General features: G+C 33.5%; 3 protein-coding genes and 1 pseudogene across 6 annotated transcripts in view; 2 read left to right on the top strand and 2 right to left on the bottom strand.

The window, feature by feature from the left end:
• Positions 1–26,835: 26,835 nt before the first annotated feature.
• LOC105793800 (mitogen-activated protein kinase homolog NTF3) lies at positions 26,836–29,874 on the bottom strand. The gene is made up of 3 exons (XM_012622649.2): positions 29,461–29,874; positions 28,823–29,280; positions 26,836–27,899 (listed from the first exon to the last, which is right to left on the bottom strand). The coding sequence occupies exons 2-3, from the start codon at positions 29,243–29,245 to the stop codon at positions 27,204–27,206; spliced, it is 1,119 nt and encodes a 372-aa protein (XP_012478103.1). The 5' UTR covers positions 29,246–29,280; positions 29,461–29,874; the 3' UTR covers positions 26,836–27,203.
• Positions 29,875–50,863: 20,989 nt separating this feature from the next.
• Positions 50,864–53,431, bottom strand: LOC105793801 (secretory carrier-associated membrane protein 3-like; annotated as a pseudogene).
• A 9,041-nt stretch (positions 53,432–62,472) lies between these two features.
• LOC105793799 (bifunctional nuclease 1) lies at positions 62,473–68,534 on the top strand. 3 transcript variants are annotated; one of them, XR_008194327.1, is made up of 12 exons: positions 62,474–62,761; positions 63,013–63,333; positions 63,446–63,616; positions 63,705–63,754; positions 63,909–63,965; positions 64,117–64,182; positions 64,307–64,381; positions 65,159–65,277; positions 65,395–65,486; positions 66,363–66,427; positions 66,579–66,694; positions 67,002–68,534. XR_008194327.1 is itself a non-coding variant. In XM_012622648.2 (11 exons), the coding sequence occupies exons 2-10, from the start codon at positions 63,030–63,032 to the stop codon at positions 66,422–66,424; spliced, it is 996 nt and encodes a 331-aa protein (XP_012478102.1). In that variant the 5' UTR covers positions 62,474–62,761; positions 63,013–63,029; the 3' UTR covers positions 66,425–66,427; positions 66,579–66,845. The 3 variants fall into 3 exon arrangements, 1 of the variants encoding a protein (XP_012478102.1); XR_008194328.1 differs by lacking the exon at positions 67,002–68,534 and having other exon boundaries at positions 62,473–62,761; positions 66,345–66,427; positions 66,579–66,845; XM_012622648.2 differs by lacking the exon at positions 67,002–68,534 and having other exon boundaries at positions 66,579–66,845.
• Positions 68,535–69,271: 737 nt separating this feature from the next.
• The window catches only part of LOC105793798 (phosphatidylinositol/phosphatidylcholine transfer protein SFH8), a 4,761-nt gene continuing 1,943 nt past the window's right edge, over positions 69,272–72,089 (top strand). Inside the window, exons 1-10 of one of the 2 annotated variants that reach the window (XM_012622645.2) lie at positions 69,272–69,730; positions 69,999–70,287; positions 70,390–70,489; positions 70,691–70,957; positions 71,075–71,152; positions 71,283–71,384; positions 71,485–71,534; positions 71,623–71,722; positions 71,827–71,892; positions 71,974–72,087. In XM_012622645.2, coding sequence (XP_012478099.1) covers positions 69,697–69,730; positions 69,999–70,287; positions 70,390–70,489; positions 70,691–70,957; positions 71,075–71,152; positions 71,283–71,384; positions 71,485–71,534; positions 71,623–71,722; positions 71,827–71,892; positions 71,974–72,087 — 1,200 coding nt within the window. In that variant the 5' untranslated portion in view covers positions 69,272–69,696. The remainder of the gene's footprint in view (positions 69,731–69,998; positions 70,288–70,389; positions 70,490–70,690; positions 70,958–71,074; positions 71,153–71,282; positions 71,385–71,484; positions 71,535–71,622; positions 71,723–71,826; positions 71,893–71,973; positions 72,088–72,089) is intronic. The other variant, XM_012622647.2, reaches the window with a different exon arrangement.

The following is a 72,089-nucleotide window of genomic DNA, read 5'->3' as shown; positions in this document are numbered from 1 at the left end:
TCTCAATTAGAGATAATCGATATAGGAACCACATGAAGTCTAACTATCTTAGAGATGTTCAACTTAGATAACTTCTGCAAAGAATAGTCAGTCCAAACCGAAAGAAAGTGAGTGGACTTGGTCAATTGATCTACGATGACAAAACATAATCCTTCTTAGTGATTGTCAAGGGCAACCCATTAACAAAATCCATGGTTACCCTTTCATATTTCCACTGCAGAATCTTAACGGGCTATAACAAACCAAAAGGAAGTTGGCGCTCAGCCTTAACCTGCTAGCACGTCAGACATCAAGATATATAATCAGTCACCTCTCATTTCAAATCAGGCCACCAATACATCTCCTAAAGATTGTGATACATCTTGTTCCCACCGGGATGCATAACATAAGGTATACTATGCGCTTCTTACAAAATAGATCGCCTCAACCCAACATCATTCGACACATAAACCCAACCTCGGAAGCACAGAATACCCTCACTGTTAAACTCAAAATATGAAGTCTTACCCTCTACAATCTACTGAACCCGACTAACCAGAAACTCATCTGAAAGTTGCTTATCCTTAATCTTATCAACCCAAGTCAGCTTAACTTGCAACTCTGCCAATAAACCACCATCCTCAAAAAGGCTTAGGCAAGAAAAAATCACCTTCAACTCGAACATTGACCTTCAACTAAGAGCATTGACCACTATATTGGCCTTTCCAGGATGATACTCTATGGTGCAGTCATAATCCTTAAGCAACTCAATCCATCTGTGTTGTCTAAAATTTAACTCCTTCTAGTTGAGGAGATACTTGAGGCTTTTGTGATTAGTGTAGATAATACACTTCTCACCATACAAATAATGCCTCTAGATTTTTAGAGCAGAGACAACCATAACTAACTCAAGATCATGTGTCGAAAAGTTGCCTTCATGCAGCTTGAGCTGTCTAGAATCGTAAGCCACCAGTTTACCCTTTTGCATCAATACACAACCCAAACCGGTGTGAGATGTATCACTGTACACAACAAAATCTTTCCATATTCAGGTTATATCAAAACGGGTGCCTAAGTTAAAATTGACTTAAGCTTCTCAAAGCTCGATTGCTGATCATCACTCCACACGAAAGGTGCATTCTTATGCAATAGTTTACTCAAATAAGTTGCGATAAATGAAAACCCCTCCACAAATCTCTTATAATACCCTGCCAAACCAAGAAAAATTTGAATCTTCAAAACACTCTTAGGTTGTTTCCACTCAAGAATATCCTCAATCTTTTTTGAGTACACATGAATACTCTCGGTAGAAACTGCATGTCCTAGAAGCATAACTTCTCTCAACTAGAATTCACACTTACTCAACTTAGCATAGAGTTTCTTCTCTCGAAGAATCTGCATAACCACTCCAAGATGTTCATCATGCTCAACCACAATCTTAGGGTACACCAGAATATCATCGATAAATACTATGATGAACTGATCCAAATACTACTGAAACACCCTATTCATGAGATCCATGAATGTAGTTGGAGCATTAGTCAAACCAAAAGCTATAACTAAGAACTCGTAATGACCATAACAAGTATTAAATATGGCTTTATGCACATTGAATTCTGTCACCTTCAACTGATGATACCCAAATCTTAGATCAATATTGGAGAACACAAACGCTCATCGAAATTGTTCAAACAAATCGTCAATCCCCGGTAGTGGATATTTATTCCTTACCGTTAACTTATTCAGTTGCCAGTAATCCACACACATCCTCATAGTACCATCTTTCTTCTTGGCAAAGAATATTGGTACTCACCACAGAGACACGATCTGTCATAATTTGGTGTAGCAAATTAAACTAGTTTTCACGTTTAAGAAGCTTAAATACAAGCATTTTTATGATGTTTTAGTTAAGTTTTATAAGTTTCATTTATATTCAATAAAATGTTCATATTAAGTCTTTTATTGACCTTAGAGGTGAGCTAACGCACTTTGTGAGTGTGCAGGAAACCATTAGAAGGTGTACTAAACTGATACTGGTCGATATGTCACAACCTAGATGACTCAATGTCGCAACATAAAGAGCAAAATAGAGAAATCTCAAGACTGTCTTTGATGTCACGACACAGACTAAGGGTGTTGTGACATACCCCTGAAGATAGCTGAAGAGGAGAAAACCAATTGCTATGCCGTGACATAAGTCCTAGTGTGTCATGACATCTACTTTGTGACGAAAATTAAACACAAATTAGGGGCATTTTTGTCTGCATAATCAAACTTAAAGCTTGGGAACATCAGCTAACCTAGGGTTAAGGACGAAGACCACCTGAAGGCTATAAATAGGCTCATATTTCACTTGTTATGGACACCATTTCTTTAGCCTAGATACTCTGTGTAAAATTTAGTTAGAATTTTCTTTCATTCTTATGTTTTAGATTTATTTCAATTGTTCTTGATGATTACAAGATATCTGAATTATTGAAGCATTTAAACTTTGTGGGTTTGCGATTAATCTCAATACAATTAGGGTCTTTCATCTACTCTATCTAAACGATTTCATTAGCATGCTTTCTCTTTACATTGATTCTATATTGTCTATGAAAGTCATGAGCAACTAATCCATCTATAGGGGATTAGCGAGTGGAAGTATGATTTGTTAATTGTTTTGTAGGGTTACTCAACGGATCAGCTATTTGGGAAAGAAAGAACGTGGAACAAACCCTAGGCCTGACAACCCCGGAAAGTCATCAAGGTGGGAGTTAACCCAAAATTGGTATGGCCCATCCATGAACACCTCCACCCCCAGCCAGTCTGGACTGTCTGGTTGGAAGATAAGTAGTTCTTGCTGACTCATTATGTTAATGGAAAATCTGAAGATCCTGCTAGGGTAGCGACTAGTTGATTGAAGAAAGAACCCAAAACGATAGTTGATGGAGATTATCAAAGTGAGCCAATCACCCATAATCAATATTTGATTTATTCTCCCTTTCTATCTCTTGAAGTCTATTTCTTTTATGTTACTTTATCGTTTTATTATTATAAAAATCCTTTATTTTATATTTCATACTATAAATAATTTAAAATTACTAATGAGATCTTTTAGTGTTTAGGTTACAATTGATCTAGCACTTGCCTCCCTTGGGTACGATCCTCAAAGTACTCACCTACTTCATTGTAAAACTATATTACAACCCGACCCGTATAATTGCAAAAATCGTCTTGTCTTTCTATATTTTATTGTAGTATTCACACTCTGGACGTTAGTACATCCAGAGGTGGTCAAGTTATTTGCACCGTTGTCGGGGAGGCAACGTCACTAGTTTAATTTTAATTTTTGCACATAAAAGAATAAATAGGAAATTTGTAGGTTATAGTTACGACTTTCAATTAAAACTTCTAACATTTGTTTAATTTTTTTAGAAATCCTAAACACCATCAACCAAATAATTAGTCAACACAAAGTCATGGATGACTTTTATTATATGTGGTCTGATGAAGAATTTGATTATGATAAAGATATTTAAGAATGAGTAGTCTATGAAGATTGGGAGATCCAGTGAATCAATGATTACTAATTCTTGAATTAAGTCAACTCCGAGTAGAAACCCCAGCTCTTCCCCAAGATGATAATGACCACGATGATATGCCACTAGAAAGGTACCAAGAGGTGTTTAGTCTAAAACTGAGCAAAGAGGAGAGTGTCATCATAGACGTTTATGAAAAGGAACTCCTAGACTATTATCCACTTCAGCAGACAGAAGAATATTCAAACGAATCAAGCAGAACTTCAAAAAGAGAAGATATGTAGCTAATGGAGGAAATAGGCAATGAATTGAAGAATCAAATAGACATGGAACTTAACATCCCAAAAATCTCGGGTAATGCTGATGAAGCTAAACTACAAGAAAAGTATAATATATACCCACTAACAGAGACAATGACAGTTATATTGATTAATAGAAGAATGCCCATCGATTCAAACATTCACAGAACAAAAAGAAGAGAAACTAGCAGTCTCGAAGGATAAGCCTGAATTGACTATCTTTTTCACATCCTTAGTTCTAAATCAAGCACACCAGAAGTTTATAAATCTTGGAATTTTCCAGTTGTTGAAAAAAGTGGGAAAATATATATTGATAAAACTTACGATCATATAGTAGGCTTCAATCAAGTTAAACAATCAATGCGTATAAGCATCGACCTACAACTGTTACCGAGTGTTTGTGTCTTATGAGAACCATCAAAGAGAATTACATACAAGCCAATGGGTGAATTTAAAACCCCATAGAAGCAGAACTTTAGTAGCGCAATACAATATTTTTTCTCTATCCCTCTGCGAATCGATTTAAAAAGTACTCTTAAAAAGTCATACTTGATCAATGAGAAGGAAAAAAATTAAAGCACGAATTCTCAACCTATTTTCAAAGCACGAATGTTGAACACCAATTAAAACAATTGTGTGCATATGTGGCTGAGCAAATCACTGATAGTTATGACCTGGGAAAAGTGTTGCCTGTCGTTAAAGTAGGCCAGAAAGGTAAATCCAGAGAAAGAGACAACCGCGGATGAATAGAATAGCGTGATGGGTGTTGGAGTAATACAGATAGAAACAAATCACAAGGATCACCCTGGTGAATATTGACTGAGCTAACGGACAAGTCCGACAGTAAGACCTAACATATTCCCATCGTTTGATTATTACTAACTATACTAATCATATACTCCACTAACCATGTTGTTAATGTATTACAGGTAGGTCAAAAACAGGTCTAACAAGTGCTTGAAGCATTCTAAAGATCAGAAATTTGGTAACCAAGGTCAACGTCGTGACAAAGACAATTCTGAGTCACAACATCGTGGGCAATAACGAAGAAGTTAAAAAACCAACTCGATGTCACAACATCACTAACCTATGTCATGACATAGAAGATAGTTTCTCAGAATTCCAAAACTACAAGGTGTGCCGCGACATCGAACCCTAGTGTCACGACATTAGTAGTCTGCTAGGGATGTCGCGACACGGAACCCCTATGTTGCGACATCGGTGCAAATATTTATAGGGTTGACCCACCCATTCACGTAACCAGACGGAATAACCCTTCTTATACGTAGTTTTTAACCCTAAAAGCACTCTTTTTAAACATAAAAACATCCCTTTAATATAATCTAACCTCATTCTATCACCCAACCTTTTCTAAAACCTCTGTAAAAACTTTAAATCCCAAAAACCCTTTTATTCAAAATCTAGGTTTTCAATCCTTTCTCCCTAATTCTAGAGACCACATTGAGGGTAGTTGTCATAAATCGAAGAGGAAGCACATAAGAGATTGAAGTTAAGTAATCTCGACTCTATTTTACTATTTCTTATTTACTGTTCATTTATATCATCGGTAAGAATTATTTATTAGAGTGCCTCCTAGAAAGAACAAGAGAACTGTGGTTCATGAAACATTGAATGTTTCAGGCTCATTCAATTTCATAATGTGAATATGGAAAAATATCTTCTTGAGTTACAAGGGAGACCCTTGATCCAGGAACGAGGGTTCAAACCCTCAATGGTCCATTGTAAAGAAATCTTGACTTTGGCTTGTTACCATCACTAAGACCAATTCTACATTACTCCCATGAATAATGTAATCATACTGTGGTTCAAGAATTTTATGCGTCCCCTAAGGACCAACTGATTAAACGAGGCTATAATGTAGTGATAGCTGATGTTGAAGTACAAAGAGAAGACGTTCTAATCTTCCCTAATGATATTTGTTAATTTTATAACATCCCATTTTATGAAAAAGATTTTATTGATAATACTAATTTAGACAAATTTCAAAATATTGACATGGACAAGGAAGGGATAGTTGGAACTACAACCAAACATAGAGCTTCCAACTAATTTCAATCAGGCTATCATGTTTCTTACTGCTAAAGATGTGGATGCAATTCTTTGGCACTAGAATCGTACCCGCATTGAATGTTTCTATTGTTAATGCCTTTCAAGTTGTTTTTTATATGGTATTCTGCAGCGTAAATAGATCTGTATATGGCGATAGATCTTTCAAGAAATGAAACGATGTGTACATATTCAAAAAGTGGGACTCTTTTTCCCCATCTAGTAATAGCATTATGCCGCCAAGTAGAGGTGTCAATGAGTGAGAACGAACAGTTTATGAAGCCAACAAGAAGCATTATTGGAGACACACTATATACCCAGTACGTTGAGCTTCAACAAAAACAAATTACTGAATGGAATTAGAAGAAGAAGAAAAAAATAGATGTGTTGGCCTCACTCGAACAGAGAGACCAATCAAAGGGAGCTCGCAAAAACATAAAAGTAAAAATCAATAGGATGATTAGATAGATGCAAGAGACGGGACCGGTGCTTCAAGAATTTGTGAGAATGAATAGGCTGCGAGCACCAAACTATCCTCTAGATATGTTCGGTTCAACATCAGTCCAACATGAGGGCAATAACGAAGGGACTGAGTCTGAAGAGGAAGGTAAGGCTTAAGATATCCGAGGACAAAAGACGAGTATGAATTGAAATTCCAACAGTAATATTCTACAGAAAAGGGTCTCATTATTTAAATCCCTGCTCGGTAAACACAATCAGGGGTTAGAAGTTCTCACCAACAACATAGCTCGAGCAAGGGAAAGGCACCTGTGTAGCAAAGGCACTCCCGTCCTCTAGATGATTCGGAGGAGGATTGAGTCTTCTTTTTATTTTGACACTTTTAAAAGACTTGAATTACTTTTTGGATAATTTCAAATTTAACTTTAGAGGAGTAGGATTAATAGTAGTTTATTCATTATAATGTTTTGTGTTTAAGTTTTCTATGTAAGAACCCAACATGAAGAAGACACAAACAATTCAAACTTTATACGAGCAAAGGAGGAAGTATCGACCAATAGGAGCTGGAGCAACTACGATCAATCAGGTAACTTCTTTCCTTATCTTTTTAAGGGCTACACATTGAGGATAATGTGTTAACTAAAGTCTGAGGGGTAACATAGAAAATTTTTTTAAAATTTTTTCTTTGATTTCTCTTGTCTTTTGTGTGCTTGAGCGTGTAGAAATACTAGTGATTGGTTAGGAGCCTCTACATTGGTTGCTTATCTTTATGAATAAATTTAGCATGATGATAGGAGATTTTAATTTTTTTATTATTAGACTACTAAAGTTCTAAATGTTAAATTCTAAATAAGCATTAAGCAATGAACTGTACCAAGTGATATAAAAAATACAAGGAAACGAGCATGCTAGTATGAATGATAAAGGGTTGAATTTGAGTTTGTTTAGTTGGAAAATTTTGTGCATATTTAGATATTTAGGGATGACTTAAGGCATTGTTTGGAACACATCCCAAGTCAAAAAGCCAACCTATTAATGTTCACCTTTATTATTGATTTTTTAGCCTATTGACACTTCTTAATGAACTTCATTACAAACCTCAAGCCTAAAAATGTTAATCTGCATTTGTCATTTTTATTTGGTCCTGCACTGCACGATTATAGGGATTTGGCCATACGCATTGAGGGTTAAGTAGATATATTATGGCAGAGTTTGTAAAAAATAGAGTGAAATAGAAAGGATTAGTGTGATATGGGGACTATAGGTTAGCTTGAAAAGTGCAGAATAAAAGAAAATTACAAAAAAACCAAAAGTAACACAAGTAGAAAAAGTTCTCAAAAAATGAAAAGCATTCTTGAGTGAGATGAGTTGAAAAAGGAAGTGAGAAAGTCACAAAACAAAGTGAAACTTGTTCATTAGTGCATAGAAACTTGTAGGCTAGCCGTAGTTACTATTTCATGATATGATTTCCTATACATGGAGAGACAAGGAAGGTGAGAGAAGGAGAAATATGGCGATGAGTAGGTAAAGGTCATTAAGGGGGGAAGAATAAGGATCAATATGATGTGCTAAACTATTTTCGTGTTTGTAACCCTTTTAATGCTTACTATGTTTGAATTTCATACCTCTCCTAAGCCTCAAAACGTTACAAGCCGAAAAGTCCTATGTGACCTAAATATGGTTATACATGAATGGAAATAATACTAGACATACATATAAACGACTATTTATATTCTACTAGGATAATCAAAGTACTTGTATAATTTTTTGATGGATCCCTACAAGTGAGACCCTTAATGCTTGTATATTTTGTAACATATTGAACTTGGATGTTTGTGATCAAAAGTGGTCTGCCTATTATTCATCATGTCAAAGTTGTTAGTAAGCATGAAATTCTCAAGTCATATGCTCCAAAGTCAATACCTGTACCATATTTGCTCAAGGGTTGTCATTTTTATTTTTCATTTTTGTTTATGTTGCTTGAGGACAATGAATGACTTCAGTGTATGGTAGTTTGATCTATAGTAGATCTGTCATATTCATCATGACTTCATTTTTGTTTATTTTTCACGTTTAAGGAGCTTGAATACAAGAATTTTTGTGATGTTTTAGTTAAGTTTTCTTAGTTTCATTTATTTTCAATAAAATATGCAAATTGAGTCTTTTATCGATCTTAGGGGACGAATGAGGCCTAAAGGTGAGCTAATGCACTTTGTGAGTGTGTAAAAGATCATTAGAAGGTGTACTAAATGGATACTAGTTGCTATGTCGCAACTCGGATGATTCGATGTCACAACATAGTGAGAAGAATGGAGAAAGCTCAAGACTGCCTTTGATGTCGCGACATAGACTGAGGGTGTCTCGACATACCCCTGAAGATAGCTGAAGGGGAGTATACCGATTGCTATGTCGCGACACAGGTCCTGGTGTGTCACGACATTGACTTTGTAAGCGTAATTAAACACAAATCAGGGGGTTTTGGTCTACATAATCAAACTTAAAGCTTGAGAACGTCAACTAACCTCGGGTTAACGACGATAACCACCAGAAAGCTATAAATAGGCTCATTTGTCACTTGTTATGGACACCATTTCTTTAGCCTAGATTCTCTATGTAAAATTTAGTTTAGTATTTTCTTTCATTCTTAGGTTTTAGATTTATTTCAATTGTTCATGTTGATTTCAAGAGATCTGAATTGTGGAAGCATTTAAACTTTGTGGAGTCACGATTAATCTTAATACAATGAGGCTCTGTCACTTACTCTATCTTGTCAATTTAATTAACATGTTTTCTCTTTACATCAATTTTATATTGTCTATGAAAGCCATGATGAGCTAATCCTTCTATAGGGGATTAGAGAGTGGAGGTATGATTTGTTATCTATTTTTTAGGGTTACTCAATGAATCAGTTGTTTGAGAAAGGAAGAGCGTGGAACAAACCCTAGGCCTGACAACCCCGGGAAGTCATCAAGGTGGGAATTAACCCAAAATTGGTATGGCCCATCTGTGAACAGCTCCACCCCAAGCCACTCTGGATTGTGAGGTCGAAAGATAAGTAGTTCTTGTTGACTTGTTATGTTTGTGAAAATCAGAAGATCCTCCTAGGGTAGTGACTAGTTGATTGACGAGGAACCCAAAACGATAGTTGATGGAGATTACCGGAGCGAGCCAATCACCCATAATCAAGATTTGATTTATTCTCCCTTTCTATCTTTTGAAGTCTATTTCATTTATTTTATTTTTTCTTTATTAATATAAAACCTTAAAAATCATGTATTTTCTATTTTTGTACTATAACTAATTTAAATGTACTAATTAGATCTTTTAGTGTTTAGGTTAGAATTCATCTGGCACTCGCCTCCCTTGGGTATGATCCTAGGAGTACTAACCTACTTTGTTGTAAAACTATATTACAACTCGAGTTGTATACTTGCAGAAACTGTCTTGTCTTTCTATATTTTATTGTAGTATTCACACTCTGGATGTTAGTACTTCTAAAGGCGGTCAAGAAACACTGGGTCTAATGAACCCTCTATCAAGAAGTTCTTAAAGCTACACTTTCAGTTCCTTCAACTCTTTTAGTGCCAAACAGTAAGTAGCAATGGACATTGGAGGCGTTATTGTTAGAATCTCAATTCCAAATTCCACCTCCCTATTCTGTGGTAACCCTGACAATTCCTCGGGGAAGATATCCGAAAAGTCTATAACTGTGCGGATTCCCTCCATAGTAAAACCCACAACACTTGTGTCATGCATGTAGGCTAAATACGCCTCACACCCTTTTCAGACCAATTTCTCAACTACCATAACGGAGATGACATTTGAAAGGTAATCTCGATGCTCACCTACCAAAATAATTTCCTCACCATTCTTGGTCTTTAGAGTTACCCTCTTCGAAGTACAATCCAAACTAACTTGATGCACCATAAGTCAATCCACACCCAAAATCAAATTGAATTCTTCAAATGGTAACTCCATCAAATCATTCGGAACACAAACTCCTGAATCTCAAGCAAACATCTCTTATATACCTTATTGACTCATACTGATTACCCCAACAGACTAACAACTGACACATCACTAACAGTATCCTCAAAAGAAATTCCCAAATTACAAGACACACTATTAGCAATGTATGAATACATGGAATCGATATCAATTAAAGCAAAGTATGGGTGAAAATGAATAGTGAACGTATCGACTATCGCATCGACTGCGTCTTTGTCCTCGTGACATCTCGGTGCATAAACCAAAGCAGGCTACCTCACCTTAGTCTAATTAGCACCTAGGCCCTATGCCTTCTGTCTACAACCGATACCATTACCACCCTCATCTGACCATGGCCCCTCAGAGGCTACTAAACTACACCCTAAGGTTGAACTCAATCCTGAATCGGTGTTTGCATGTGCTCAAACCGATACTGACATTCCTTAATTTGGTGTTCCATAGACCCACACCACAAGCATGCTCCTATCCTTCTCCAACATTTGTCAAGATGGTGCCTACCGCAACCAGCACACACTTGACCCCTACCAATATTTCTTGTTGCCTCAACCTACTGAGGCCTATCAACCCTGGCCCATTTCTTAGGCCTCGGAGCTGAACTAGAAGAACCTGAATCCCTCTTGTTCTTATTTTGATTCTTTTCCTTCTCCCTCTTCTCACACTCCACGCGTTTAATCTCCTCTATAACCTTAGTCTTTTCCACTAACATTTCAAAGACTCACTCTTGCTGCGGAGCTACCAAAACCTTCAAATCATAACGAAGCCTGTCCTCAAACCGGGCACTCTTATCATACTTAGTGGCTACAAGATTTTGAGAATACATGCTTAACCTAAAAAACTCAGCCACAAACATCTCCTTTTGCTTAAGCCCAATAAACTCCAATCTATGGGCCTCAATGTACCTCGCCCCCACATACTTCTTTTGGAAACAGGTCTGGAAGAATGCCCAAGTCACACGCTCAACCTGTGTGCCTCGCACCACTGACTGCCACAATTGGTAAGCCTCATCGCGAAGCAAAAATACTACACCCTTCAATTTTTGCTCTAGTGTGCAGTCTAGGTCATCCATAATTCTCTCGTTGGGCTCTAACCAATACTTGGCCATAATTGGGTTAATCCCAATAACACCCCAGAATAGCTCGGCACCATTAGACCGGAGTCACTCAATTACCAACCCTCGGCCCCCAGATCCGAATTGGGTCCTAACGACCCTCTACAAAACTCTCAACATAGCATGTGACAATGTGTCGTCCCCTATATTTGATTTTTAATATTTACGATAGACGTCTCTACCGTATCACTAGTCTCCAAATTGGGCATGCTGCCCAAAGAAGAAAGCTCAGCTTAATCCATTTGACAACGTCCACCACGCCGTTGAGTACTGCGACCTCGAACACCATGTATACTAAATTTAATTATCTATAGTTTCAAGACTTTTATATATTAACTTAGGTTATTAAAAATCCTAAGTCTAGAGTTTTAACAGAATTATATCAGTCTTTAGCTAAAGTAGAATATTCTTAAGTCTAATGTTTTACTAGTTTGTCTATTGTAGCAAAAGTAAATTTAACTTACTGGATCAACACCAGAGTCTCAGATTCTTTTTTTACGAATTCAGATATCAAATATAATCAAAATTCAAAAAATATATATTTTTTAGAAAACAATCTCCTGAAATTTTCAACCCTTAAACCACAACCCGAGTTTCGAACCTTAACTTTGATACCACTAAATGTGACACCCCACACCCAGCTTAGACGTTATGGCCGAATATTGAAGAATTACATCAAATCATTTTAAAACTCCAGATTTTAAACTTGAGAAGTGTGTGTTTCGGAAACATTATCTTTTAGCAAATTTCATTCAGGTTTTAAGAAAAATACTCGTTAAAGTTATTTATTTTACAGAAAACACTTAATTGGTTACTTAATTTTGCAGCAGAAACTTCAAAGTTGTTAGTTTTGAAAATTGTTATTCTAGTTTGTGAAAACGCACAATTTTGCAGTTTACTGATACTATAAATATCGAAAATCCAACTGAACAAACCCAAATCGAAAAATATGTCCAAAAGTTACCAATAGTTCCAAAATTCCATAATTAAACAAAAAGTCTCTTAAAAACCGTTTTGTTATTGAGAATTCAACTCGAGCTCCCGCATGCTACCTGGTCCTAAGTTTTCTGATTACCTGAGAAAATAAAACATTTTGTGAGCTACTAAAACTAAGTGTGTAACTCAACCCAAATACCAAACAGAAAACGGATAGTCATACCAGAATCAATAACTGGACAGACATAAAAAGAAAATCATATCACATGATTCAACATAGCAACATATCAGATACATATGGCATGGCTTTTTATATGATGCAACACTTTGCACATATCAGAAACAGATACTACCCCTATCCGCAACACACCGTCTCCGTCCCACCCAATGTAACAGCCCGACTCTAGGCCTAGTCGGAACAGTGGTTTCGGGACCACAAATCTGACGAGGAAAAACATGGTTATTATTATATTTTCATGGTCTACAATTTTACTGAAAAATTTCGTAAAAATTTTGTTCAAAAATTTCGACGTTTGGGCACTCAATTTAGTCAAAAGGGGTGAAATAGATTTTTTTAAATGGGGGCATTTTGGTCATTAGTATATAAATAGAATTAAAATGGGAAAAAGATGGAAAAATGGTGTCCATCTTCATTAAGTTGCTGCCAAAATTTGGAAGACACCATAGCTAGGGTTTCTTTGCTTTCTCAAGCTCATAGTAAGTGCATCCTAGCCCCGTTTTTAATGTTCTTTGCATTTTTGAAATCCTCGTAGCTCGGTTTAGCTTATTTTACTGTTAATTCATGTTAGGGTTTATATTTGGAAAAATACCCATAGGTGAAAAGTGTTTATTTTGTTGTTTTATGGTGAAATATGAAGCTAGAAATTATGTTAAACAACTTTTGCTAAGCGATTTTAAACGAAAACGGGTAAATTGACATAATCGGTAAAAATAGTTAATGTTCAAAAGTATGTGTTAGAGTGAGAATTTGATGTTTCCATAGAAGGGAAAAATGTTCAGCATGTCATAAAACATAAGAATAAGTGATGAAGTTTAATTTCCGAGCTTGGGGACAAAAGTGTAATTATGCAAAAGTTTGGGGGCAATATTGTAATTTTTCAAAAAGTTGGGTGGTGGATTATTTTAATAAATGTGAATATTAAATGAGTTAAATTTGCCATTATAGATCAAGAAAAACGAGAAGACTACCTCAAACGGGGAAAAAAGAAGGTAGTGGAGTAAATTGCAAAATTTCGATATTTTGCACTGAGGTAAGTAAACATGTGATTTAATGCATTATTTTGATATTATTCAATATATGTTAGTATTTAATAGAACATAGAATAAATATTTGGCAAGATCCTAAAAATGTGGTTAAGTTGGGAAAGGTGGTAAAGTGTTGAAAATATGGGGTTCGGTTGAACACTCGGAATAAGCCGGAGTACATTGAATATGAAGGGGTTGCTAAGTGCTGATTCCCCGACTCATTGGTGGTTGCTAAGTGCTGATTCCACCGTATCTTTAAATATAAAGGGGGTTGCTAAGTGCTGATTCCCCGATTCATTGGTGGTTGCTAAGTGTTGATTCCACCGTATCTTTAAATGTGAAGGGGGTTGCTAAGCGCTGATTCCCTAAATCATTGGTGGTTGCTAAGTGCTGATTCCACCATATCTTTGAATGTGAAAGGGGTTGCTAAGTGCTGATTCCCCGAATCACTGGTGGTTGCTAAGTGCTGAATCCACCAATAACGGTTAACATTCCGAGTGTTCAATGAGGAAATTGGGAAGGTGAATATTTATGTATGGTGGACAAATTTATGGGAGGAATATTGAGTTTGATACATAGTCAATCCATGTATAAGGTAAGAGGAAGTATCAAAAACTACAAAAGAGCAAATTAAATATAAAACTGTTTTGAACAACAGCAGTTGGGCAACTTTGAAAAATCACCATAAATGGTGGAAAATGAATTGGAGGTTGAATAATATATGAAATTAAATCTGAGTGAGTCTATTTTCATATGAAAGAAACATAGCAAGCAAAAGAGTTGTATATTTGGGGATATTTGAATTTATTTGAGACAGGGCTGGATTGATTTCGAAATCCCCTGTTCCAACTTTGGAAAATCACCAAAAATTGTAAAAAAAATAATTATGGCCTAAAATTTATATTCTTGGATTTCTTATTGAGTCTATTTTTAATAGAAACAAACAAGACCATTTTTTGAATTTTTTACAGATAGTTAAGTAAATTTTAGTAAAGGGAGGTCAGAACCGTCAGGCAGTGAAATAGGGGAATATTTAAAGAATAAAATGTACTAATTGGATAAATCAAAAATTCTGAAAATTTTATGTTGGAAAGGTATATGAGCCTAGTTTTCGGTAAAATTTACGGAACTTAATTTTGAGTCCTGTAGCTCCAGATAAAAATAAATTAGCATCAGTGATGTAGAAAGATAGTTTGCTGGAAATTAAACGAACCTTGAAATTTATGTGTGACTAAAATTATGTTGCTATGAAATCATGTGAGAAATTTATTTATTTGTCATATGTTTACTTACTAAGCTATATGCTTACTCGTTTTTATTTTCCTTGATTATAATGACATCAGCCAGCTCGGAATTTGGACGAAGTCAGATAATCATCCACACTATCATCAACGTTTGGGTATTTTGCAACTCATATTTTGGAAACATGGCATGTATAGACGACTTTATGTATCGTGGCGTAAACTAATATATATATATATATATGTTTCGGTTTAAAATGTTGGTATTCATTATTAAATAAATTGTGTTTGGTCATACAACTGTTTTTGGTTGGATTATTGGATCTGTTTGAAAGTGTGATTAAAAACTTACAGGGGGTTGTATGTAAAAACAAACAGAAATGCTGTCGAATTTTTTTTTTTTTTAAATTTAGTAATACCTCATACTATGTTCCGTTAAGGAATACGGGTAAGGGGTGTTACACCCAACACACCCAATAGGGTAATTAATACCCATCCAACCCCACACACCAAATTAGTGATCATCTGTCACTGTGCAAAAATATGTTGTCAAGCTATCAGATATAGTGCGAAAAACTGCCAGAATCAGATATATGCAGTGTTTAACTGCCAGATACAGTAATTTTTGTATTATCACCAGAAATTGCAAAACATAGTCTACCAGAACTTCCTCTGTCACATATCATATCTGACCCCAAATGCACATGCAATAACATATAATACATTAAGGCAAGTTTACATATCGGAAACACATTTTATAAGGTTGACATACCTCCAATATTTAAGCGGTCACAATAGAACATCGATTTTCACTTATCAGACAACATGCACACTTAACAAAACATATAAAATCACTAACCTCGAGACGCACTTCTAAAATACGACCCTAACTAATTTTACTAAAAATGGGCCCACACGCCCGTATTGCCCACAAAGCCTATGTGGCCCAGGCCATGCGACGTCGACAATATGGTTTTCGACTTCACGTCGTTCACTGATTTTTCAGGATTAGAATTACACACCTGATCATTCTAGAAAATGATGTTATGACATACTTCCAGGCCCCCGATTGAAGCAATAACTCCTAAGGCTCACTAATCGCCAGATGAGAATTTTGTGCCTCTCAATTCTCACACCAAGATTTTGTTACTGCAATAGAGAAACCCCCAAACACCCGAGACCAAATCAAAACCAAAGAATTAGCAACAACATGAGACAAGATTAAAATCTGAGTGACGTAAACTCCAAAATAGAAATGGCAGAAGGAAAAACGAAAGGTAGGAGAAGAAAGAAAAGAAAATTTAGGAAAACGAAAAGAAAAATCAAAGAAAATATTTTAACAGCAAGTTAACGTGAAACAAAACGATGGAACTAGTGGAGAGATGGTCGGCAATAGTGGAGAGATTTTTTGGGAGAGCTTTTCTAAAAAAATTTAAAAGATAAAACCAACTAAACCCCAACCTATCAGATTTTCTGATATCAAAATCCGGTGGCTCAGAATTTGAATTCAACTCAACTTCTAACGACTTGGGTGGCAAAGACAGAGATAAAGCAAAACTAATTCCACTGTTGCGCACAACAGGATTTGAACACGAGACCTATGGGTAAGCTGAAACCTTACCATTGAACCAACAGACTCATTTTTTCCAACAAATGCCTAGAAATTATAGATAAGCCAGTTGTTCAAGTCAGGTGTTGAGACAAAAATAGTAAAAATATAACACCCTAATCCATCTCCATCATTGGATTAGGGTTACAGAGCATTATAGTACAAATCAAAAAATTTAACATACAATAGAAACAATCTTGAAAATTAATTGATAACATTTAATAATTCAATTTAACTATAGTAAAAATACATTCACTGGCCTTAAATTGAGCCAACGAGGCCCTAAAAATAGTTTGTAAACATTCAGGGGTCATTTTGAAAAAAAACACAAAAGATTGGAAATATTGAAAAATAGGGGTCACACGGCCTTCTGGCCAAGCCGGGTGACATAGCCCAGACTGTGTGAGTGTTCAAAGTATGGGACACACGGCCATGTCTCAGCTCATGTGTCTACCCATATGAATATTCAAATAGGGTCAGACAGCTATGTCACAAGTCGTGTGCTAGACCGTGTGTGCATCTAAAGTTTGGTCACACAGTCATGTAACTCTCTGTGACGGTGTGGTTCATCCTACACATAAAATTTAAATCACACACGACCATGTGTGGCACACGGTCGTGTGACAGCATGTGTCCCAGGTCATGTGCTTCATAAATTACCCCTAAAACCAACCTTTTAAAGCATCATTTCTTGCACACCAAGACACACCATACCTAGCTTATTTCACATGGTTTATAATATATTCAAGGACATTAGAAACATCCCAAAATCATTCCACCTATGCCTAACCAATATGTCATCAAAAGGCACCATAATTTACATGTCAAACTTAATTCCATACAACATTCAAAATCATTCCTTAAACTTATATTATACAAACCAAGCATTCTTATCCATAGCATACCATTCAACCATGATTTGTATACTTTAAGAAAGGGCATACACAAGTCCAACATCATCTATTTACATAATCATTTACAAAATAACATCTAGCCATTCAACCACAATTAAGCTCATTACAAACTCAAAACAACCAAAGAACCAAGATAACACATTTAGCCCTATACATGTCATTTATAAGCATAAGCCAATTAACCAAAAACTACCAAAATGATGGAAGGATAGTGTGATCATGCTTCGATGAAATTCCAACCGACCGAGCTTTCCTATGATCTACAAAACAAAGAAAACAACTATATAAGCAACGAATGCTTAGTAAGCTCATATAACAGAAACTTAAACTTACTGAATATATATACATGATTAAACCACTCAAGCATTGTTCATTACCATATGTATACATTTCTTTCCTATTCACACCACTTCACAAACTTAGTAAATTTATTAAAAAGCATACCAAATCAATTGAACATGAAATATATCATAATAAGGAGTTCAATATGTAATTTATCCATCATTTGCTCCCTTTTTATTTCAAATACATACATCAACATTTTTCATTCAATTAAAACTTTAATCACCCGTTGAACCAAATAGAATATCATCGAATACTCGAGAATGCTCACACGAGCTGTGAAATGGGCCTACTCACACGAGTTTTGGGTCAAGATGTTAAGCTACACGATGCTGCTCACACGAGCTATGGGTCTGCAATAAATGCATGACCTCAGCCATCTGTAAGACATCCAAGACTAGCACCCGAAAACATATAACCCTTAATGACATGTCATTTGTATCCTAAGTATTCACAAGGTTCAAACGGGACGTTTTTCCATATCATTCCTTTAACTTCTTTCCGTAGTATCATTCCTATTATATACTACCATGAATCTCATGTTTTTCACACATGATCTTCAATAACATAAACATTACAATTTCATCCAAATAACTAATTAACAATTTATATACAATAAAAGTTATACAAAGCATAACATTAATAAATTTTCTATTTAAAATAAAAATTAGTCAGCTTACCATTATACGAACTTACCTTGACAAAAACGGTTGTAAAATAGAGTCGATGATTAATTAAAACCTTAACTTTACCACGATTCAAATCTGGTTGTTGCATTTCTTGATCTAAATAAAAATTTCTTTCAATTAAATCATTCAAATGTCTTAAAATAAACAAATTCAAGCCTATAACCCTTTTAATGTGAACTTATGAAATTACCCTTAACATTTTAAATTTTGTACAATTTAGTACCTAAACTTGAAACTCACAATTTAATCATAATCTATGAAGTACTAGGCTAGCTAAATTTTCTAGAGGTTCAGTACAACCCAAATATTTCACCATTTCACATTATTTTTATTGAATTTTACTATTTTCTCAAATAGGTCCTTAAAAATTTAAAAACTACTAACCTTAATAATTTATCAACTGAATTCACAAACACTTCAAACTCATTTATGGAAAGTCCCTAAACTTTCAACATCTTTACAAATTGATCCCTAAGCTAGCTAGATTAAGCTAATACTAACTTAAAAACATAAAATTACTAAAAACGGGGCAAAATTACATACCATGCAATAGAAATAAGCTTGGTCGAACCTAGCTCCTCACTTGAATATGATGTTTCGGTTCAAGGGTGAAAGAAATGTTGAAGATGATTTTTTTCATCTTTGGTTTATTTTGTTTTAATTTAATTTACCTAATTACAAAATTAACCTTTAAAAACTATTAAAATTACACCAAAACCTACCAATATTATCCACTAACTAAGAATATGGTATTTTTAACCAACAAGTCCATTAACTTACATTATCATAGCCATTTAACCTATTTAATCAATATAAACCAAGTTTTGCATCTTTTACGTTACGATTTAGTCATTTTACTTATTTAACTAACTAAATATTAAAATTTCTTAACGAAATTTTAATATGACCCTAATATAACCCTATAAACATTAAATAAATAATAAAATATTGACTCATTTATTAGAATCGTGATCTCAAAATAACTATTTTCAACACCATTGAAAACGAGCTGTTACAAAAAATTCAAGGAAAGGGATTTGAACACAAACCTCAGGCACGCTTACTTAACACTTAACCACTCCCATAGATTAATTTACTTTACATGATTTAACAATATCAAAATCAAAGAATTTTTTAGCGTTACAGAAACCCTTTTACCTTTGGTCAAACATCAAGGCCCCCAAGACACTCCACCAAGCGTCGAAACTCCTTCATATGAATGTACCAGCACACAAGAAAAAATACATAGAAACTTAGGAGCTCGGCCTATTCTTTTCCCAAATTTTGCTTACGATTTTAGACAATTACTAAGGTGTCATTTGAGTGACAATACTCGAGGATTTATACTTCCATTAATTCTATTAGAGGTTTGCTTTCATATACCTTTACACATGTTCTTTTGCTCAATACTTTCAAAATATGGCATCACACCTAGACAACTATTAGCATTGTCCTGGTGGACCTTGGTTGCCTTATTCATTGATTGTTGCACGCATAATGAACCACCCCTTTTGGATGTTTTCTAAAAATTTTATCAGTTAAAGATTACAAGGCCAAGGAGTGGTGCTAGAAAAGCCCACTTTAGTGTTTGAAAAAATTGTGAACTAATCATTCAAAATAGTATTTCAAATTTGAACTAAAAGAAAGATAAATTCGTAAAATTTATTTGCAGACTTGAAAGTGGATTTGGTTTCCCCACATATTGGTCTCTTCCTCGGGAATCTGTTTGTGCTCAGTATTAGTCAGTTGATTCAGACGTTGCATTGAAACAGTATAAAAGACTGAGTAGGGGGCGCACACTGGTGTTGGTATAAACAAATACAATTAGGAATGTCTTCAAGTACTGTTTACATAATCTGATCCTAAATGATCGTCGAGTGAATAATGCTACCAGCAATCTAGCCCAAGTTCTAGCTAGGCAAATAAGGGAGCCACCTTTTTATTTCTATGAAGTTTGTGGGATTCGTCCTTGGAATTGGATTATCACTCACGGTATTCTTCCTTGTTCTCCTTCTTCAAGCCAAGCTAATACTCATATTGGTGGTGCAAGATCTTTTTCAAAATCTCATACTTAGCCTAACCAAGCACTAGATATGGACATTACTAGAGGCTCATGCTAAAAAGAGAGTTGTTGCTGCCCCTTCTAAGAATTCAATAACAAAGAAGTATCAAAAGAGACCTAGAGTAAGTGAAGATACTTCAAATGCTGAAGAGAGTGAACGCCCACAACCAAAGCGGCAAAGACTTAAGAAAGGGCCTTCAACACTAGAAGTTTCTTCTTTTCTAGTTCCATTACTTCCTATAGTGCCAGTACTCCAAATGGAGCCCGCCCACTCTGCAGACTCCCTTGTTCAGAATGTTGATCCTCCTTTGGTTAAGGTCCTAGTAGAAACATTACCATCAGGTCAGCCAATAATTCTCACCAGTTCTCAACCTCATCCATCCTCTTTTGTAGAAGCAAATGAGTTCTTTCCATGGCGCAGCTTATATACATCAGGGGCATCATCTATTTCTCTGAGTTCTATCTTTCAGAGTCAAAACAGCATGTTACCCTTCCAACTAAAAGAATCTAAAGTAATATGCCAAGAGAAGAAAAATAGAAAAGAGAATATATTTCAATACACCATTTATACTTACTCTCACATGAATGAAATAAAGGATCAACGAATTGAATGGGATACAAATCGAAGGAAAAGGAATAATGTAAGAGAAGGATTTATTCGAATATAAACCCAAGGAAGAAATAAAGTTTCGAATTAAGATTCAAATGAAATGATTAATGTAGGATTTTGATTATTAAAATAAAAATAATGAACATTTGAAATAAGAAAAAGAAAAGGGAAAAGATCTCCATCATCGGTGGTGGTGCTACGGTGGCAACGGCAGTGGTGCTATAGCAACGATGGCGACGGTCTAGCAACAGGGGCAGCGGTTCGGCAGAATAGAAAGAATGAACAATGATTCAATCACTTTCTTAATGGAGAATAGAAGAAAAAGAAAAAATAAGAAAAAGAGAGGAATTTAGTGGTGGTGTGCGATGGTTGACATGGTGGAGGAGGGAGGCACTCGGAGAGAAAAAAAGAGAGGGGAAAGGTGATGGGTGGTGGTTCAGTGGTGAAATATTGGTGGTGCACAGCTAAGAAGTGTGGAGGAAAAAGTGAAAGAAAAGAAAAAAGGGGAAAGTTGAGAGCTAAACAAAAGAGAAAAAGAGAGAAAATGGAGAGGAGAGGAGAGGAGAGGAGAGGAGAGGCGAGGAGAGGAGGGTGGTGTAGCAATGAAAGGAGGAGAATGGAAGGTTGGATGGAAAAAAGTAGTCAACCTAGTCTAGGTTTATTGTAACTTGCATAAGGTAAAAATGGAGGAAAAAGGCAACATTAGAGTGAAAAAAGGATCATGGTCTCCTCATTTAAGGCATGTTGACCAAAAGAAAAGGAAAGAATCTTCCTCCTCTTATGGCAAGCTAGGTTGGACGACAACACATATAGCACATGGGAAACATTACAAAAAAATTTAATTAAAGAAAGCTAATAAGGAGACTTGAACTTAGGACCCATAAGAAACTAACTAAACACTTAACCACTTTATCACTTAACTCCTTATTATCATTTTAACAAAAAATATTTAAAAACATGAGATGACATTTACTAAAGGTTTAAAACAAATTTGCACCAAATAGAAATTAACGAGAGGGAAGGGATTCAAACTCAGATCATCAAGGACGGCTTCGCCACTACTTAGTCACTATAGTTGATATTTATTTATAAACAAATATGCTAAGGTCATCTAAAAACAATTTGGATGTGACCACTCTCGGTTCATTAACCCAATTTCTACTAATGCAGTTTTTGGGATGTGAAAGATTCAAATAGATTAAGAAAACTTATAAATTTTTCCTCGCCCCTCTTTTGCCTGTCCTTTAATCTCATCGGGAATGGCACCTTTATAGGTGTTTGAATAAGGATTTCCAACCCTATTTCCTATGTAGCTCCCCTCCTTCGGTTGGTTTTCAAAACATGGCTCTATTCTCTTTGGTTTGACAGTTGACTCCAAACAGTTAGGCTTCTCTAAGATTTATTGATATCGATCATCTTTGTTTACCACATATACCATTGAAGGCTTCAATTTGTACGTGAATCTTTCATTAGGCCACATATACGAATTCATCGCTATATCATCTATGATCTTATAGGCTCATTCGTATGTATGGAACATGATCTATCCTCCGGCTACTCCATCTAGGCTCGATTTGATGTTACTATCAACACCGTTATAGAAAATTTGGATTTAAAGCCACACTTGCAATCCATGGTGTGAGAACTTCCTTAGCATTAACTTGAAATGTCCTCATGCTTTGTACAGGGATTCACCTTCATATTGTTTGAAATTGGGGATTTCTCGCTTAAGCTGAATGGTTCTACTAATCGGGAAAATTTTGTGAAGAAATTTTTCCGCTAAATCATCCCACATGATTATGGAACTTGGTTCTAACAAATCTAACCAATCAACCGCGTTATCAAACAAGGAGAATGGAAATAACCAGAGACACATAGCATCATCGGTTACTCTATTGTATTTGAAGGTGTCACATAGTTGTAGAAACCACTTCAAGTGTTGGTTCAGATCCTCCATCATGTTCCCCTTGAACTGCAGAGTATTCTGAACCATCTAGGTTGTGGCCGTCTTAATTTCAAAATTATTGGTGTTAATCGTTGGTCTTTTGATACTGCCTCACACCGCATTTAGTATAAGTAAAATGTATTCGCACAACGTCTTTTGATCCATTGGGACTTCTATACGAATGTTCTCTTGTCTTTCTTGTGGATCGTAGAACAATGGATTCTCCCAAGGTTGATTAATTTCCATGGGTGGATCAGTGTTCATCAACTAACGACAGCATCTAATAATCTATTTAGGATATGGATATGGCTCGATTAGGGTGCTTCCGCTTCGGTTCATAAACAACCTACAAATAAAAAAGAAATTAAACAAATAACAATAAATAAACAAAAATTAAAAATAAAAGAAATAAAAATATCATATTTATAGTCTTTACCTTTCATATTTATCTTATTAATTGTAAAGATATTTTAAGATTTAATGTCGAAACCTCCATGAAAATGACACCAACAACTTGACTGTCGTCAATTATGCGAACGTTTGACGGAAAAATACTACACCAAAAATATAAGAAATAAAGAAGCAGTGTCAACAAATATACGGGTCAAATTGTAATATAGTAAAGTGTACAATGAAACACTAGGAAGTATTCCGAGGATCGTACCTGAGGGAGAATAAATTAAATCTATTCAAAACACTTTTATAATAATAGGTCTAAATAGTAATAATTAAATACTATATTACGACAACCAATAAACAGGGATAATATCATAAACTAAATAAATAAAATAAATAAGAGAAAATAAAACACAAACAACTAAATCAATTAAACCAATTAGGAAGATTAACTCGTTTCAGTGGTTGTAATTAACTTCAAATTCGAGTTTTAAGGTGAATTAGCTAATAACTAACCAATTATTACCTCTTAGCCTCTAATTGATTAATTAATTGGCGGATACTCGCTTATCTCCCGACCTCACTTTCTCAACCAGGATAAATTACGATTTACTTGACAAAATTATCTCCCGACCTCGTTTAACCTTTATTACTTCCTAGGGTTGTCAAACCTAGGATTTAAGAATGCGTAATTTATACGAACTAATTCTATAGGAAACCCTTAATCCTCTGTTAATCTCCCCTAAAGGAATTAGCTACTCATGATATTCATAATCTCAATTGAAATAAACATGTACATAAACACAATTAAATCTAAAGAGAAAAGATAAAGAAATAATCTTGTTTGATATCGATGAAAGTATAGAGTAGTAAATCTCTCAACTGGGACAACGAGAATATTTGCTTACAAAGAAAAATAAACTGAAATACTTGGATATTATAAAAAATAACTTGGACCAAAAATGATTCCAAGACAAAAGAACAAAAGAGTTTAGAAAATCAAAGAGAAAACTAAACTAAAACTAATCCTAAACTACTCGGGTTTTTAGATGTGTCCAAGACGACTTAGTTACATCAAACCCCTAAGGTCTTATTTATAAAAGTGTTAAAAGCCCTAATTAGGTCATCAGCGCGTCTTAGGTCTTCATGTAAATTTTATTGTACAAACGAAAATAGCCTTGAAGGGCTTGGGCTTACGTCAAGTCCTATGTCGCGCCATAGACATTGCATGGCGTGACACGACATACTTTCTATGGCCTCTTGGGTCTGTTTCATCTTTTAACGACTCGGGAAGCTTGTGCAACACTCATCCCAAGTTCCGACATCCATTGGGCACTAAATTAAGCATCCTGCACACTCAAATTAACATATTAGAACTACTTAAGGCCCATATCAGCCTAATAGGTCACTAACACTTACAAATGTGTTAAAAAATACTTGTTTTACTAATATTTAATGCTAACTAACAAATACTGAAAACACAATAATAAATACTAAAATAGCTAGAAAACAAGATCTTTACGTGCAGAACTATACTAAAATAACTACTACATTTGATGGCAAGTCATTCGCATCACTCATCTTTAAATGTTATACATCATTAATTTTGATGTTTTAGATATTAGAAATTGGCATGTACAATAGGACTTAAATTGAATAATTCAATTTGAAATTCAAGTTATTTTGATGTAATTATTAAAGCTTTATCTCGTTACTTGACGTGAATGTGCTTTTTGCTTCGTATTTTGAGTTTAAATTAATTTTAAAATTGATCTGTAATTTTTTGGGACATATGGAAATGATATGGTTAAGTTTAGAAATGTTTTAAGCATTTTTTAGTCAATTTTCCAGTTTCAAGGGCCTAAGGTTTGGTACTCTTGTCAAAAGTATCGCACCCGGTTTAGCAAAATGCTTTCCAAAATAGTACAAGGACCTAGATTTGGACCTCAAGGCCTTAGATACTGATACCTAGGGTCCTAAAATGTTATCGCACTGTTTTATGAAAAATGAGCCATCCAAAGCTTATATATGGTCTCAAGCACCTCTGAACACCAAAAAATATTCTTAAATAGTTTTAAATTTATTTTAAATTCTTCAAAATGTTCAAATTGTTTCTATGATTTTATTTATAATGTTTGAAGTTCTAATTTTAAGTAAAATCTTACATACCTCCACCCTGAATACTCCAATTTAAAAGTCGTTAAACCCCAAATATTTTGTTTACGTTTTAAATGGATCCTAACATATCTTCAATGACCCAAAATGATTTCAAATTGTATTTTTTTTTCTTTCTTAAATATTGAGAATTGTCTTAAAGAAATTTTATATGATTACTAAATGGTGTTTTATTTAAAAGAAAAAATTGATTTTAGTTTTAAAGTGCTCCGACAGCACTTCCCATTCGTGCCATATATTGGGATGGGTGAGGACCATTACAAGTTTTTTTTCTTGAAAACTAGTTTCTTGTGATTTTCTTGATAGAACTACTGCTTCAATTCTTGAAGATTATGGAGGAGATTCATCATAACTTCAGCTTACCTAATACAAATAATTTGTAATGGTTTTTGAAATGCCAATATAATTCTTTGTTGATGGAAGTTCACCAAAGGAGGCTAAACTATCTATCCAACTATTTGTCATCAACGCCATTCGTCTTATTTTCCTTTTCATCAATCCGTCTTTCACATTTTGTTTCTTTTGTTTAGTTCCTTAATTTTTTATTTTACATTGATTTAGTATCTAATTCTTGTTGGAAATTTTAGTTTAAATCCAAGAACTTTGATCTAGAAGATACTTTTAAAGAAGCTACTTAAATTGTAAGAAAGAGTCATAAATTTTAAGTTGATTGTTCAGGCTTCTAAAATTTGACCCCAGCTTTCACATTAAAAACCATACTGTTCATCAAATATTGTTCAATTACAACCCTTGCAACAATAATACCAATCAAACTAAAACTTAATCAATAAACATGTACTCTTAAATAAACTCTGAAACTTACAACCAAACAAGTGAATAATGTCACTTAAAATACTAAGAAGAGTACTACAATATTAATACTCCTATTAATCGACTAACATATAGTATTAAAATTTATGTAAAATAAATTGTGAAGTCCATTTCGAGCAGTGATTTAAAAACAAATTTCGAGTCTCCTTGTGATAGCTTTTAATAGAAACAGGGCTTTTTTATCTCTTAAATAGCAGACATTTGGTGTTTATAGATAAGAGAAGTCTTGTTCAGCGGTCATACAACATTAATGTAACTATCAGGAATTATGTCAGTCGTTATTTATTTATATTTTGTTTTGCTCAGCCAGAACATTTGAGTTTACTATGAGATATCGATTCACTGCTGCTCAAGGGGAAAGAAAATAAGTCCGCAAAATTAATGCTCCCAACGTCTAAACTTAATTTACATTACATGTAATGAAAATAAGTTCAAAGACTCAGAGTTTAAGACACATCAAGCAGCACCCTTATATGTAACTTTTATTCTTCTTCTTTTTTTCAAGGCATCCACAGAAAGTAACTCAAGCTCCTAAATAAGCTATTGGTACAAAATTTAGTTATATCAGGCATCACAGCCGACAACAGACATATTGCCTGCCTTTCTCCAACATTATTAAAGCCATAAAGGAGTAGCAAAGACATAAATATAGCATCTTAATACCACCAGGTTAAAACCCTGCTCGTCAGTAGTAAAACAGCCTCATAGGCTTGACTGCAGAGTGCTTAAGGAAGATGTGGAAAAGATTAGACACACACCTCACCATTAGCATTAGCAGCTTCAGGATGGTAATAAAGCATTTCCTTCCACATTATCTCCCTGATCATTTCTTCCCCTAAATCCTCATCTATGTCAAGATCAATTGGCACTTGGGCTGGAGGATTGCGGTTGGGATCGTACAAGGGTGCCATGTAAGGGTGTTGGAGTGCTTCAGTTACACCAATCCTTTTTGAAGGGTCAAAAACTAGCATTTTTTGCAGTAAATCAATTGCCAAAGGATGGGCATTTGGATAAAGACAAGAAAAGGGGATTCCATGGGAATATGGGAGTGATTTAATGTAGTTCCTTGCCTTGGGGTTATCTATAAATTCAAGATCCTCTTCCTTCTGGCTGCCAAGTATGTTGATGATCAGCTTAAGTTGGTTGAGACACTCTGTACCAGGGAAGATGGGTTTTCGGCCAAGAAGCTCCGCAAAGATGCATCCAACAGACCACACATCGATGGATGTTCCATAGTTGTCGCAGCAAAGGAGAAGCTCAGGGGCCCTGTACCAGCGAGTGACAACATACTCTGTCATGAATTGACCCTTGGCATTGCTAGTGCGTGCCAATCCAAAGTCGCAAATTTTAAGGTCACAATTTGCATTTATAAGAAGATTTCCTGGCTTCAGGTCACGGTGGAGAATATTTGCTGAGTGAAGATACTTCAAACCTCGAAGTAACTGCAAAAAAGAAGAATGAGATACAAAAATTTCATAATATTTTATCATTATCACAATAGAAGCTTTAATGCAAATTTCCAAAACTTCATCCCTCACATAATTTTCTCAATTACTACATAAAACTCCTGTCTACAAATGCTAGAAATCTCTTCATGCCCAAAAAAGTGAGAGAAAGTGACCAATGCTTCCTTGTAAAAACAATTTTTAAAATAATAGGCCTTTGCATAAAAGCTTATCGATCGATAAGCCTAGCAGATATATTAGTGATGAAAGTAATAACCATGCTTGCAATATCAGGCCAGTACATAATGCCAGAAAGGTAGAAGGCCTAGAACATGTTTGTCTGAAAAGCTAAAACCAACTAGCTCCCATTATGTCAGTCCCTAACTGTTGCCTAGACATGTTAAAGCATTGGACATCAATTAGTATGAACAAACGCTTTTCTCCATCAATATTCAATACGGTGTTAAGAATGAATACAACATGTTGACAGTGAACTTATACGTTGATTAGAAAACAAACAGAAAGGAAAGTGCATAAACCATCTAAACACATAGGTTCCGAGGCATAAAACTATAATGTACATGATATGGTAGTATACTAGTAATGCAAAATTCCACAGCATAGCATCCAGGGAATACACATTCAAATTTGACCATTTAGGTTCTTGCTTCTTTGCCTAATCTTCATTTTTAAGCAAAACGTAATGAAGTTTGACGTAAAATTCATGCCGAGGAATGCTCTGTTAATACATCCACAGACAAAATTTTAACAGTTGTAAACACGGACCATTCGATTTCTTGATCCTTTATATTAAACTCAAATGCAATGCCACGTAGCAGAACAGTTATACATATTAATCAAATTAAACAGCAAAACAAACCAGTAAGATGCCTTTGCAAAGGGATTGGAATGGTAGATACCTGGAAGAGGAAATACTGACAGTGATCATTTGAAAGAGCTTGGGGAGACTTAATAATTTGATGCAAATCCGTATCCATAAGTTCATAAACTAGATAAACATCCTTGAAGCTTCTCCTATGAATTGGCATCATAACATCTTTCAAAGCAATCACGTTTTCATGTCTAAGATGTCTAAGAAGCTTCAATTCACGCAAAGTTCTCAGTGCATCAACAGGGTTGTCAAAGGCATTGTTTATCTTTTTAATGGCAACTTTGTCGTCTGTTTCGCGATTCACAGAAGAGCAAACGATACCATATGCCCCTTTCCCAATAGGCTTGATCGGCACATATTTGGTGTCGATTTCGAATAATGTTCTCCACATGGAATAGTAATGTTTTCCTTGGTAATGAATACCATTAGGAGGCTCAACTGGTGTTGCCATTTCTTGCCTTTAACCAAAATTTTGAATTAAAATCCCTGGCAGGAAAAAAAAACAAAACCATACTTAATCAGGAAATAAAGTACGTATTTTTTTGGGGTTGAAATTTTTAGTAATTATTTTTTTCAGTTAATTAGTGGAAGGCGTCCACCTCATCATACAATTAAAGGAATCAACAAAAGAAATTAAAACCGAGGGATACATTGTTAAGTTTTTACCTGCTTCGAAATTTTCTCAGCAATTCTTCTTTATACCGAAAGTGAACTGCGGAAAGTCCCGCGATACTGTTGGCTAATCAACGTCGGAATTCATTTCAAGATTTTCAGAAACTAGAAGGGAAAAAAAGAAAAAGAAAGAAAGGAAGGTAAATTAAAACTCCATTTTCATCGATGAATGCCCTAATTGAAACGATGTGGCGGTTGAACTTTGAGCAAAAGCCTGACCGATCTTGATTTCGCGGGAAGCCAACTAAAGCTCGACACCGAGAAAAAAAAAGAGGATATACTTTGATTGTTAATGTAATTATTGCTTGTCAACGGTGAGATCCAAGGGGATATCTTCAGAGAGGAAGCTTCGTTCCCTCGACGCCATTAGAGCAACTACAAAACCAAACAAATTATTGGGATTTGTTTTATTTTTAATTTTTATTACATTTAAAAAGCACCGGGTTTTGCTCAGGTGACGACAGCAACTGGATTTTATTTTTAATATTATCTTTTTCCCATTCATGTAGGGTCCGTTGTAGCAGTGGCGGCAACCAAGGGCCAAGGCGGTGTGGTGTGTTTTAGTAAGGTAAGGTAATTGTGCGACGTCGTTTACACAGGGTTCAAAGCAGGAATGTCTTTTGATACAAGGCATTGGTAAAGAATTTTATTAAAAAAAGAGTAAACTACACACAATTCACTAAACTATTGGTAAGTTTACGATTTTTGGTCATTTAACTTTAAAAAATTACAAAATTGTCATTGGGCTATTTGAAAGTTTTGATTTAAGTTATTGAACTATTTGAAACTTTTTTTTATTTAAGCCACTGGGCTATTAAGTTTTTTTTAAAGTCCGATTAGCGAGCTCCAAATAACGATTCAACGATCGATACAGTAGGTTAGTACCCATCGACGAGTAGAAGAACTTTCCTTAAATCCAAGTTGATCCGACGATCAGTGCCGGAAAGCAAAGAAGAAAGTAGTTTGGATGTTGGTTCGTGATATTCAAAATTGTTTAATGAAAAAATTGAACCGTAAAAGAGAAAGAGAATGAGGGCTTTCGACTATTGCAGGTGATGAGAATAGTGAAGGCCATACAACAATAATTTTAACAGCCCAATGATTTAAATGAAAACTTTCGAATACTTCAATGACTATTTTGTAATTTTTTTAAATCAAGTGACAGAAAACATAAATTTGGGCAAATTACACATAAAAGCCCTATTTTTTAAAATTTACCGAAATAGGCCCGGTAAATAATTATTTACCGGAATGGGTCTATTTCCCCGAAAACGCATCCACGTCAGCGCGATGTCAGGGTATGTGATAGGAAAGCGTCCACGAGGAGTTTTTTTGCCACGTGGACATAAAACACGTCCTTAAGGGCGCTTTATGTCACGTGAGGCAAAACGCTCCCTCAAGGACGCGTTTTGCCTATTTTTGGGTTTTAGGGTTTAGGGTTTAGGGTTTAGGGTTAAAAATTAAATAAATAAGGGATTAGAGTTTAGGGTAGAGGTGTTCATGGGCCTGGTAGGGCCTAGTTCGGGCCAGGCCCAAAAAAGAATTTTGGACCGCTTCCTAGGCCCGAGGCCGGCCCTACCCGAAATATGGGACTGAAATTTTGTCCAAGGCTGGCGCGGGAAAAATTTCTAAGCCCGATAAACACCAAAAAATTATTTTAAAAATAAAAAGAATAAAAAAAGTATTTTAAAAATATTTTAAAATTAAAGAATAAAAATATTTATTTATTATATATTCGGGCCGGGCCGTTCCGGGCTCGAGCCAAAAAAGTGGTGCCCGAGGCCTGGCCCGTTTTCTAAACGGGCTTCATTTTTTTGCCCAAACCCATATTTCGGGCCTATATTTTTACCCGAACCCTCCCATATTTTTTGCCTGGCCCATGAACACCTCTAGTTTAGGGTTTGTCTATTAAATTATTTAAAAATTATTTAAAATTGGATTAGTTTTCGTGTTTATTATTTTTAAGAAAAAATCAATTAAATTAGGGTTTAGGGTTACTTGAGTAATTTGATTAAAAAATTTTAAAAATCAGATTAGGGTTAGGGTTTTTGTTAGGGTTTTGGTGTTTTTAAGTTAACGGTTTTTAAGGAAAAATCAAATAAGTTAGGGTTTAGAGTTTAGGGTTTTTCAATAAAATTGGATATCCGATAAACAGCCAGTCAACATAAGTTGTGCAGATGGTGTAGGAACCCAGGCCATACAAGCCGATCATGCCCAAATCGCAATAGTTGAACGTTATTGTAAAAAACATTGTATTATTTATATTTTTTAAATCGAAAATTGGTACAAATATTCAAAGTATTGACTTATTTAAAAGAAAATCTATTTTATTAAAATTATTAAAGTAAATTACAATTACTTTATTCAAAACAACGTTTTATTTTATTAAATGAAATAATATAAAAATATTCAACATATTGCCTTATTTAAAAGAATTTCTATTATATTAAAAATGTAAAAGTAAATTTCTATTTTAGTACATAAAATAATATAGAAGAATTTCTATTTTATTACATCAAATAATATCAAATATTCAAAATGTTTGTACAAATATATTAAAATAAAAATCAATCTCCGTGCCCGCCGGATTCAGTGCCACATGGCGGCCGTCGACAATTACGCGCTGGATTCCTCCTTTGTCCAGCTTTCGTCGGGGGTTGTGGTTGCTCCGGCGGCGATTCTGGTTCCTTCGGTAGGGTATCTGGTTGTCGGTGTTGGAACGATGAGCCACCTTAATAGAATAGTGACTGTGGAGGTGTTTGTATCACCAACGGCGAAGCTGTTTGAAACCCATACAGTGAAGGGGATTGGTAAAAAGAAGAGCTCCCCGACGGCCCCTCTTGTGATCCCTCGTACGATACTGGCCTATACATCAACGGTCCACTCGGCGTAACGAAAAATGGAGATGAACTGGGCCATGGACTCCAACCTGCCATAGGACTCAGAAAAGGAAACATATAAGGGTTAGGATACATAAAAGGCTAGGATACGCATCTAGCATCATCTGAAAAGGCTGTGTCATGGGTATCGTCGGTTGAACTGCTGGGTCGGGTGACTGTGTCGGTGTTCTCGCTGGGCCTGGTGATTGAATGGCCGCTGATGATCGGCCGAGTGAATGTTTGGGCCTCGTTGATGGGTCTGCATCGTCATCCCTTCGTCTTGGATTTAAAGGCCCACGTCGTTCCCTTTGGACACGTAATTGTCACTGCCTCTCCTCTGCCGACAGTAAATACGGCTTGCCATGGATCCTAAACCATGGTGCATCTCCACGATCGCATAGTTGACCAATGGTACTTTCGCATGCCAAGCGTTCGGATTTTGGAGGTACTCATCCGAAATTACTACCCGAATTGCTGGATCCTCGTATGGTGTCCATTGAAACTATATGAACATGATGGAAATATTAGTTATATACATAATACATAATAATAAATACTAAATACTAAATACCAATCGACTAGCTCAACAAATAAATATCAATTTTATTTAATACTTATTTGTGCTTCCGACTGTTGGTCTAACAGAAGCCTTCAAGAGAGGTAGGTAATCGAGCATAACTTGCCGGATGGTTCCACCTAATTAAATAAATTTTTAGCATACTATTATTTTTAAAATCTACGTAATAATTGTAAAATCTAATATAAAATTTACCTCGTTATGAGTGGGAATGTATATAGGTGGTCCACTCGATGACGTAAAAATGGAAAGCGAAACCGTGCCTATAACTGCAGTAGTGACAGGCAACCTCCGATTTTTGCTTTACTCGGTCGCGTCGCCCCGAACATCTCCCGATATAATGTTGCCAACACGGCAGACCCCCAACTCAATTCACCAGCTGCTCTAAAATCAATGAGTTTCAACAGTCATCTTAGATGTACGAGGTTCCGTGACAAGTCCGGCATCAGATAACCTCCAATTATCTGAAGAATGTATGCCCGAGCATATTGGATTCTTTCTACTTCGGTTGAATCATCATCCGGATCCAGGAATGTGTCTCGTAACCAGCCCATCTCGATCCGACCTCCGTTAATTTTCTCCGGAATAGCGCCCAAAAGCTCGTAGCATACCGCTCCCCAATCGCCAGATTGAACAGACCGGTGACTGGGTACCCGTCCATCGACAATCCCAATTGTAGATTGACATCTTCCAAAGTGATATTGCACTCTCTACATGGAAGATGGAATGTGTGCGTCTCGGGTCTCCACCTCTCAATCAACGCACTGATAATTTTCGGGTCCAACTTGCATCCTCGGCCTACCGTTGCCACGTGCCAAAAACCCGCTTCCCGCAGGTAATTCTCTACCAACGGTGATGGAGGACCATGCATATTACGGATATAGCATTCCAATATCCGATCTACAGACTTTTATAACAAATAATAAATTAATAATTATATAAAAATAAAAAAAATCTTAAATAATATTTAAAAAATAAATTTAACACTTACCATTTTCATTTGTTCGACGGATATGTGCTTGTTATCAAGACGAATCAAATCACCGGCCATTGCTAAATTCGTACAAATTTTTACGATTTAAAAAAATTCAAAAAAAATTAATTTTTTTAAAAAATAATTTAAAAATAGGGGTTTAAGAGAAATTTGAGAGGAAATTGAGATCAAATTGAGATTAAATAGGGATTTGAGAGAAATTTGGAAGGAAATTGAGAGGAAATTGAGTGAATAATAGAGAAAGGATTAAATAGGATTTTTTTGGTTTAATCGTCTAGGTTCTTTTTAAAATTCTTAATATTTGTGGCAATTTCGGTTTTGTTAGTAATATAAGCTATTGTAGCCTTATTTGTAAATTTTATATAAGATAAAAAAATCCCAATAAATTAGTGCCCAGTGTGGTAAAAAATTTTATTATGAGTAATTATGACGAATGCGTAGAAGGAGCAATATTTTGATAAAGAAATAATATATTTTTCCAAAATCAAAATAGTGATGGGTTGAAAAATTAATAGATTTCTAACCATTTATTTCTAAAAATAAAACCAATTAAAGAAATTAGTAATTAAGATTAATCAAATAATTTCATAAAATAAAATTATTAATTAAATAAATTCAACTTCGTGGTTTACTCTAATATCAAATTTCAAAATTTATATAAAAAATCATTTTCTTAAAACGTTCAAATAACATTTTAAAAAAATCCTCAACAATCAATGCAATAAGCCATAAAGTAGTATGAAGCAATGGGTACTTTTGTCAAAAATGATTGATTCTGCCTGAAATCTTAGATAACCTAATAAAGTGTTCATAATGGGATTATACCCTATATTATAACATCTTGACATTGTTCGAAAATTTGAGGTTACAGGATAGTTGTGTAACATCCCAAAGTTTTCGATTTGACACATGATGATATATCGGTGTCAGAGATGTAAATTTCAAGATTGGAAAATGGGTTAAGTAAAAATTCGAAAACAATTGGATATTTGAGACAAAAGTCTATGAAAAGAATTTTTAGAAGGGAGAACTTGACAAAAGGACTAAATTACAAATTTTTTTAAAGTTAAAGGACTCAATTGCTATTATGATCAAAATAGTAAAAATGAGTTATTTCTTATGATTTGGCATAAGAACACGTTAGACTATGTGCTGGAGAGGCAAAAATCACTTTTGAGACTAAATTAAAAAATTATAAAATACAATGACTAAATTGTAAATTTTCCAAATTTTATTAAGAAAGGGCTGGAGATTAATTTTCACCGTCCTTAAATCCATATTAAAGGTTATAAATGAATTTTAAGATTTGGTTTTGAAAATTGTCTAATTTTGTAAAGAAATTGTGTAAAGTGAAGAAAAGAGGAAAAAAGTAATTTTGTGATAAAAGAGTAATTTGGTCATTTCTCCAATATTAAGGGATGAAAAATATTATTTAGATGACATATTTGATAAATAATTTTTTACGGACCATTTTAATCATGATATAAGGAAATTGGGCTCAATTAGTGGAATTGGACTTGAAATATTGGTATGTGGGCTTGAAGTCCACTTGTGTGACACCTCATACCCGACTCGATCACCAAATCCAAATACGAGATATCACATCCGTTTCTAGAGTTAATCAGACTAAATTAGTTTATTTAATAAATAAACTTTAGATTACAAACATAATAAATCTCATTCATTTCCAATTTTTATATGTAAACATGTATAGTATATGATTTTACTAGTAACATACATTCAAACAAATAAATCATATATGATTTCAATTAAATCACATGTACATGCTCAATGAATGTCAGATGATCTTGTTATAAGAAATTCAAGATTAAACGAGGTCAAATATGGATTTAGGAGTCGAAACTAACTCAAATTCATAAAATTTAGCAATGTGTCTCGAGACAATGGAGATCTAGTCTCAAGACATGTCTACCCTGTCCAAACCCCTAGTTTTGATGTTTACATGTCTCAAGAAAGAGGGATTTTTGTCTCGAGACATTTTCCCTTATGTCTCGAGGCAATGTTCCCTTGTTTTTGTATTTTAGGTTCGGTGTTTGGGTGTCTCGAGACAAGGGGTTCTTGTCTCGAGACTTGAAACAAGGCAAATCTATTTTAGCTTTGATGTGCCCTTGTCTTAAGATAGAGGTCACTCTGTCTCAAGACTAAAGCTAAATTGTCTCGAGACTTATAAGGTCAATCTCAAGACCTTGGCTAGTGTAATACCCCAATTGATAAAATTTGTTCTTATGGTCTCAATGTTCTTGATGTCTCTAGACACTAATGTAAAAGTGCCTAAAATGATCATTTCAAGCATGCAATCTTACCACATATTTCATACCTAATTAGTATAAGCTTATTCCAAAACTTAACTTGTAACGCCCTTAACCCAGTTCTCCGGGTCCGAATCTAATAAGAGTTGATATAATTGAGATTTCATACACTTGTGCCCGGATGTGTACTTGGCTGCACACCAAAAGCATAGGCCCTTTCTTCTCCTATCCTCCATATTAGTTTGTGACAAAGATTTAGTAAGCCCCTTCTGACCATTGGCAATAAAAGAAGGCCCTCTAGGAGTAGTCATCTAATTCCCACTAATATGAATTTTTGGTGTAGGAAACAGAGTTGGTAAACGTGAGTACCTTCCACCCCCAACTGAAGGCTTTTCTTTGGATGGTGCACTGGAGTACCCTCAACCTGCCTCGCTATTAGAAATCCCTCCACTAGAGTTTTAGGCTTAAATAAGTGTAGGTATTGTTCAATCTCCATTTTCAAATTACTAATGAAGATACTTAAAGCATAATTCTCAGGTAAGTGGAGTTGGTTGAGTAAACTTACAAAGGCATCATGAAATTAATCAGCTAAGCCTTGTTGCTTAAGTGAGACCAGTTCTGCCATAGGATCAAGGAATGAGCTAGATCCAAATCTCTTTTTCAAACCTCGAGCATAATTGTCCCATGTGAGTAAGTGAAACCCTCCTTGCCTCTGTGTACAGAAATGGTGCTAGTCAAGAGTCTTCCCTTCCAAGTGCGGCATGATTGTTCTCATTTTGGCACTATCAAGGACTCTTTCAGCTTCAAAGTACTGTTCCAACTTAGACCACCAACCTCCGAAATCAGTCAACATTTAAGTTTGTAAGGTCTTAGTGGTGCTTCCACACTACAAGTGTGAGAAGGTGTTCCCATGCACACTAGATCCGTCATTGGCGAAACAATCATGGCCTCTTTTGGAGAGAAGCCAAGTGGGGGATCTCCCAGGATCCCCTTTCCTTGTCTGGAGGAGTACCAGTGGTAGACACAGAAGGTGGGTGCCCCAAATACTACTCGAACAAGGTTTGTAGTTCAGATTTGATCTCCCCTCTAAACTTATCTTTGAGCTCCTTCAAGCGAGATTCGAACTTGGTGTCCTATTGAAAAAGCTCCACCTGAAGTTAGGCAACCTCCTGTTGAAGATGTCCCATCTTCTTCTGAAGTCGAGTTGTGATTCCTTCATCGGCCATGGAGGATCGAGCAGCTTTGATACCTTTTTTACGAAAGATTGAAGAGAAGAGAAAATAACATAGAAGAGGAAGAAGAATGAGTGGAGAATGAGAGAGAATAAGCAGGAAACTCCTTCACTGATTTCATAACTGAATTTCCATTTGATCTTTCTGTTTAAAGGTGAAATTCAGCAATGGTTATGCGTTGGTTTACAAGTTGTTATTCTACAGTCGTATCCCCTCCCCATATGCACAGTTGCATTAAAAGGTTGATACATGAAACGTGGCATTTTTACCCAAACTAAACATTAATATCTAGGCACCATTTTGACAACATTTTTTAATCAAAACGTTGCGCATTACTACAACTAATATAACCAAACCTTAATAGAATTAACAGAAAAACATTTCCTTCCATACCAGTCTCTTCTTTATTCATTCACGTGTACTCTTCTATCTCAGAAAATTAATATTGCAAAAGAAAGAAAAAGCATAACATCCGCCAATTATGCCTTCAGCTTTTTATTGCCTTTTTCCAACTCCTTTACAAATATGCTCTTCAACAGTGCTTCATTCTTGATTTTCTTTGGTTCTTTTGCTCTCTCTTTTGGGTTGTTCTTGGATTTCTTTCTCTTTATCATGCCATTGGTGTTGCTTTAAATAGAGAAATACAAGTTGGGTTTTTCTCTATGATGTGTTTTTGGATTCTTGGCGGTGAGTTAGAGAATGCAATTTAGTTTTTTTTTTTTTTTTAATTTTGTATCAAGTATAACCAAGACAAATAAGAAATGGGTTTTCTTGATTTTATCCATATCACATTGGTTTCAATTGATTCCATGTTATAGTTTTAAAAATGCTTAGTTCTTTGCTTTGGTGGGCCTGTGTGTAAATTATGTGTAATGTTATTGTGTTTACTTTTACAGGCAAAGAATATCAAATTGGTAAATTTGTGAAGCACTTTAACTAGAAGCAAGGAAGGTTTGATGTTCAAGCCCCTTAGTTCAATCTCCTTCATTTTTGTTCTGTTCTCCATTATTTTGTTATGTGCCACGATGTAGGGTGTTGAATGACATTAGGTGTATAATTATTGTGGAGAAGGTTATAATAATTGTTTAGATTCAATGGCGAATTGCTTACAAAGTACAATAACCGGAAGATCAAAACCGTTGCAGGAAATAACTTTGGACTGCACAACCTAACAAGGAAAGAAAACAAAATGAAATCGTATAAGAATTCTGCGAAAGCAATTTTTCTCATATTGGGGCCTGAATTTTTTTAACCTAAGTTAAACCTTGAACTTTACAATTATTTTTATATTGGGGTTTAAACTTTTCTTTTATTCAAGTTAGGCCTTGAACTTGGCAAATATTTCCTCATTGGGAGTTCAACTTTTTTTTATCAAAGTTAATTCCTGAAGACCTTAAAGTTCAAGCCTTAATGTGAGAACAAATGGCAAGTTTAGGCCCCAGTGTTAAACAATTGTCAAGTTTAGGGCCTAATTTGGACCAAAATAAATTAGAAACCCCAATGTGAAAAAAGTTGTCAAGTCCAAGCCCCAATGTGAAAACAATTATTGAGTTTAGGACTTGACAAAAAAAAGAGTTTAGATCTTAATGTGAAAAAAGTTGTTAAGTTTAAATCTTAAATAGTGATTTAACCCCCAAAAAAATCCAAGTAAAATGATTTTCAACAACCAAGTCTTAAATCTTCTCATCATTGCTTTTAACATGTGGTTTAATCCTCTATTGACACTCTCCATGGTCTAAAACACAACAGGCATTCTTTAGACTTGGTTGAATAAAGATATTAATGCAGCTAACTATATATCTTCCCAGAAATGGATAGAACAACAATACAATATCACGACAGAAACATATTACCATCAATAAACCATGTTACCTATATTCCTAACGAGATTCAGTTAGGCATAAAAGGATAAACCGTGAAGAGTTCTCGACACTACAGAGATTAAGTGCTTAAAAATAATGCTTGCATTCAAAACCAAAGATATGATGGATATTTTCAAAACTAATTGGTTTGGAAACTCTTGATTTAATATCATGTTTAGTCTATATAATTAATTAGTCACCTTCATATATTTATTTTACAGATCAGAAATGGCTTTGGAAACTCTTGGAACCAAAATGATGTAGTTACAACTTTAATTAAAAGGAACCTATTGATCTTCAAGGTAAGATTCCTTCCCTGTCTTTTAGACATCAGATTAACTTAATTCATTCAAAGAAAAAGTACAAGAAATTCGTCGACAGCAGGGTACGAATCTGCGCGGGCAGTGCCCATCAGATTTCAAGTCCGTCTCCTTAACCACCCGGACATATCGACGTTGTGTTGCTAAATTACTCTAGAATAAGATATTATCGGTTACAACCAAAGCTTAGCTTAATTCCCAACCTTAGAGAGAGGAGACTAGCTAATTGCCAAAATAAAAATCATCATTTCATAGCGTACCCAGCTTCATATACATTCAAGGGGACATCACTAGTTGACCTAATTCAACTCCATTCATAACAAAGGTCACTGATTGTTGTTATATTTCTTTTTCTTTCTTGGTCTTTTCCTTTAGCTGAAGGCACAACTCTCTGAGTTACTAACATAAGTAGTTCATTTGTTTAGATTTCTCTACCTTTGAGTGGAAAGCACATTCAAATGTTGTGAAAACTTTTGAAGCATATGAAGAAAGAATTAACTATACTTGTCAGTCATGATCTCTAGTAAGTTTTAGCTTTTGGTTTCCCATTCTAGTTTACTTTTATTGGAATGTTATAGTAAGTGTACAATATATAGCTTATGTTGTCTTAATAGGGTAAAAAGTAATTGGGTAAAGCCCTCATCTCTTTATTCAATTTCAATGTTATCTTTTATAATAAATGACTTGTAAAATCAACCAGCCCAAGCTGATATACGTTGTACCTAACCGTTTTATGCTCTTAGTGCCTTCTAAAGTGGCAAATAATTTTCATGTTGGGGATGGATTTGTTTTTTGTTTTCAAGTTGGGTTTGAAGATTCGTAGTTCCATGTATTATCGGAAGTTGGTATAGAGTTTGGTGGCATCATCATGCTTGTCGGTGTGAAAGGCTAGGATGATGATTGGAGGTGCTTCGCATAAAGTGTCGAAAGTCACTAGTGGAAGTTTTAGTGTGTTAACGGGGGTTCTCTGAAGAATTGGAGTGAATTATTGATGTGCGTGGAGAAGTCTAGCCTTCTTTGCTAGTGGGAAAGTCCTTAGATAGGAGTGAAAGCTCGACATCAACCCCATTAAGTAGATACCTACTTTTGTAAAGTTGATGGTATAATAATAGAGTGTCTTATTAAGATGCGATGATATGTGATTGGACCATTATGTAAGTAGTCGGTGATAGAATTGTGAAAGTTTTATTATGCATGGGAAGTGATTAATGTGAGGAATGAATCTAGATCGGACTTTGTGGTAATCCTTATGCCAACAAGTCCTCTAGAAAAGGGGATTGACTTACAAAATACCTGGGCATGTATAATAAAGGCAGGCTAAAATATATACAGCATAAAACGCCAAAAATAAAAAAAATTAAGAAAATAAAACAAATCCGTGCATGATGTGGTCCATAATTCCTCCGTCATATGCTTGCATATAATGCATTGTAGTTTTAACTTGAAAAAGAGCATTTTGTTGGATTTCGCTTCTCTCCAGATTCTAACTCTTCATTCCCGCAGTCTCCGAAATTGGCTCTTATTAAAACTAGTTCTCCAAATTTTGAAAGTTGGATGTATTACCAAATCCATTCTATAATTCATCTTCTGCTTCAACATTAGATTTTCCCCAAGAAATAAAGTTTTCTTTCCACTCCATTTTTACAGTGCAATTTTGGATTGTCAAGTATTGGTGGGGGATTTTTTTTTTTGTTAAATTCTGCTAGTTTAATCTTTGTACTTTTATTTGATCAATTTTAGCCCATATATTTTATTAATTGGTAAATTTTAGTCTTGGCCGAAACAGTAACAACTAAATTTGTTTGGTTAAATTCAATTACTAGTCCTATACTATGTGTGCAGTTCTTGATTTAGTTCATTTTCTCCAATTGGATCATTCCAAGTCCCTATTTTTTTGAAAATTTGAAATTTCAGTTTTAATGTAAATGGTAGTCGATAATCCATTAATTAAATTATTAGTGAGTAATATGTGGAAATAATAAGCTATCATGACATGACACATAGGATAATATGTTTGGCACACTATATTTTGAAAATAACAGAACTTTACTTAATGAATTTAACAATCATTGTTTGGTGAGGATTGAAATTTTAAATTTAGAAAGTATAGGGACTAAAATAATCAAATAAAATAAAGATTTAAACAAATTTTCCTTTATGGAAATAGCCAATAGGTACATCATTAAATATTTGTCTAAGATACCAACAAGTGTTGGGTACAATAGTAAGATACATTATATGCACAATAAACATTTAAATTTTGAAAATAATATTATTAAAAAGGACGACCAAACGTAAATAATGAAACTTGGTTGAAATTATATTATGGCAACTTGAATAATGATTGACGAATTTACCCATTTTGTCTATATGCTAATTTATGAAGTTGGATATTTTGAGGAAGAGGCCAAGCAGCTTGATGTTTTATTTTGAAGGTCAGGAGACCTAGTAGAAAAACTGAAAATTATACAAGCCCCTTAACATAAATATTATCACACCCTTATATTCATTTTTAAAGATTTGTAGATTTTAAAATTAACTGTTTGGAATATGTGAATTTAGATTTTATCTATTGTAATAATAATTTATTTGAGTTTCAATCTAATACATATTTAAAATTATAGAAAGCATGAATTTTCAAATTTATTACTAGATAGACAATCAATAAATTCATGGATTTGTTATTTTAAATCCAAATCTAAATTCTCAAAATGTTACTTTTTCTATGTAATTATATCAATTATAAAAGCAAAATAACACTTCCATTAATGGAGATGACGAAAATAAAAACAACGATAACTATAGTTATAAAAATAAAAAAAAAATTATAATTTAGTGACTAAAACAAAAATACATTAATAATTAGATCATTAATTCTAATTATATAATTTACCTTTTCTTTTTCTTTCATAATAATTATGGTGTCAGAAAAGTCCAAAAGATGCTGTCAATGTCCATCTACCAATTCACTTTATATGATTTTTAACAAGAATGTGCTATAAATCCAAATTAGAAGCCAATGTTCTTTGGCCATGTATTTACTTTAGTTTTCTTGAAAAAACAAAACTCTTCAAGTCCATCGGGACGAAGTTAGGACGAAAATGCAGTGTGAATTACCCAAAAATACCGTTTTTTATAAAAATTATTATATTAGGTCAATTTTTTAAAATTTTTGAGAGAGAGGAAGAAAACGCTTCTAGTTGAACATGTTTTCCGCAAATTTGACAGGAAAATACTTTCAACCGAACACATTTTCATCCTCAGTCAACAAAGTGCGTTTCACACACTCTCTCCAGGGCTTTTTTTAGTGATTTTTTTGGATTTTTTAAGGATAAGATTTTAGGTTTTTTAAGGGTTTTTGTTTAGGGTTTGTAAGGGTTTTTAAAGTTTAAGGTATAGGGTTTTTGTTTTAAGTCCCCAAAATTATTATTTTAAGAAAATTTTAATTTTAATATTTTATATATTCTTTATAATTTTTATAATATTTATATTTTTAAAAATATAAATTTTAGAATTGTTATAAATATTTTGAGTTTTAAAATAATTTTTTTAAATTTAGAATTTATTCTAATTTTTTTGTCATTATTTTGTGACAAATTTGGTAATTTTCAAAATTGACAAGTACCAAAAGGGTATTTATACCAATATATGATTCAATTATTCGAATTGTAAAATTTAACTCAATTTGAAATCCAAACTCGAATTACTCGATTTGGTTAACTCGAAATTTATATTTTTTTTTATTTTTTCAAATTGAATCGAGTTTTAGTCACTTATAGTTTACGGTAGGTGGAGGTTGACCCAAAATGTTCAAAAAATATTATCCCGGATTCTCAAGATATCTTATGGCTGAGTGGCAACTTTGTTGACTCAAAAGGAAAGCATGTCCAGCTAGAAAAATTTTCTTGTCAAATTCGTTGAAAACTCGTCGAGCTGAACGCGTTTTCCTTCTCTCTCTAAAATCAATCTAATCTAATAAATTTTGAAAAACTGGCCTAATCCAATATTTTTTTATTAAAAAAACGGCATTTTTTTATTAATTCACCCAAAGATACGAACGAGGAAATTATTTATTGAGAGTTTTAAATCTTTAAATTAAATTTTCAACAATAAATAAGCATTTCCAAAATCTATGGTTTTAAATAAAAAGTTTTATATGACTTAAAATTTCGTTCAAATTTCTATTTGAGAGATGGAATTGATGTTTTACTACAATATTATTATATTAGTATTTATTTTCCTTGGTGGGGGACACGAGTTCTCATAGGGAGCCTTGGAGCATTAGGTGAGTCTCTTTCTAAGTTTTGAGGAAAAAGTATTATGGAGAGTCATATTATATTTTCCATTTTTTTTACCTAAAACATTAGTAAGAAACAAGTTAGTTTTTTTAGTTAATATTTTCATTTTATTATTAAAATTGGACGAAATAATCAAACAATAACACATAATGAGCTACGTATGCTTTATGTCAACGTACAAAGATTAGTTTGTAATAATACAAATGGATGAAGTTTTTAACAAAAGGACCAATTTACTCTTTGATATAATGTACAATGACTAATTTGCTCATTTTTTTTAATAGAGGAGGCAAAATGCAATTTAACTCCTAGTATAAGGGCCTCCATGATCTTTCATTACAACAAAACAGGTTTTTAGAGGTATTTTTTTGGCCCTATATAGATAGCGCCGCTAAAATTTACGGTGTCTATGTGAGAAAGCGTTGCTATAGAATATGATCTTTAGTGGCGCTTTTTTTTACAAACGACGCAAAAGAGTCGAGCATGTTGTGGCGTTTGTAGCTAGAATCGCCACAAAAGATCATGTTCTTTAGCGGCGTTTGTAGTAAAATCGCTACTAAAGATCATGTTCTATAATGGCGTTTGTGGGAAAACACCACTAACATTAACAAATTTTACCAACCCATTTTATTTCATATAGAACTTGAATTTTTAACATATTTTCCTATAACTTCAAATCCAACAAAAAATTTCAAATCTAAATGATACTATCACGAAAGAAATATGTATATGATCTAAATTAATAATTGAAATAACAAAATATATTCAAAAGTTATATTGTTAAGATATTCTCAGAATAAGAAAATAAAAGTCTAAGATGGAAGATTCTGCGATTGATTCTGCTGAAAGATCTTCATCATATTTTGAAGTTGTAGCTGCAGTTCGTCATATTTTCTTGTTGCCTCTGATGCCCTTGTTGCTGCCTCTGCTTCCCTCGCTGCTGCCTCCGCTTTAAGTTGTAGCTGAAGTTCATCATATTTTCTTTTAGCCTCTACTTCTCTCGATCCTGCCTTTGCTTTAAGTTGAGCAATTTGCTCAATTGTGCTCGCTTGCATCTGAGCCATCTGGTTCTTAACCTCTGAATTTCAGCTTGATCCTAATTCGCCAAAGGCATGTATTGCTACGAGCTGGATCCAAATATTGGGTTGGGCTAACGAAAGATCCTTGAAATCGAACCCAGCTATACCTTTCAGGGCCCAAAACCTCAGTAATAACTCGGTTATCAATGCCGTCCATATTAGCAGAGCTATCACTTGAAGCCATAGCTTCATACTTCGCCCTTTTATCCTTTAGTTTCTCCTAATAGATCAATTAAGAAGTTAGAAATGAAATATATAATCAAGCAAATGCAACATAACTTGGAATTATTTTCATTACAAGCGACGAATTAAACCATTATAATTAAACATGATAAATATTTAAAATAATTCAAATTTTATTAAGTAAATATAGTATAATTTCTGCAGCTTTAGTAGTCATAGGAGATCTATATTTCTTTCTATGTGTAATGTCAAAGAGTTGAAGGCGTCTAACTTTTTTACCAGAAGACAGTTCCTACAATATAGTAGGAAAAATATTATTTAGTAGAAAGTAATTAATATTTGACACAATTAATAAATCCAAAATACCTCGTCATCAGCTACACAAGCAAAACTTTTCGACCCAGCTGTATGCGTGAATTTTTTTTGCCTACTTGTAGTTCCAACTCCCTCACGATCCTATATTATGAAATTATTATTACGTATATAGTAAATACTATAAACCGAAATAATTATAAGAGTTTGGAAGTACGTAATTCCTCTCATTTCTTTGAATTCCAAAATCTAACTGCATCTTCCCATCACATTGAAATAAGACAACCTTCCGTTTGCCATAGTAATCCAACTCAATAATGTCCGTAAGAAGTTCATAATACTCCACATTTCCTTCAACAGGATTACTATCTCTAGCACTAGCATAACTTGTAATTGAAGAATTAACAACTATTCCACAATTTTGAGTCCTCTTCAAACTTTTGCAAGATTTTGTATGAAACCTGAATCCATTGATGAGGAATGCATTATATCATTTTATTACTCTATTCGGACCTTGAGAAAGTCATTTAACTTCTTTATTGACGTCCTTTCCACTCCAAACCTATTGAATTGAAAGTAAATTGATTAATTATAATATTATACGGAAACATTATTTTTTGTCATTGAAAGCTTCAGTTGCATACCGTCTGCCCTAACCATTCATGAAAAGATTCTGTGAATAACTTATGAATCTCTCGATGTTGTAATCTTCGAGAGTTTGAACGAGATCTCAAGACTTGTTTAAACTCACTACGTTAAAAAGTTGATTACTTGGTTAGAAAATAAACAAATGAAAAAGATGAATATTTATCAAATTCTAAAACTTGCGTAATGGTTTAATTGAATCGTGGTGAAAAAGAACATATCGATGTGCTTGTACCCAAAATCTATCATCTAAGTGTGCAATTTCAACTTTACCGGTTAGTTGTCCATAACTTCGAAATAGATAAATTTTAGCTAAGTTATGATTAGTGAGCCCAGCATTTCTACTTGGTCTATTTAGTCTTTTTTCAACTTTGTAACACCTCTAACTCGTATCCGTTGCCGAAACAGGGTTACGAAACATTACTAGAGTTTACAGATCATATCATAGACATTTCATATAATTTAGCAATCATATCAGAAATCAATAAAAATCAATCATATTGTCCCTCATGTGAGCCTTGAGGCCAAAATACATGTTAGAAACAAGTCGGGACTAAACCGGGTACTCAAAACATTTTTTAGAAACATTTAATATTTTTAACACTACAGGGGTCACACGGTTGTGTGACTAGGCCATGTGACTCACACGGCCAAGAGACACACCAGTGTAACTCACTGACTTGCATTCTTTTAAAAGATACAAGGGACACATGGCTGTGTTACCTGGCCGTGTGTCACACACAGCTGAAACACACGTTGTGTGGACGAAAATAGGTCATTTTACAAACCATATTTCTCACCAAATTTGGTATCAACCTACAATCAACGTTACGTATATCAACAAGTCATAATTAGGCATCTAAAAGAAGTCAAAATAAGTGTATTCATGCATTCAATATATTCATATGTATAACTAACTTATATGCATTTTTGTACCCAAGGTTTACCAAGCTAATTTGTTTTATTTCAAACCAAGTCACTTACCTACCAAAACATACCATTTGGTGCCAAAATGTATTTCAAATACTAACATATTTAGATATATATACCTTACATATTAAGGTACCATTTCATAAAAAAATTCATCACATTCCAAATCACGTGTATAAAATGCACATTTAGCTAACTTTTTACCTTTCACCATACACCTATAAACCAAACCAAACATCAACCATATAAGACAAATATGCACAAACCAAAATGTGCCAAAACACAAGCCAAATAAGAGGCTAATCTCAACAAAATACATATATGCCAACATTAACCAAATTACCTATACATGTCATTATAACCAAAATCAAAACATTCGAAAGTACTGATAGAACTAATGGATAATGTGATATATCTCTGATAAGCTTCCAACCCGATCGAGCTTCCGATAATCTGGAAAGTAAAGGAAAACAACTACGTAAGCAATGAATGCTTAGTAAGCTCGTATAAACTTTAATTATATCAATCCATTTCAAATATGAAATTTATACATATCAAGAATAATCCAATATTGATACCGCAATACTTGTGAAGTTATATTCAATAACTCATAAGGTGAATAAATCCACAACATCACTTATACATATTATTCCTAGCATAGTAGGATTTTAAAAAACTTTAACTCTTCCAAATTTCTTTATTTTCATTTGTATTTCTTTACTTTCCACACTCATTCCATATGCATAACATACCAGTCATAAATATATTATTCAACCATAGCCACAAGCTAGTGCATTTAAACATAGCCTTTTTCGAATTAATCACATGATAAGTCATTTCATAAGAAATTGCATAACTTAAACCTTACCACTCTTTCATGAGCACTAGCATATTTTCTCTTGAGTACTTACCATTTCAGTGCATCATATAAATAACATATTACCATTCAACCAATAGCTTGGCACTTGCCTAAGCATCAACAACAACACTTATTAGCGTACTTGTACATATTTCATATAAATTCAACATTGATAAATTTATTTTCTCGAAATGTCACACTTGAGTTTATTACTCGTCTCAACTTACATAATTTCCTTGTATCGCCATATCAAAAATATTCATATATGTACGTATCGTGATACATATCATTCTATTACCGTTTCTTCATAAATATATATCATTCATTTCATTATATCAATATATCATTTACCATAATTTCCATGTATTTCAGATAAATATCAAGAAACATGTATAAGCTCAATAATAATCAAATTTCCATATACATATAATTTCCACATTACGTGTCCATATAACATGTACAAATCATATCCATACAGTTCAAATTTATTTTCGTAATAATTCGTCTCGAATTTAGATCATCTCATACCAGAACTTTGCTTGTTGAACCATTTAAATATCGACAGATACACGGGTAGAACACAAAGTGTACGATTTTGTAATTCATTAATTCATATACAGGTATGCTCTTGCACACATGTAAACGGGAAGCTCTTTCGAGCCATATAATGAGAAGCTCATTCGAGCTATATAACAAGAAGCTCATAAGAGCCATAATCGGAAAGTTCAAGCGAGCCAATATTAGGAAGCTTTGAAGAGCCATTAATCAGGAAGCTCATAAGAGTCAGTTATCGAGAAGCTCTCCGAAGAGCCAATTATCGAGAAGCTCATAAGAGCCATAAACAGGAAGCTCGCAAGAACCATATAACAGGAAGTTCTGGAGAGCCATATATCGGGACGCTTATAAGAGTTGCGGTGTGTCCACAACACATGTAGGATCACAACCAAATCGGGATGCTCTGAAGAGCTATTAACGGAAAGCTCGTAAGAGCCAAATATCAGGATGCTCGTAAGAGCTGTGGTGTATCCACAACACATGCAGGATCACAACCAATTGGGAACCCTGTATCCTTCGAATTTCATTTATTCAAATGGGACTTAATATTTGTCGAATATGTGATTGATTTTCATACATGAAAATTACACAATTCACATACATAACATTCAATTTATATAAATATACAATTTTTGTTACACGAACTTACCTGTCTAAATTGTAGAAATACCAAAGTTTAGGGGTATTTTGGTAATTTTCTATTTTCCTTGATTTTTCACCCGATCTTGATCTAAATTAATAATTTCATTCAATATATTAATTTAGACAATAAAAATTCATTTCATGCAATTTTTATTTTTGAAATTTTACAAAATTGCCCTAAAGTTTTACTTTTATTCAATTTAGTCCCTAACCCAAAACATGCAAATTAACCATTTTAATTACAAATCCAAGCTAGCCGAACATTCATGGCATTATATACAGCCCATTTTTGTAATAATTTCACAACAAACCCTTGTATTTATATTATTTCAACAATTTAGTCCCTAATCAGAAAATTTATCAAAATCACTTAACAAAATACTTTTAAATAACAACTAATATCTTAAATTCATCATTTAGCATCAAAATTCATATAGATTAATCAATGGAAACATCCAAAATCTATAACAGTTTCAAAATCGAAGGTATGGGTTAACTGGACCTAGTTGTAACGATCTCAAAAACATAAAAATTAAAAGAAACGGGTGAAAGATGGCTTACTATGCATGAATTAAAGCATGATCAAACATTGGTTCTTCTTGCCATGATGTTTTGGTGGTTTGGAGAAGATGATAAGTACCAAAATATCTTTCTTCCTTTTCATTTTACTTATTTTAATTTAATTTATCAAATTACCATATTACCCTTGGTTAATAATTAATTTAAAACACCAAATCTATGCCCATATTTCTCCATCACATAAATATATGGCACAATTACCATCAAAGGAAAATTTAATTTCACAATTGGTCCTTCAATTTAATTAAATTCTAACTAAATAAACTTATTTACAATTTAATCCCAAACTTATTAGGACTAAAAGAAAAATTAATCCAAAAGCTAGTGGAATCAATCATAACACCACCGCTTGGAAACTTTGACCATGGTTTAATTACTATTTATATCCCTTTTTCCTTTATCAATTACCCATTTAGTCAAATTGTGATTAAATTTTACATTTTTTACAATTTAGTTCTTTTTAATTAATTAACTATCGAAACGTTAAAATTTTTTAACGAAACTTTAATAACACCTTAATGCCACTCCGTAAATATTTGTAAAAATATTTACGGCTCAATTTATAGAAACGAGGTCCCGAAACCTCACTTTCTAAAACCACTTGACTTAGGATTTTACCACTCGAACCTAATAATTCATTATAAATCATAAATTACCAATTCTAAAATCTTTTTAAAACCATATTTGACTCGTAAATATTAAATAATAAAATTTACGAGCTCACTCGCCAGATTTGGTGGTCTCAAACCACTGTTTCTGACACCACTAAAAATCGGGCTATTACAAACATATTTTAAATATCTAGAGCAAAATGTCATAAACTCCTCTGCTAAGTAACCTTCAGCAATTGATCCTTCTGGATAATGCTTATTACGACAATAAGACTTCAATTTGCATAGGAACCTAAACACGATATACAATATTATCAAAAGTTGTAATTAAAGGTATATTCATGAATGAATGAAAACTTTGCAAATAAATTAGCACCTCTCTATAGGATATATCCACCGATAGAAAATCGGTCCACCAAGTTTTGCTTCATGAAGGAGATGGATTAGCAAATACCACATAATTGTGAAGAACGAAGGTGGAAAGATCATCTTCAAGTTGCATAAAGTCAAGGTGGCTCGATCTTATACTTTCTCAAGTTCTTCAACAATCAAAACTTTGCTACAAATAGCTTTCATTAAAATAAAAGCAAATAAAATAAATTCACATCAAAATAGCCCCAATTTTTTGGTCAATGATATAACACGTTTAGTGCTACTAAGATGCACAATGCACAGAACCAAAAAAAAATGTAGCAAAAAGCCATCATAGAAGCTTACACACCTAAATATGTTGAAAATGCAACATATTGCAATCTTTGTAGATGAATCGGAATTTCATTAGCAATATCATGATGAATGATAGGAAAAATGGTGGCCAATTTTTCTCTTCCAGCACAACTCCGGCTGCAAAATTGAGAAGTAAAATTGTAGTTTAAGGCAAAAATGGAAAGAGTTATTGACCATAAAAGAAATAAAATCTTGTCAAATATTTTGCAAAAAGAAGAGTGATCTAGACCAAATATTGAAGCTGTGAACAAAACTAAATGCGATTGGTTTGACTAGTCAAATTTTAAAGGAAAATGAAAGGTACCTCTTGCCACTGCCTCTTCTCTCCTTCTCACTTCCTGCATTGAATTAGTTGACCAGTGAAAATTGCAGGGATACTATGATTTATGAGCTACCAAAGAGCAGTAACAAAATAACAATTTTGTTATTTGTTTGTGAAATAAACATGCAAGAACGAGAAATTGTAGTTTAAACCATCCAAATAACTTAGTATGCTAAAATAAATAGAATACACATGATATTCCACAAACAGCCTAATAATAGTATTTTATCAGTAATTTGTAATACTAGGATAATTGAGATACATTCTCACTTTCATTACATCAGATTCTATGTTGATGATGTCTTTGGAAGAGAATTGTGAGAACAAAAATAAATCTATGATTCTGTACAACACAAACGACTTCAAAGTTGTAAAATTTATCATACAACATACCTGTCCCCTCCTTCTCAGATCAGCCTCCTTAGCCTGGAGTTCCTTTTCTTTCTTCTTTAAATCCTATATTTCAACATAAACCCAGAATAGTGAGGCTCAAGGCTTAATCGAATTATGGAAATTGAATTTAGACAAGTTTTTACCAACTTGATTACGTGATCCTCCTGAAGCTATATCAAGAGGAATATCAATTGTTGCCTCACGCTCATAACTAAAACCAGCAGGTTTATGAGGTAGCGGTGAAAGTCTTGAGTTTGAGGCAGGTGGAACGCTTGCAGTGCTCTGAAAATCACATGGATAATATCATTCAAGAAGCAAGTAATATAAGAAAATTTTCGATATCCAGTTGTTCCGAAGCAATATTAGAAGTGGCCAAATTACAGCAAGGAACTTAACTTTTCAAGATTAAATCATCCTATAATTATACTCGTTCTAACTTTAACAATAAGTTTTGAATTAATGTTCACTTGTTACTTTATATTAAAGATTTAGCTTACCGTTGAAAATAAACCTCCTCCAAATTTAGACTGGCCAGGTGCCTTCCCTCTTGATGTTGTATCCTGCACAAAATTATCAGAACAAGAATCATATTAACAAAGAAGCTTGTTAGCATCTAAACACAAATTATTGACAGATAAATCAAGTTATAAAGCTCATTAATTTACCATAGTCTACATTTCCTGGAATTGAATAAAGGTTTATTTGAGTGCATTAATTAAAACCACAAGAACCCCCTTTTCTGCTTATTGCATGAATCATACATGAAATATAGGTTAAAAGGTACAAATTAGATTAATTAGTGAGTTGACAGTAAAGAAAAGATATCTTTTTTCTCTGAGTATTGTAGATATATGATTAAATAAAACATGGAGAAACCATTATCCAAGTCAATTTTCTCAAAATCAACAATATGCTAGTAAGAAAGAAATTATCCTTAGTACTAGGAAAATGATTTTTTAACAAAGTGATGATAAATTCAGTAATTGAACAAGCTTAAATGAGCTTTGTACAGTATTTAATGCTTATTCGTCAACAAGAAAACAAGAGGTACTTCAATGATCACATAAACTGGAACAACCAAATAAAGGGCTTTCAAGAACCGGATTCAACCAAAACTTCATATCAAAGTCAAAATCTAAAAAAATATAACAAGTCAATCTATTTTCTCCTACTAAACCTTTCAGAAAAACCCTAAAATTTTTAAAATTTTATAATAAAAATAGAACAGAGCTGCGCCACAATTAAACTTCAAAATTCAAAACTCATTCAAACATCATCAAATAAAAAAAATACATAAAAAGTTAAATTAACAAGGAGGATAAACTGACAGCGAAAGGACTAACTTCTTCTTCTTCCTCGTCGAAAGGATTTTTATCAATATATGATGTTATATCAATAACTATACTCATGTTTAAGAAAATTAAATTAAATTAATCCAACAAGAACATCAAATCCAGGGGAAATTCAATACCAAAGGCGAAAAAAGAATCAAACATAGGGACAATTAGATTAAAAACAACAACAAAGTCAGCTCTAACTTAACTAAAATCAATGGAATTAACAAAGAAAATACGTAAAAAAATTAAAGGGAAAAAAACCCAGAGCCGCAAAATAAACATATCAAACAATGGAAATTTGGTTCCAGCAAAATTTCAGAAATGAAGAACAGAAAAAATCAAGAATTAAAATGAAAATTTAGAAAACAAAATCGAGAAAAGAAAAGAAAATAGTTTATTAGATTACCTTGAAATAAAAAGGAATTTGGGGGGGAGGGAATGATTTGGGGGAATTGGGGAAAAAACTAAGTTAGGGATTTGGGGAAAATGTTTTGGGGAATAAAGGTTGGAGTGTCAGCTATCAAAACGGTGCCGTTTCAATAAAAAGTAAAAAATATTTGCGGTGTTTATGGGCAAAACACCACTATTGCTTTACCTTTTTGCGGCGTTTATAGGAAAAATGCCGCTAACGCTACTCCCATTCGGTGTACCTTTGCGGCGCGTAGCATAAAACACCGCTAAATATGTACTATTTACGGCGCTATTTCCACTAGCGCCACTATATAACGACTTATTGCAGTGATTTTTAGTTAGCGCCATTGATAGTATATATTTGTGGAATTTTTCAATACAATCGCCTTTAAAAGTTCAACCTTTGCGGCATTTTCGATCCAAACTCCACTAAAAACGCCGCTAAAAGCTTAATTTGCTATAGTGTTTTTACCTAAGTTTTGATTTTCAAAGTATTTTAATATAACAAAATATTAAGAATTAATTTAGATTTTGAATCCTTTAATCGAATAAGTTAAAATCAATTTAAAATTCTTTTAAATACATAAAAACAAGTTTCCAAAATGCTTTGAGTTATTACAAGTGTTTTTAATTGACCCAAAAAATGTTCCAAAATTTTTTTTCAAACCAATTTAAGGCTAAGTATCAACACCTAAGCTTGGGGTATCAATACTCCCCTCAATTAGTCTCCAAATCATTTTCTAAATAGGGTAAAGTATCGATACTTGACCTAGATATTGATACCATTGGTAAGATATCAAATCTTGGTAAGTTAGTAGTCAAATCACTATCTAGAATGGCAAAATATCGATACATGTACTTTAGGTATTGATACCAAGCCTCAAAATATTGATACTAGGCTCCATGGTATTGATACTTAGCTATCTCTAACGACTATGTTTGATTTATGTATCGATACCTCTTTTATAAGTATTGATACCTAAGTTTGCAAGAGGTATTTAATGCGCACAATTAATGCTTTAAATGGCTAAAAATTCTCTCAAACAACCCAATAGCAATAAATTAATTAAAGGGTATAAATATGATTTATAGCACTCCATTGAAGATAAGAAACATATTCAAAAGTTCAAAAATCATGTATTCAAATATTTCATTCTTGTATTTGCTCTATTCTATTTGTAAACACTTGTCAAGAAAAGTTTATATTTTCATTTAAGTGTTTACTTGTAACATATGAGTGCTTATACTTTGTAAACCATTACCTTTAAGATGCTTTCTCTATTTGCTTATTACTTTCCTTATTTGTGAGATTACTTAAGGTTTTTGGGTAGAAAACCTTAAGGGACTAATGATGTTATCTTGCCATTTTAAAAGATAGAGATTTGTAAAAGTTTATACCTTGTCCTTAAAAGGTGTTGATTCTAAGATAGTGAATTGGGAAAATCCTTAATTGAGTAAAACTAAGGTAGTGGAGATAGGCAATTGAGGCTAAACTATTATACATTGTTGTGTTGTTTTTAAGCTTTCAATTTGTCATTTTTAATTACCAATTCACCCTTTCTTAGTGTTTATCAAGCTTATAATTGGATTGAAAGCTAGTAATCTAAAGATGGTGTAACAATCAAGAAAAAAAGTCCACGAGAAGCTCAAGATAGAAGCTAAATAAAAGGTTTCTTACATGAAAGAAGTATGTCCCATGGAATTTGAGCAAAAATTTGTAATGTTAGGAGAATGACACTCTACAATGGGACCACCATTCTTAAATAGAATAAGCCATTCATACTAGATGACAAAAATAAAGTTATTCATCTAAACCAATTCCTAAGAAGTTTGTAGGGTGATCACACATGAACCTTCAATCCCCCCCCCAAAAAAAGAATATGAGACATTATTGTTCCTAAAAAATAAGATGATTGGGATGAGGTAGATTTGAAGATAATTCAACTTAATGTTAAAGTTGTGCACACTCTATTTTGTGCTCTTTGCCCAAATGAGTAGAATATAGTCTTTCTATGTAACAATGTAAAGGAGATATGTGACAAGCTTAAAGCCACCCATGAAGGAAAGAGTGAAGTAATCAAATATTAGCTTGATCACTTGGGATTGTGAGTTGTTCAAAGCCAAACGAAAAGAAAGAATCAAATATATGTCTGATCGATGCATCGATATCAACAATGGCCATAACGCTCTTTTGAATACTTATCCTAATAAGGACTTGGTGAAGAAGGCATTCAATTTTTAAAGAAATCAAATTAAATTTTTAACTTTTTTTACAAAATCTTAGACAATAGACATACAATTTTAGGACTTTAAAAATCATGTTGAAATCATTTGAAAATTGGTTTCTAGGAGTTCGGAGTTGTTCAAGATAAAAAAAAAAGCCTCAAAAGGAAAAAAATGTGTAAAATAGTACTAGAACCTTGTACAGAACACTATGGTGTTGGTACATGTCCCCATTTGTATAGATACAAGTCCCCTAAACTATAGCTTTTTGCATTCTAACTTACATGTTGTGATACTACTGAGTTAAAGTATCGATACAACTAGTCCCTGACCGCGCCTCTGCATCCGTGCACTAAGGCTATGAATCAACATAATTATCTCTAAATATCTAATGGTATACTGTAAGTGTGACAGGTCAAGTTGTAATATTTATAATGTTACAATGGAACACTTGAGTATTTTGAGGATCGAACCCATGAGAGTTCAGGGATAAAGTGATCCCTAAGAAACAAGCATTCAGATAGGAAGTCTAGCTACTACTCACTAAGTACTATATTTCGACAGTTCATAATAAAGGGTAATTACACTAATCGACTATCTAACCCTAAGAAGGGCCAAAATATAAAACATGCAAAATTATACAATTAAAAATTCAAGACACACAAACAGTTGGTTGACTTCCATGTTGCTGATTAGTCATTAAATTAGGGATCTAAAAGACTTAACCTTCTAATTGGCTCAATTTTACCTCTCGATCACCATATTACCAAATTGGATGATTTAGTTTGGTATCTCTTAACCTCACCAAACTAACTCAGGACAATCAAATTGGTGCTCCATAGGATCTCCTCTCGGTCTCACCTATGTAATTGTTCACCTAGAGTCGTCAATTTTAAGTTTTGAAGTCTATTTGATTTAATCCAGCTTTTTACGATTTAGTCCCTGTACCAAAAGCGAACTAAAAAACACTTCTCTCAACCAACCACCATAAAATTAGTTACCAATAATCATTTCCATGCACACAACCACCCAACACATACTCAAATCATACATAAAAATAAGCACAAGAGTAGGGTTAAGAAAAGCTTAAAAATTTCTTGATGGATGCTTGAAAAAAATTATGACAACAACAATGGAGGTAGCAAATACAAATAAAGTGCATATTTTTAGACTTTGGAAAGGAAATAAAACTAACATATGTTGAAGGATTTGGATGAAAATGAAAATACAAAGCAAAGTTAAAGTACCAAAGTGCAATTAATACCCGAGCTATTGTAAAAACTAACTAAATTACCAACTAAACTCAGAAAAGCTGTGAACTAAAAACCTAAAAACGAAGAATAAGTAACTGCTTAGCTTAAAAGATGAAATAAAAGGTGACTCTTTTAAAGTTATTAGCCAAAAGTGCCTTTTAACAGTTGAATACAATTCCAAATTTTAGACAAAAATGCCCTTAAAAGTTGTATTTTGGCTTGGGTTGATGTTGGACAAAAATTTACCCTTGCAACTATTTTTCTCCTTGTTAGGCAGTGGTGTAGCGACACTTAGGCTAGTGTCGCGACACCCTAGATAGTATCGCACTCGTGGTTGTGAGGGGTTTTGGTGTCATGACATCCTACCTCTAGTGTCGCGACATCACTGGTGTTAGCTCTAATTTCTTCATTTTAACACATTCAGATATATCATAACTTCGGAGGCTCGGTATCACGATGTTGGCTTGGTGTCGCAACATCTTACCATCGGTGTCGCAACTCTTTTGACAATAGGCTCCATGTTGATTTTGTGTTGAAGTTTTGCATCCTCAAGGTGAAAGGGTTCGATGTCGTGACATCCATATCATTAGTGTCGCAACACTTACTTTGGATGATGTTTTTCTTGAAGTCGAGCCATTATTGTCTACACCAACTCAAACATTTCATTAGGTTCTTCATGGCACCGTGTTGCCAATTTGGGTCTCATTAGGGACAAAAACTCAGCTAAAAATGTTTTATTAATGGTGAAAGTTAAAACTCGACAAAAATAAAGAAAAAACACTTAAATTTCTTGAGAATAAGCTCCTCGAGTGTATTGGAGAGCCTAATTTGACATATCAAATTATGGTAGATTAGTCCCTCAACCAAAAATCACCTTACAAACATCTTCATACCAAAGTTTGAACTTATAGAACTCAAACACCAAGTTTAAAAAATTGAAAACACGTACTAAAACACCTCAAAACATGGTGAGCATATACATGTTACATGATTAGCCAATTATAAGCATGTACCTATATAGACTTATGCATACTAGCTCATTAATTATCTTAAAACATACCCATCACCTTAACATTAAAATGCAGAAATCATAATCATCATTTATATCATTTAAACATGTCATTCAATTTCTCACATTATCCTACAAGACTCATATAGTCTCCTAGACTTAGGCACATGCCATTACTTATCAACCATCAAAGAGACATTACAAGGACTTTGGTGAGACATATTTCGTAACTAAATACACCCATAATCATGTATATTAACATAACCAAATGAAATAGATCAAACATGGATGTATAGCATGGAAATTACATGTAATATGATCTAAACTTGTTTATTTCCATCTAGTCCTCCTTAAACCTTAGTGAGATCAAACCTTACCAAAATCAAAGTATGAATAAACCAAATAAACTTTATTTCTATAGAAAATACACTTCATATCCAGTAATCTGAAATAACTGAAAATGTACCTATAACAGAAAAACATTTAAAATTACAAACTTCCACTAAACTTGAATATCATCAAATGAAATTACACCTATATGAACAATGTGCTCATACAAAACCTTAGGTGGTAGCCCCTTAGTAAGCATATCCGCAATCATGGAGTTTGTTCCAATATCCTTGATAGACACCTAACCACTTTAAACTCTTCTTTTAACAACAAGGAATTTTATGTCTATATGCTTTTACTTTGATGTGCTTCATTGTTATTGGAATAAAAGACTGCATATTTATTGTCACAAAACAACTTAAGTGACCTTTTTATCCCATTCACATTTCATAGCTTAGTGACAAAATTTCTTATCCATATTCCATGGTTAGATGCCTCGTAACATGTTATAAGCTCAGTTGCAATGGTGGAAAGAAGCTATGAGTGTTTGCTTAACACTCTTCCAAGAGACAGCTCCTCTAATAATTAGATAGACATAACTTGATGTAGGTTTTATGCTATTTTAACATCATGTAAAATCGGAGACTATATACTCGATTATCTCTAGCTTATCAGATCTTCGACATATGAATACGTGATGTTTGATTTTCTAAAGAGACCGCATAACTCGTTTGGTTGCTTTCCAATGATTCATACCTAGATTGCTCAAATATTTACCTAACATCCTAATAATGTACGCAATATTTAGATGCGTGCAAACCTGAGCATACATTAAACTCTTCACTGCTGAAGCATAGGGAACCTTTTGTATTTCCTTAGCCTCAAAATCATTCTTGGGGCATTAATCAAGACTAAACTTGTCTCCTTTAGCAACAGGGGTATCACATGGTTTACAATCCTACATGCCAAATCTCTTTAATATATTTTCAATATAGGCCCTTTGTGATAATTCAAGAATACATTGAGAATGATTTTGATGTATATGGATTCCTAATACAAAGTTGCATCACCAAGATCTTTCATTTTAAAATTCCTTGCTAAAAATCTTCTAGTTTTATGCAACATGCCTATGATATTACTCGCAAGCAGTATGCCATTGACATATAAAATAAAAATATATACTTACTCCCACTAAATTTGTGGTATATGCAATCATCAATCAAATTTATCTCAAAACCGAATAATATAATCTCTTGGTGAAATTTATAATACCATTGATGAAAAGCTTACTTAAGACCGTAAATGGATTTCTTCAATTTGCAGACCATTGAATTTGTATCATTAGATACAAAGTTTTCTGGTTGCACGATATAAACCATCTTATCAATGCCACCATTGAGAAACACAATCTTGACATCCATCAGATGTAGCTCAAGGTTAAAATGTACTACTAGATCCATTATAATCTTAAAAGATTCTTTCGATGCAATCAGAGATAAAGTCTCTTTATAATCGATGTCTTCTTTTTGTGTAAAGCATTTAGCAGCAAGATGTGTTTTGTACCTCTCTATATTACCTTTTGAATCCCTCTTGGTTTTATATTTTCTAAATATTTATATTTTTAATTTTTAATAATTTTATTGCATTTCTTGATTTAAAAGACATATTTTAAATATATTTTATTTTTAAAATTAATACTAATTCAATAGAGTGTATAAACATTGAAAACTAAATTTACTAGTATTCTATTACAATTTAATGGAGCGACGAAAATATTAAATGTCAAGAATATTAATAATGAAATTGAAACTTTTATAATTAAGTGATAAAATAAAAACAGTTAAATATAATTTGCCCAATAATTTTAAAAATCAAACTAGATCAAATACAACAAATATTAATTTCTCTTGTCCATTTGATCTTTTTTAAACAATTCATCTCATTCATAGTGGGTCACTATAGAGGGTGTGTTCTCCGTTGAGGTAGAAAAGTACTTTTAGGTTAAAAGTGTTTTCTATCATAGAAACAATGAATAACATTTGGCTTTTGTAATCAAAAGTAAGGTCAAAAAGTGTTTTTCCACCCAAATGCAAAAATTGAGATTTAGGTACTTTTGGTTTTGTGTTTGGAAGTGAAAATTATCAAAATATCATCATTTTATGTTAATTATTTAGAAGGCATATAAAAGTTAGATTAATTTATATTTTTATATCATTATATTAAATTATTTAATATTTTATGTATCATTATAGTCAATTATTTAAATAGCATTTACTATGAAGGAGCTTTACTTGAATATCATTACTGACTTGAACATGATTATACTTAGACTTTAAAACGGATTAGGACACTTATGATTTACCAAAAAATATTTAAATTTTATTTATTATGATATTTAATTTTTAAATATATATATATCATCGATTTTCCAAATAATTTATAAAGTAAACTATAAAAATAGTCACTTTTGTTTGTCTCGGATTACATTTTAGTCACTTATATTTGAAACGTTACGTTTTAGTCACTTACGTTATTATTTTATTACGAAGTGGTCACTTTACCGCTAAACTTCGTTACCTCCCTAACGGTAGTTCTACGTGGGAGTCCAAATGGATTTTAAATGTCAACTTGGATGTCCAGTTGCTGGGATGAAAATAGGTTTGAATTTAAATAAATTTAATTTGGACTGCCACGTAGGACATCCAAGTTGACATTTAAAACCCATTTGGACTGCCATGTAGGACTGTCGTTAGGGAGGTAACGGAGCTTAACGGTAGAGTGGCCACTTCATAACAAAACGATAACGTAAGTGACTAAAACGTAACATTTCAAACATAAGTGAGTAAAATGTAATCTGAGGCAAACAAAAGTGACGATTTTTGTAGTTTACCCTAATTTATATTAATTACTTAAAAAAGTATTTAAAATTTATATTTCAGGTATCATTATATTAAATTATTTAAATATTATATAACTTTTCTAATTTTTTTACTTTTTACTATCTTATCTAAAAAAGACATTTTAACTTTTAACCACAATTTTTAACAGTAATAGAGAGCACTAAAAACTAACAAACACATTTTTTTTTACCATACTTTTCTCTCACACTTTTTTCTAAAAACACTTTTGAAAATATTTTTTAACTGTAACAACAATGGAGAACTAGCCTAAAATCTAATGTTGGTGCTATAGTGAGCAGTGGATAAGAAATTGGGTAGCAGGGATAAAAGCGCAATTTGAGAAAAGAGTTTCATTTGTTGATTAAAAGTTTTAAGGTTAATATATATTGCCTCCTGAACTTGTTCACTTGTATCCAGTTAGTACTTATTCTTTTCGACCTAGGTGGTATCCAAACTTGTATTCCATCATATAATTTGATATCTCTATAATAATATCGTTAGCTTGTATTGATATGATACTAATTTCCAATTCAACAATGACACGTGACAATCTCTCAACATGCTATGTGACACACAAATAAAAATAATTTTTAAAAATATATGCATTTTTCACATAAAATGAACCTAGACAACTAATTGTCGAGATTCATTTTAGATGTGATTTAGTAATTTTATTTTTATAAACTATAAAGTTATTTATATTATTATATAATTAAATATTTATAATTTTAAAAATATAAATTAATATAAAAATATAAAAAAATTCACATGTGCTTTTTAGTAATTTTATGTGTTTATATAAATTTATAAACTATACGTTTTATATATTTATAAATTATATATTTTCAAAGGCCTTTTACATATTTTTAATTGCATATATATATAATTTTGTTATAAATTTATAAATTCATATTTTATATATTTTTAAAAATAATAATAACTTAAAAATTAGAATAATTTAAAATATGTAAAATTACTAAAACACATATTTTATATATAACAAGTGATTGTCTAGATTCAAATGTAAAAGGATTATATATATATATATATTTATTAATTTATATAATTTTAAAGATTTTTATTTATATGTGCCATGGGTTAATTGATTATTAGTGTCAATTCAACATAAACTAATGGTATTAATACATAAGTAGTAACGGAATATAAATTCAGATGAGTACCAACTAAGAAAAAATAATCCAAGTCTACGGGCAAAATATATATTCACCCAAAAATAAATAAATGAAAAATAAGAATATCTTATCTTATGGGTTTTGCCATCTCTCATTCTCGCATCTGATCCCCATCCTGTCGGTTATTTGTTTTACTCTCCGGGCTCTTTTCTCTTCCCTCATTTCCTTTTTCTCGCTTCTTCTTTTTGCTCCCCCCTCCCCTCTTCATTTCGATCTTCAAAAGAGAAAAGAACCCTTCAAATTTCGAAGATTCTCCATATATTCGAAGATTCTCGTGATCCTCGACAAACTCGCTGTGATCGCTTATCAAAACAGATATTTGATTCTTGATCTGTATAGTTGTTGTGCCTGTTTCGGAAACCTTTTCTGGTGTAATTTTTTAATCTATTGATTTTACTTTAATTGATGCTTTAATTTTAATGACTTCAACTTGTTTTTGGATTATAGGATCATCCACCGTCTTTAATATTATAAAAATAATTGATTTTTCTTTTAGTTTCTAAATTGGGAGTTCAATTGAAGGAACGTAACAAAAAAATGAACTGTAAATTTCCTTTTTAATATCTTCTCGTGAGGATATTACAATTTATGATGTTCACTTCTTTGTCTTTATTGGGGGTAGGTGGTGAAAGAGGAAAGATGGTTTCGTTGCAAGGACCGGTGATTTGCCCAGCCGTTCGGAGCAAACAATTTGGGGTTTACATGCCACCGGCGAACGGGCCTTTCCCGAGGGCAAAATTGTATAGAAGTGATATATGGGGATATCGAGGGATAACTGATGGAAAGAATAAGGCGCGTGCTATTTTTCGTCAACTCAAATTACGTAAGTGCAGGACCACGGTGCAGTGTAGTTTCAGTTCATCTTCTGATGGGAATGGAAGCATGGCCGAGAATTTCAACGAAAATGATGAAGACTACGTAAATTCCAGTGTGCTTGAAGCTGGTATGTGGATGCTAATTCAGCATCTACTATTTTTATTGTTGATGCCTTTAAAGTCTATAATTGTTGGATATATGGGCGATAAACTTTTGTGTTTCATAATTGTTTTATATAGTTGAGGTGAGGAGTGGAGCTGATGGATTCATGATTAAAATGAGGGATGGTAGGCATTTAAGATGCGTCCATAACAATCCTCAAGGTGGGCATCTGCCGGATTATGCACCACACCCTGCCATCGTTCTGAAGATGGAAGATGGGACCGGTCTTCTTCTCCCAATCATTGTTTGTATGTGATCTTACATGATTCCAATCATTTGGCTCCATATGTTAATTTCTCGATTCATATTTAACTTGAATTGTGGTTTTAATTGCAGTGGAGATGCCAAGTGTGTTGCTCATGGCAGCAGTGCGCAATGTCCAAATTGTATGTTATTGTTTTCTCTCCCCCATTCAGTCAGGGCTTTTTCTGTTTTTTTTTTTGGCCATTTTCTATATATTGAATTTGGAGTTTCGACTTCTTCATTGCGTGCTTTTGTATCAAATGCTAATGCCAATAATGTTTTTGCCATTGACTCCAGGCTAGACCTACCATGTATCAAGTTGTGAAGGACATGATTGACAAGATGGGCTACACGGTATGATTCCTTCTCTTTTCCAGTTGTCTCTTGATGTCTTATTTCATATTGCCACTATGATTACCAGAGGATGCCATCTTATTTTTCAACATGTCTTTAATCCTTTGAGATCTGGGTTCTGAATTTGTGATATCTATCTTGTTGTTCTCAGGTAAAGCTTGTTAGAGTTACTAAAAGAGTGCATGAGGCCTATTTTGCTCAGTTGTACCTCACAAAGGTATGTATCTACTTCAAATGGGCCTTCTATTCATTCCTTTCCACTTTTAGTGCATTTGTCTGACTTGTTACTCTGGGATATTCTTGTAGACTAGTCTTGACTGACCATGTGGATGTCCTAACAGGTAGGTGATGAGTCAAAGTCTGTCATTTTTGACCTCAGGCCTTCTGATGCCATCAACATTGCCGTGAGATGCAAGGTACCCTTTATGTGTAATTCTCTAGTTTTATTAATTTGTTACCAAATGGTTGTTGGAGCATTTGATGGTGGCAGTAGAGTATCTCGAATGTAACTGTTTTAGAATTGCATCTACCAGGTTCTTCAAGTACTACATATATTATGAGGAGGTCTTAGGTGGATGCTTTAATAATCCTTGTTGAAGCATATTAAATTATTTAATAAGTGATTGTTTTGACTTCATGCTTTAAAATTGTTTTGACTTCATGCTTTAAAATCTTTGGTAGACAGTATTTCCTAACAGCTAAGCATGTATAAATGATTCATAATGCTGATTAATAATTTCAAAGACTCTGCGTTGATCAGAAGGAATACTGAAGATATGGTTTTGGATTCTTTCGCATGTCTATGCCAGTTCAATGATTGAGGTCCAAGGATCTCTCAAAATATGTTACCTTCTCATTGTTGATCGATATGATGGCAGAAATGCTGTATCCTTTATAGAGAAGCATGCTTGTTGCTAACTACACTTGTGCAATGACCTCATATTGGTTCTACCATTCTTTTTGGTTTTCTTGGTCACCTAAACTAGATTGTTTAGCGAGATATGGTTTAAACATAAATTTTCACATATCTATTTTTTGTGTTCCATTTCTAGGTTGATTAAATTAAGATATGCTCTAAACATAAAATTCACATACCTAATTTTCTGATACTTTCTGGGATAAATTAATTCCTACTTGAGTGTGGAAAATTTTCAGAAAATATGACATTGGAAACCTATTGATACACTGTGCAGGTATCTATACAAGTGAACAAGTACTTGGCATACAGTGATGGGATGCGAGTGATTGAGTCAGGGAAACTATCAATGCAGTCTCCAGCTTCAAATGGGATATTATTCACTGAACTGGACCGGTTAGTCTTGAAACCTCTTTTGGAGATATTATTTGCTTTCTTGATTGAATTTGACATGTTAACACTTGCACGAGATTCTTTATCTAAAATGCCAAATGCTCTGACTTATGGTTTCAGGCCAAGTGGTCAGCATTGTCTTGATACAGAGGAATTTAATATGGTCTGCAAATTAAATGAGGCTATCAATCAGGAACGCTACAAGGATGCTGGTACTCTTCCTCTCACTCTCATCATCTAATAACCCCCGACTTAGAGTTGAGTTTTTTTTCCAATTTTTATGGTAAAAAAAGAGCCAAGTTCTTTTAGGTTGCTTGTCTCACTGACAATATCCTTGATTTGGAGATTGTTTTGATGAATTGCTTTTAAGGATGACAGCAGGTTGCATATTTGCAATTTTTGTTAATTTTGAATATGAATCTGAATCTGTAAATTTGCTTTAAAATCCGGATTCATTTATTATTCACATTAAATCCGAGTATTACTATTTGAATTTGAATTCATTAAATAATATGCCAGATATTCACTTTTAGTAAGGTCAAAAATAATTTTTAAATAAAAACTTTGAGGAGTAAAGTGAATGATGGATTGGAATTTTGGATATCGAAATCCAAATCTATTGATGCAAAAGTAAAGCGGATTCAGGAGAAGGATATCCAAGTCCAAATTTGTTATTAGTAAAAGGAGAATGGATTCAGATAATGGATTTTTAAGGGTTAATATTCACACCCATCCTAAATGTATTGTGTATAGTAATTAGAATATTCGAATGTACATTATAGGAATCCAGTAAATGCAATTTGGATATTCACCAATATCTGAATATAGATTACTATACGCTGTAGCCTTTGTCTTCTATCCTAAGAGTGACTCTATATCTATTTTAGTTGCGAACCAAGATAAAGTAAATGTATTTGTTGGCTGGATTTTAATTATGTCAGGGCCAGATCTTAAGATAGTTGGATATCTATGAAGAGATGTGTAGTGAACTATAATTGTAACACGACCTTTCTCATCTATTTTTTTTCTGCATGATTTATTTTCTCTTGTTAATATCTCAATGATCCTAGTCTGATGCACCCTGACAGCTGACTTGAGAGACAAACTTCGTAAATTCCGGGCTCAAAGGAAGCTGAGGAAATATACATAACAGGTGATATACTAAACCCAAATTCGAGTGAATCCTGAAGGTCTAATGGAGTTCCATAGTGGTCTCAGGCTCCCCTTTTCCCATTTTCTGATTTTTGACTTGGAGCAGCAGTGAATTGACAGTAAACAAGTTTTTTTTTTTTTTTTTGTCTCAGTTGTCCCTGGTGACTTCAATTGTAAATAGGAATTATTATTGGAAGCTGATAAATTGGATGGTGGCTGGCTACGTAGAGCAGCAATCAGTTTTCTTAATCTTCGGCCAAAGATGCATGTATGTATGTAACTATAACTGAAATCTGTGAATATATATATATATATATGTACAGTACAGATGCAGTTTAAAATTGGTGATGTACTATCTTATATGTTTCAGCACTTTGATTTATGCTTATCATTTTATCATTTAGGACTGAATTTGCATATTCATGTTTCTGTTTTTTATTTTTGGGGTAAATTAGTTTATGTATAAAATATTATATATTTATATAAATTTTAAGACATTATATTGTGTAATTTTACATCATGTTGAAAATGATAAGGTTTCCTAATTTACTATTTTTCTTACAACCAAAAACCAGGATTTTGGGTGGTCATCTGGATCTGGTCATGGTGGATTTCTGGGGCAAATGACCAATAAAAGCCGTTTTGTTTTCAAAATTTACCGAAATGGGCCGATTTTTTGATTATTTACCGGAATGGGCCATTTTTCGCGAAACTGCGTCCACGTCAGCGCGATGTCAGGGTATGTGTCAGGACATCGCGTCCACGTCAGCGTGATTTGCTTACGTGGACACAAATCGCGCCTACGAGGACGCGATTTGCTGACGTGGATGAACAATTTATGTTTTTAAGCTTGGAAAACTTTGAAAGTCCATAACTTTTCGCTCAGTTGTCCGATTGAGACGTTTTTTTTTTGATTTCGAATAACTTTTTGAGATCTACGCGCTGACAAACAGCCGAAGGCGGTTTGCCGCAGTTTTCGTCGAAAAAGATCCTTTTTTGCCCCTAAATTTTGATTTTTTCGGTTTAAAATTGAATTTTGAAACATTCAAATTATTATTTTCCTTATTTATTTGAAGTAAACACCGGATCTTTTTTTACAGAATTGTCTTATATCATCCTGTTATAGGTATAAGTCAGCTTATTCCACTTTTGAGAAGTTCCCTAAAATTTTCCATTTTATTCAATTTAGTCCCTAAAACCTAAATAGTCATATTTTCAACTCTAAGCTTCGTTTTTCAATTCAAATTCAATTTCATCCTTCCATAACATTCAAATATTCTTAAATACAAAAATTTCATGCTAATTTTGAAATAATTACACTTTAGTCCCTATACTCGTAACTAACAAATTATACTTTACAAATTAGTCTTTATTAATCTCTAAGCAGTTTGTTAGCGTGTAGATCTTGAAAAGTTATTCGAAATCAAAAAAAAATCGTCTCAATCGGACAACCGAGCCAAAAGTTATGGCCTTTCAAAGTTTTCCAAGCTAAAAAACATAAATTGATGCCACGTCAACAAATCGCGTCCTAAAGGGCGTGATTTGTGTCCACGTCAGCAAATCGCGCTTACGTGGACGCGATTTCCTGGCGCGTACCCTGACATCACGTTGACGTGGACGCGATTTCGCGGAAAATAGACCATTCCGGTAAATAATTAGATAATTAGCCTATTTCGGTAATTTAAAAAAAAAAAGCTTTTTTGGTCATTTGCCCGGATTTCTGTTCAATAAATTTTTATAGTGATTTTCTGATAATTAGAAATATGTCGTAGCTAAAATGTAAGTTGAAGAGCCATCACATCAGTAGAAAATGAAATTCTTTAATAGGATTAATATCACCCATTGAAATTTCACAGGTTTAAAGTCTATATGAAAAAAGAAAAAGTTTAAAAAAAACATAAATGTTAAATCATGTGATATTAGTTTTACTTAAAATTAAAATTTATGTTTACTTATTTGAATATTAAAAAAAAAAGAAAATAGTTGATGTTCATATAAACAGAACGACATGGTTGGAGGGATAGAAACAGAAATGGTATTGTAAAAAAAAATTAGTTTCCTGGGATTCCACTATTCTTTGGATTATTTTTTACGAGTAACTTGTAAAAGAAATTAGAAATATAAAAATATTTAGATTTGTCTACATCTTCAAGGAACATTTTTTTTTCTATTGAAAATAGTGAAAATACAAACATGTGACTTTTATATTTAAAATTTTTTTTAGAAAGAATTGAACTTGTCGATATTTATGGTTCGGTTAAAATTAAATTAATCAATCGAACTGATTTGATCCGGTTAATCAGTTGGTAGGCGAATTTAGTTTAGTCGAAGGTCCATTAATGATTTTTGTAAATTTTGGTTATCGGTTAATACGATTTGAAATAAAATAATTAATCAAATTAACTTAAATAAATAATATATTTTATATATATATATATATTATATTTTATGTTAGCAATTTATATTTTGAAATATTATTTTATATTAACAGAAATAAATAATACATAATATATTTTTAAAATTATTAAAAAAGAAAATATATTTTTATATGTTTTATACTTATTTTGACCAAAAGATAAAAACATATAAATTTTGGTTAATTCAGTTAATCGAGTGAATTAATTAAAATATTTCGATCTGGTTAACGGTTAAAATTTTTATATTTTGATAATTTGATTATTAGTAATTTTGGTTGGTTAATGATTGAATACACCTATTAAATGTTTGAGTTTAATATAGAGAATATTTTCGGATAAGTTAGATGTTATTATCATGTAAAAAAAAAAGAAAATTCTTAAAAGCTGAAAAAGTAGCATGGTAAGAGGAAAGTATTGCTATCTGTAATCACCATGTTTGACATAGGTGGTTTATATTTTAAAATAATCTGAAAAATAAACTAGGATTTTAAATAATTTATTCTAAATATATTTGCCCTTTGAAATTTAAAAGAAGAGGATAAAAATTCAAGGCGCCGACAGAAACTCGTAACAAGTCAGCGAACTCCCGCCAAGGATATCAACAGACGACAGCTGTGTAATGAAGCCACCTGTCGACTTTTCAGTAGCGGGACCCACCCTTCCAACGTTTTCAAGCAATCGATAAAGGACCCCAGTGTCCCTACACCCTATCCCTTCTCCCCTCTCCTCTGCGTTTGCTTCGTTCATAACTAAATGAATTCTTCTACGCTTTGCCATGTGTGTCTAGCTCTTTGAACTACCCTTTCTTTTAGTTCCCATTTAATTCTTTGTTACTCTCATTCATCCTTCAGGCATGTCCGGTCCTCTAGATCGTTTCGCTAGGCCCTGTATGAGAATTTCTTTATTGTTTTTGTATTTCCTATTTTACTAATAACTTGATGGTCGTGAGCACCGTTTTTGTTTTTATCACTTATGAATTCTAATTAATGTCTCAATCGTCGGTTCATAATATTTTACTTATTAGTTTTCCTGATTGATACTTGCTGTTACTTTTGTTTAAGTCCGTTATAAGTGGAATTAATATTTCAGGAAGTGCCCTTTTAAATTCATCTTGATTCCATCGTGGATGAACTTCTTTTTCGATCATGTATGTAGGTTTTGAAGGTAATAATGACGAAAGAAAAGATAGGAAATCGGATTTCGAAATCTCGGAAGATGATAAGAAGACTAGAATTGGGAATCTTAAGAAGAAAGCAATGAAGGCGTCGAGTAAATTCAGACGTTCTCTTAAGAAGAAAAGTAGTAGGAGGAAAAGTGATCTATCTGTTTCGATTAAGGATGTCCGAGATATCGAGGAGTTGCAGGCTGTTGAAGCTTTCCGTCAGGCATTAATCTCTGACCAGTTGCTTCCTTCAAGACATGATGATTATCATATGCTACTCAGGTAGGCTGCGATTTTCGCACTGGATAATTACTGATGCCAGATTGATTTAGTTTATTCTGTGCTTAAGAAAAATTCTCTCTCTCAATCGGTGTTTTCATGCAGATTCTTAAAAGCAAGGAAGTTCGATATTGAAAAAGCAAAGCACATGTGGGACAATATGCTTCAATGGAGGAAGGACTTTGGAACTGATACTATTTTGGAGGTGATCTCATGTTATTGCAGGAATACTCAATCATTTATGGGATTTTTGTTAATTACTGCATTCAGTAGTTGATTCTAAGTCTTGAGGACATAGGCACATAGCTAAGTTTGTTTCTTTTCCCTACTTGTTTATTCACTTTTCCTCTGGTTTCATATGGAGCAATGCTGTCTCTAAAAATGTTTGATATTATGATTTAATCAGGATTTTGATTTCAATGAGTTGGATGAAGTGTTGAAGTACTACCCTCAAGGTTATCATGGGGTGGATAAGGAAGGAAGACCTGTTTACATAGAATTGATAGGAAAAGTTGTACCTGATAAGCTCATGCGAGTTACAACTTTGGAACGGTATGTAAGATACCATGTGCAGGAATTCGAGAAGTGTTTTGCAACTAAGTTTCCGGCTTGCTCCATTGCTGCAAAGAGACACATAGATTCCAATACAACTATTTTGGATGTTCAAGGCATGGTATGTTTTGATGCTGTATTTTAGATTTTGTAGTCTTCCCTGGCATCATTTTGTGTCTACCTTGTAAAAGTTTATTGCATTTACATATTGCTCATCCCCAGTCATTTTTTCTTGTAGGGTCTTAAAAACTTCAGCAAGTCTGCACAAGATCTTGTTAGGTGTCTGCAGAAGATTGATGGTGATAACTATCCTGAGGTAGGTAGATTGTCTCGGTTGCTAATGTGCTCAGATGTGTTATGAAAAATGGCTCGTTGTTTCAGCATTGACAGAAATCTGTCAGGGACCAAAATCAAGGTTATCCCTTTTAATTATCTTCTCTCTGCAGACTCTTTGCCGAATGTTTATCATCAATGCTGGTTCTGGTTTTAAGATGGCCTGGAAAGCTGTCAAATCTTGTCTTGATTCCAAAACAGCTAGTAAGATTAATGTAAGTTCAATATTTTCTATAGTTTGGCTTTTTAATTTTCGTTGAGGTTTCTACTCTTCTCAGTCAACTGAATTTACCTCATTTCCAAAAATTCTCTCAGGTTCTTGGTAGCAACTACCAGAGTAAGTTGCTTGAAATTATTGATGCAAGGTAACTAAATTTGTTTGTTGCATATATGTTGGTTAGTTCACATTCAATTGTATTGTCAACTAAAGTTCTTGATATCAATTAAATTTAGTGAGTTACCGCAGTTTCTGGGAGGTAGCTGCACCTGTGCTGATCAGGGAGGTTGTATGAGATCTGACAAAGGTCCCTGGAAAGACCCCAACATATTGAAGGTCTGATTACGCTGTGGCTAAACTTGATCTGATTGTATGATCCCTTTCTTTCTCAGCGTTATCTCATATATGTTTTACTAATATGACTGAATGTCTTCATAAAGATGATTGCCAATGGTGAAGCGCTATATTCCAGACAGATTGTGACAGTTTCAAACAGTGAAGGAAGGGTAATTGCCTATGATAACCCATGTTAGAGTCATTAGATTGTCTTTCACAGTGAATCTCATTTATTTATCATCCTGGGTCAGATAAAGAGTAGCGACACATCTACAGCTGAATCAGGATCTGAAGTGGAAGAAATTGTTTCTCCTATGCCAACTAAAAGCTATTTACATCCTCTATTGGCTCCTGTCAGTGAAGAGGT

Source organism: Gossypium raimondii, chromosome 3 (assembly GCF_025698545.1).
Source record: "Gossypium raimondii isolate GPD5lz chromosome 3, ASM2569854v1, whole genome shotgun sequence".
NCBI classification, from domain to species: domain Eukaryota; kingdom Viridiplantae; phylum Streptophyta; class Magnoliopsida; order Malvales; family Malvaceae; genus Gossypium; species Gossypium raimondii.
Note: the sequence above shows the minus strand (reverse complement) of the source record. Positions and strands in the feature narration are given on the sequence as shown.

What these genes read in the sequence shown, in the direction of transcription:
- LOC105793800 (XM_012622649.2), bottom strand. Translation starts at nt 29,245, where the DNA reads ATGGCAACACCAGTTGAGCCTCCTAATGGTATTCATTACCAAGGAAAA. An exon ending in GTCAGTATTTCCTCTTCCAG is followed by an intron (nt 27,900 to 28,822) that starts GTATCTACCATT and finishes TCTTTTTTGCAG; the next exon opens with TTACTTCGAGGTTTGAAGTA.
- LOC105793799 (XM_012622648.2), top strand. Translation starts at nt 63,030, where the DNA reads ATGGTTTCGTTGCAAGGACCGGTGATTTGCCCAGCCGTTCGGAGCAAA. An exon ending in TTCCAGTGTGCTTGAAGCTG is followed by an intron (nt 63,334 to 63,445) that starts GTATGTGGATGC and finishes TGTTTTATATAG; the next exon opens with TTGAGGTGAGGAGTGGAGCT. An exon ending in CAGTGCGCAATGTCCAAATT is followed by an intron (nt 63,755 to 63,908) that starts GTATGTTATTGT and finishes CATTGACTCCAG; the next exon opens with GCTAGACCTACCATGTATCA.